At 35.0% G+C, this 72089-nt stretch overlaps 2 protein-coding genes across 2 annotated transcripts; one reads left to right on the top strand and one right to left on the bottom strand.

The window, feature by feature from the left end:
- The first annotated feature begins 16150 nt into the window (after positions 1-16150).
- On the top strand, positions 16151-16450 carry LOC117930445 (putative lipid-transfer protein DIR1). The gene has a single exon (XM_034851106.1). It carries the CDS (start codon positions 16151-16153, stop codon positions 16448-16450), a length of 300 nt encoding a protein of 99 aa, XP_034706997.1.
- Positions 16451-36225: 19775 nt separating this feature from the next.
- Positions 36226-45554, bottom strand: LOC117930444. Its single transcript, XM_034851105.1, has 2 exons — positions 45338-45554; positions 36226-36902 (listed from the first exon to the last, which is right to left on the bottom strand). Exon 2 carries the CDS (start codon positions 36862-36864, stop codon positions 36226-36228), a length of 639 nt encoding a protein of 212 aa, XP_034706996.1. The 5' UTR covers positions 36865-36902; positions 45338-45554.
- Positions 45555-72089: the final 26535 nt, after the last annotated feature.

Raw genomic sequence — 72089 nt, 5'->3', positions numbered from 1 at the left:
GTAATACCAATTAAAATTCCTCACTAAGATATCTAATCAATCTGAAAAGACATGTAAGTCATTTTTTCCAACAAGTCTAGTGCTTCTTCTTACAAGACTTCATAAAATCATTAGCTATGTTTGAGGGAGTAATTTGAGACCTTTCAAAACGATGCTTTATCGTAGGATTATTCTTACCAAGGATGTATGACTAGTGCCCCTTGTTGCATAGTCTCTCCTAACACATGCTTCTTTATCCTTCGCCCTATTGGTTCAACACTTTCTAAACATAAGGTTTTGCTTTCCTTTTATTCCAAATCCTTTCAATCAAATTCTTATATATTCCTTTGGCCATGTAGTTACCCCATCAAAGAAATCATGAGTGGACAACTATGGTACTTAGCATTTGGGTTTATCATCCTTTAGGATTGATTTAAGAAGTACTGGTGTTGAATAGTTAAGAATGAACTTTCAATGTAAAGCTTAAATTCAAAAGAAGTTGGTTTTGATGGATGTAAAATTTCTAAAAGCAATTTATAAAATCAAATTAAAGTGAACTGTTGATGAAAATTGGTATATCTCAAGATTTAGAATATCTATAATCTAATAACAAAATTAAGAATAAGAGTAAATAAAGTCTTTCTCTCTTTAGTGATCTTAGGGTTTTTAGGGCCAATGGTCATTCATGATCAAATAGAGTTTTATAAATAGTCACTTGAAATCTAATATTCTTTCTCAATTTGGTCCTTAAATACTATCAGGATGATGAATTAAATTAGGGTTTTAAATTGTTTACCTTTCAAAACTTCACTCTTCTTGTAGATTCTACTTTAAGATAGATGATGATAGGTTAAATCTATTTAACTAATGATCAAGAGTTTCTAAGCATCACTAATACCCCAATAAAATGCTACCATACCATTTCCTAATCTAAACTATACAAAGAATAACTTTCTTATTAACATCAACATAAAACCTTACTTGAATTCATTTAGTTTCTCAATTACTCATTGTTACTCTTCATCTTATTTCTAAATCTTTATGCTTCAATTCTAGTATATTTATAACCTAATCCCTCATGGGTTGGTTGTCACAAGCACAATCCATAAGAAAAACTTGGGCAAAGATATTGATAAAGAAGTCAAACTAAATGTCAAAGAATAACAAAAATAAACCTATTGTATTTTTTTCTTCTCTTTATGTACTTTTAACCAATGTATCATACGTAAACAAATCCTAAAAGTGATATGTGTAAGTGGCCATTTACTCCCAAAATTACAAGAAGATGCACAAAATATTGAAATTATTATGAATCTTATATTGTTCAAGGTGATTTCAAATTGGAGCAATTTTTGGCATGTTGAGTTTGAAATTGCTGATGTTGAATTCAAAATGAAGGTGTGAATTTGAAATGGCACAAGCTGAGTTCAAAATTGAATTTATGAATTTGAAAATTTTCAATTCATGTACCAATTCCCACTTTCTTTGATCGTCCAATTCAAAATTGGTGCATTGGTCTTGTCCTTTTTGACTTCTTACTTGTTTGCTTTATTTTTTTCCCCTATTTTCCTTGGTTTTTGGCTCTAAACTTGTTTCTCCAAGGTCAAATTTCATATTTTTCCTCTTTTTAACTTCCTTTTTCCTTTTTTTTCTTGGTCTTTGCTCAGATCTCATGCATTTCCTTTACTTGGTTCCTTTCATTTTTTCACAAGTCTTCGATTTTCCTTTTAAGCATGTTTGAACCATTCTTCCATCTTGGTTATTGAGTGTGCTTAAATTTCATCCTTTCTACTCTTCCATCACACCTTTTAACTCAAGATAGCATGTTAGTTCCAATATTAGAGTGCTAGCATGAATCCAAGCAAAAAAAAAAAGGATTTGTACCTCTTATAATGTCTAAATCACAACATTTATACATTTTTGGGTGCATATTTGGACACCAACCACCTACTAGTTGTTAGTTGAAGAAAATTACTAGTTGAATTATGACTATTGTAAGAGATGCTAGTTTAGAGTTCTTAAGCTTGGTCTTTGACACCATTAATTCTCTTTAAATTTATATAAGAAAAATCATTAGATCATCAATTTTCTTTAAAACTTTGATTTAATTGCTATGATGCTACATAGCTTCTAACATCATAATTAATGCAAGATCATTTGATTTTCGTCTTACTTTAAATTTTCTCTCATTGAAGGTAATTTGGTGAATGATTTAAGAAAGCTAAATATCATACTTTGTTTTCTAAGCAATCTCATTATTTAAGAAAAATAATATTCACACATTGAAGAAGCTTGTTAGCTGTATTGAAACTTTTCATGAATTTTTAATAATAAATTTGAATGTAGCTTCATATAGAGTCATTATAACCTTTTTTTCCTAATAGGAGCATGAATTCTAGTTTAGAAGTTAAAAGATATAAAAATTGATAAAAAAAGTAGATCGCTAAAACAAATTCTAATAAAATGAGACTCAAATAGAATTACATGCGCCTCGTCTAACCCCCTAACAATATAAAAACTACTAAATTATTATTGTGTAAGATAAAGAAACCTACATTACAATTCAACTTGACATACATCAACTAGTTAAGATCACAAAAGAAACTAAAATCCTTGTTTAGTCCCAAGAAGGCTTTAGCATTGGAACCATTGTTTCCTATGCTCTTACAAGTCTTCAAAAGGTATTTTCAATAATGTTCCCCATCATCTAGATTAAAAGAAATTGACACTACCAAAGGATAAGAATGATATTTCTAAAAAAACTCATGATTATTATACTAAAAAAAAAATCATCGTTATGATCCAAGTGCAACAATAAAAGAGAGTTTTTTTCACTTTACATATATAGATGAGCTCTTCTCTTTGTTATTATAATTTGATCATTGATGCCATATTACACACTATTGAAGGAAAGTATCAATTTTCTAATCGGGAGAAGTTCCACAATTTCCTTAAGAGTATTTTTTATTGGAGGAAAGTATTAAGGAAAAAAACATATTCAAGAAAATGATTTTCTCATATTCGGTTCACTGTGAAAAATATGAAATAAATTCAAATATATAACTAAGATTAGCATTTTATATATTTTTAGATTATTTAATCTTTACATCAAAGAAAAAAATAAATAAAATAAGTTACAAGTAACATATAAAACTAATCTATTGATTTTAAATCTGTTTTTTATTTTTCTTCACCTTTTCTTTTCTTCTATTTTTACTTTTTTATTTCATTTATTTCTTATATTTTTCTCTCAAATTTTCTATAATTAAATATAGCATAAATAGTAGATTAGGTTTTCTATACGAGATGAAGAGAAAGAAACTCAAACCATGGTTTAATCGCAAAAGGAAATTACTCTATATTATAAAGCTAAGTATCAAGGTAGTCTTAACTTGCTTGATAGCAGGGCATGCTTATATCACAATTTACAAGAACACTATATTAAGAAAATCCTTGAATGATTTAATATGCAAGATTGCAATCCCATTAACACTCCATTTGCAAGTGGAGAAAACCTAAGTAAAGAAATGGGCCTAAAGACTTTAGAAGAAAAGAGGAAAATAACTAATTTTCTCTACTCTAATGCTGTTGGGAGTTTAATGTATGCTACAATGTGTACAAGACCAGACATCTGTTATTCTGTTGGGATGGTGAGTCATTATCAAACAAATCTTAAAATGATGCATTGGAAAACAGTAAAGAGAATTCTTAGATATCTAAAATGCACTATAGACTATTTCTTTTGTTAACAAGGCAAATAATTGTGCTTAGTGAGTTATTCAGATACTAATTGGGCAGATGATATAAGTGCAAATTAACATCTAGATAAACGTTCTTGCTTAATAATAGTGTCATCTCATGGAGAAACAAGAAACAAATTTGTATAGCTTTGTCAAACATGGAAGTTGAATTTATTGTTTATTTAGTTGTAATACAAGAAGTTGTGTTGTTGAAAAGTTTTTTGTAGAGCTTAGGAATAGTCGAAGATGTTTTTGAGCCAACGACAGTCTATAGTGACAATCAAGCTATGATTGCTTATGTAAAGGATCTAAAATATTATGGAAGAACTACGTATATAGATACTAAGAATAATTTTATAAGAGATATTATTGTACAAAAGGAAGTGGTCCTGAAATTTTTACCTACATGTGAAATAGTTGTTGATCCATTCACAAAATCCATTCCAAGATACATGTTTTTTTAACATATAAAGTCAATAGGATTGCATAGATTATGATCTATGTTGATTGTATGTCATAGATCATTATTAATTGGATATAAAATACTCTATACATGATCAAATGAGATGAGTATTTGTTATTAAATCATTAAATATGAAATTGGTACTTACACATACATACTCTCAAAAGTATGTCAATAGGCAGAGGTTGGCTGTATCACATGAGAAATCACCTCAATTAATGTGTTTATGAGTTGGGATGAGACACTATATACTAATGATGATAAATGAGTGAAAAAACATACAAAGATGATGAGTGTGATGAGGTCTATAATAAATGACATCTTGATCAAATGTAATTACCCATAATTACATTTGCCTATTTGAATTGGACTTGAGTTCTATTATAAAAGGTTTAAGGAGAATTATAAATATGAAGCTCGTTCACAATTACATTTGCCTATTTGAATCAGACTTGAGTTCTAGTAAAAGGTTGAAGAAGAACTATAAATGTGAAGCTTGTTCACAATTACATTTACCTATTTGAATTGTACTTGAGTTTTAGTATAAAAGGTTTAAGGAGAACTATAAATGCGAACCTTGAACAAGTTGCTAGTATGAAGCTCTTAGTTAAGATCTACATGGTAGTAGTTTTACATACACTCTCCAAGTAAAGACAAACCACTGTAGCATGTATTTCATACTACATGTATTTGAATGTGACTAATAAGGAAAGTAAGTGATTAATTCTTGTATCCTCACTTTGTGATAACCTTAGGGCTTACTATAATTATAATAACTCATTATCGTACTCTTTGTACTTTTGACTATGCTTTGAGGTGAAAAATATTTAATATTGCTACTTTGGCATGTTTTCGATAAATTAAATAATTTATCCTTGTAGGACATATTAGGCAAACAATCAATTTGAATTTTAAAGTACATGAGCTCAAAAGGAATACTTTTTAAGTTACATTAACAAAGATGCGTTCATGGTTGACTGGTTATATTATTTTTGTAGTTGATATAGTTGTGAATACACTTATAATGTCGGATAGTATACAACTTTGAGGGCTTAAGTGTATACATTAAAAAAATATAACTAAATACGTTTGAGGTACAATGAGACATGATTATTATTGTTCACTTATAATTTTTGGGGTTAAGCTACTATATATCTTTAACAACTACATAAGTTTATAGCTCCCAAATTGTAGGTGTACTTTCTTGGTCGCACGACCCATTTGCCTATACGAATGACCTTCAAAAGTGGAATAGAGTGGACTTGAATGTTATTGATCGAACTATTTTAACCCATCTTGTGCAAGTGGGAGATGTTGGAGTTGGGTTTAGGCACCCAAGTGAGTTGACCCGACCTAACCTAATAAATAAGAAATGAGATGAGCAGTTTTTAGGAGTTTTAAAACTACTTAGAAATTGTCACTATTAAAATAAAAAATAAAAAAATCTCTCACTCATTCTCTTTGAGAAAATTTTGAAAGAACACGCTTCTAAAAAGTCATATTTCTTGAAGTTTTCTAATTTTCTTTGTGAAAATGAAAGTCAAGATACTTGTGTTGTGAAAATAGAGTGATTCTCGTATTTCTAGTTCCATTCATGACCTGGGGCGAGAAACTTGATCAATGAAACAACCAATCGAGATTCTTAGGCATCTTAGAACGTAACTTAAAAGCCTTATTTTCCATTAAAATCTATTTGGTTGACAATGACCTTTTTATAAGATATTTGTAATATGATCAATGAAAAGGTACATAGGCCACATTTGACAGGTATCCATTAGGACCATTAGGACTATATTGAAAGTAGTTTACCATATTTTGCAAGTAATTTGTTATGTTTGTTAACTTAATTTGATTCCTAGTATTAAAAAATAAATCATATTTGAAAATGACTTGGTCATGATTAAGAGATAATTTAGTCAAATTATTTTCCAATATAACAAATATGAAACAAACAAGATTTGATTGTATTTGATTTCATAACAAAATATAAATGTAACAATGTGAAAAAAAACAAACTTTAATTTTGGTTTCATATATTAATTTGAAATGGAAGTATCCCAAACAAATATAGATATTATACCTTCATAAAATAGATGCTATTCTCCTTTTATTTATTTATTTATTATTATTTGTTTCTTTTTAAATGTTTTCTCATAAATTTTAAAATTCAAAATTTTCCAATTTGGTTCCTAGAAAAAATGGGTTTCTTTTTTTTTTTTTTTTTAAATTTTTTGTACATTTTTATTTCCTTTTAAAGAAGGCATAAAGACAAAGAAAATAGTTGTTGCATTACTATTTTATCATCTTGGGAGATGATAGATAGTAATTTGATGTCAAATTCTTGTATTTAATACATATTCATCACTTTCTATTATTTTTTATCACTATTTAGCTATAAAAAAAACAATGAAAATTAAGGCATGTATTGCAAAGCCAATAGATTTTGGGGCTTTTTGGTGCATTAAATCAATCGGGCCAATTCTCGAGCCTTGAAAGAAAAATAATGTCTAGTCTTTATATAATGAAACTACTGAATAGATGATCTCTAAAATTTATCCCCAAATTAATACTTTATTATCAATTTTCATTTTATTACTTTAGATTAATTATTTATTGAGAGTAATCAATCCCATGCAAATATAAATAAAAGTAATCACATATATACATAGGGATATAATGTGGAAAAACCACCTAGCAACCTAAGATTTAAAAAACCATGGGTGGTCTCTTGACCTCTAAATAATCCACTAATTATGAGAAAATGATATATAGTTTTACTTGATTAAATGCACCTACTCCTTAGAGTCTTATATCGTCAACACCTATACTCATTTTCTATATTCTTGATACAACACTCTCCTATACTCCTTAGTGGATCCCTTGAAGCCCTTATTGAAGTTCACAATGAGATATGTGACCTTTGTTGAAGCCAAAAGTTACTCTTAAGAAGGATCTTAAAATTTTGATCCTTTAACTCCCAAACTTTTAAGATCCTTAGGGTTCATAAAAATGCATACTTATTTCAACAAAATATCTCTATTTATATTTATAAAACTCTTTTTTAGAATTATACAAAGTTTTCTAATTTTAAAACATTCCAAAAACAATTTTTAGAATCAAATAACAATTTAGAGATAAATACAATTTTTAAACTTACAAAAAATAATTTTTGGAATTAAAAACATAGCAAAAACCAAATTAGGAAATAGAAAGTATTCTTTTCCTAATTTCTTATATTAGCAATTCCTTAAGCTTTATCAACCATAAATACATACTTATGATAAATTTTAAGGCTATGAATAACCCAAATCTAAATATGATGAAATATGAAGTTGTCTTGAGACGGATAAAACCTAAGAAAGTAAGTTGCACCTAATTAGTAAGAAATGAACAAAATTATCAACTAAATAAAATACACTATCAATTCCAATATAAGGTTTGTGCTTTTAGCCCATCATAATGAAACCTAAATCAATCGAATTGTAGGTAGAAATCAAGTAAAAAAAGATTAGTAGATCCAAAAAATCAACTTTCATGGGTTTCACCTGCATTCTTATTTGAGCTATAACCTCTTCGTCTCTCCTCGCTAATGTTTTTCAAATCGAATCCATTATTGAACCAACTACTATTTTCCAAATTGGATCAACAATTGATCGAAAAAATTACTAGGTCTAATATAAATAATGATTGAACCATGAACAAATTTTAATACCATAAATATATGATTTATGTTTTATTAAAATATTTATTAATTTAAAAATTAGAATATATATAAATAATTAAACATTTACTACCTCCATCCTATATTTATTTCCCTAATCCCATTACAATATTAAAGTAAAAAATTTACCTCATCTCCCAACTAATCATGAATGTTGTCCTCAAATTTTTCATGTAATATATAAAATGAAAGTAGAAGACAATTTAACAATGTAGAAAAAAAAATTAGGGAGGTGGAAATATATTGCTTCTCATAGCATTGATGAAAATGGAAAGATGACTTGGAGGGTCAATTAAAAGCAGCAAAAGAAACAAACTAAAACTAAACAAACATAAAATAAAGATAGATAGATTTATTTATTTATTTATTTTACCATTTTATTTATGAACTTGGGGTGATCACAAAAATAGGTTCAAAAGAGGTGTGGAAACCTCAATTCTTTCAAAATATGAGGTTGGTTGTCCCACAACTCCGCTACATCAAGAGCTTTGCCTCCTCATGCCAATGGGTGACTCAATTTTTTCCTCAACCTTTCTCTAAACTTAAAAAAAAAGGCTTTGGTTGAGGATTTGCCCAAGGGTTTACCTTTGGCATTGGGATTAGTTTTTGAAAAAAAAAAAAAAATCATTATCAAGAAAATAGAAAACCCTAAAGTTGTACACGTCAATTAAAGCTTGTTCATTTCATGAATGCATGTAATATAATGAAATGTGGTTAGTTAAATTTTTTATTTCATAGAGCCCTCCCCTATGTCCTCTAACATGGTATTATCTTTCCTAATGTCGTGCTCTTATTCTGGCTCACAGATGTAAGACATAATAGGATTATGTCCTCTAATTGTTTATTATTCTCTAATACTAGGGTAATATCTACCATTGCCTGCATAATTGTCCTTACTGCAGATGCTAAAGTCAGGTATATCTCTTTCCCATTTAGCCTTGTCCTAAGTTGAAACTTTTGTAAAGAATTACAAATATGTTTAGTGGCCTTGAAATCTATCCACCATGAATTAGTGGAATCCACCACTATACATGAATTAACTATAAGTGAATGGAAAACACACATTTCTTTTTCTTCAGGTAGTAAGAGCATTCCTTCATCTAGTGGTCTTTTTTGCCATAGATAAAACACTTATCTTTTCCCTTGCTTCGTCCTTTCCTAGCCTTGGTTTTTCTCTGTTTGGATTCATTGAAAGTATTCTTCTTCTTCTTATTATGATAAGAACCTAAAGAATCTTGCATTTCCATATTAACACCTTTAGAATCCTTGAGAATACCTTCAACCATCTGGAGTTCCTTCATCAGTTTTGGCAAGCTTATCATTAACTTATTTGTAGTGTAATTGAGCTTGAACTACTTGAAGGAGTTTGGTAAGGTCTTTAGGATCATATTGACTTGGGTTTCCTTATCGATTTCAGCTCAAGAATCCCTATCTCATTAAAGAGTGTAATTATACAAATTATATGATCTCTAATGGGAGTTTCTTTTATTGTCCTAATGTTCATGATGGTCCTTAGGGTTGTTTGCCTAGCTAGCTTGCCCTTATCACCAAACATCTCCTACAGGCTTGAGATAATCTTATAGGTAATGGCAATGTCCATGTGTTGCTATTGAAATACATTATTAAGACCCAAGTATAATACAATGAGCCTTCTTATCTGCCCTTTGTCATTGAGAATGAGCATCTTTCTCTTCTTACATGGAAAACTCATTGGGAATTGGTGGAGTAAGCTCTTGAGGTACCATTTCAATTGTTTTGTTGTGAAAACTATGTCCAGATTTATATTCCAACTAACATAAATTGGTCTAGTTAAGTTATTATTAGTGAGAATTAGGGTGATAGGGTTACAAGACACGATTCTTGTAATAAACAACACATTTCATGCATTAATAAAGAAAACTAAGCATTCAAGGCATAAATGGTGATTAATTTAGCAAAATTTAGTGCTCTCAAAATACATATATCCATGCAAGGTATCCCTAGTATCATAAGAATCAAGCCTACTTTAGATAGGTCATGACTCTTATTACTAAGGTAGAAGTCCTCTCTAATTAATCAACTTGTCTTAAACCTCAAAGTGTTTTCCTAAGGCATTGATTAACATATATACCTTTGTGTTCAACCCTTAGCATATGCAAGTAGGACCACTTTAGATGATTCTACTACTTCAAGTCTAAGTTAAGTGTATAACTAAGATTCTTAACACCAATGTTATCAAGTGAATAAGTCCATTTTTATGATTGGATACTCTCACTATAAACATATATAATCTTATCCTTTTAAGATAGTCCACACCCCTTGATTCTTTGGGTTACCTCATTTTTTGGATGATGATGCCTAAAATCAAGATGGACTCGATTTAAAGGTTGTGAGCTTGCCTATGACCTGCTCCTACTTAATATTTTGAAAAAGAGACTTTGAGATAATTTTGGTAATCTTCTTAAAATAAATTATATATCATTAGATTTTCCAATATCCTTATTTATTACTTGAATTAAGACTCTTGTACTAAGTGGGAATTGTCTTCATATTCCTTATCCTTGAACTTTCCTTTCCCAAGCACAATTCTTTTTCTGTTAGAGTGGGAAAACCTAAAGGTCTACTTTAGGTGTTGTTCTCATTTTCTAAGAGTGGGATAACCTAGAGAAGCACCTATTCCAAAATTAGGAAAGTTCTAAAAGGAATTTGAAATCCCAAATAACAACAACCAATTCCTCAAAATACATTTGGGAAAAATCTTCATGAAAATTTATTCTTTAAGAAAATCCAAAATTACCAAATTTGAAAAATATTTCAAAATTATTTCCAAACATATTCAATATCATATAAAAGCCTAAAAAATGAATAATATATAATCTCATGGCCTTAGGGATCTTGTTGCTAATTTTGTCACCCAAATATTTGGATTTGGAAAAATCTAAACATACAAAATGTACCTGCAACAAAATTTAGGGCTAGTGACTTTTACAATGACCAAAATGGCCTTACAAACCCTAATTTTGCCAAAAGAGCCACTAGTAGCTTTTGATGGAGCTTCTGGTATGCTAGAAAAGCCTAGGCCGCTTGATGCAACTTTTAGCGCTTAAAAGCATTTTGCTTGAATGCTTGAGACGCTTGAGCATTAATCTAGCTGTTGAGTGCTCCTAAAAATTTCAAGAATTCGAGGTTGGTTTTCTCGATCTTCGATTACTATTTTCTCCAAAAATCACATCTTTTTGGTTAAGGACTACGCAAGAGCATCTCGTGATCACTTGGATTTTCAAATGCTTCAAGTGCAACAAAGAATGGAAAACAAAAACAAAACTTTACATCCAAAAGTAAAATCCTGTGCTTATTTTAAATCAAAGCTTATATCCCATTCTATGAACAAAAAATTGGATTTTTTATAAACAAGAAAAATCCTATACCTCTTTTAATGAAGCTTACAACCCATCTAGAGCAAAAATAAAAACATAACTAACTATAATATATAATCATCATCAATAGATAACAATATGTCAGGCACATAATTTATCCATCGGGCTATGGGATAAATAAAATACCCTACAAAACATTGGTTAACACACCTTAGAAAGGTTCTATCAAGATTTTTGCTAACCTATGGCTTTGATACTAATAGTAGGGAATCCCAGATCTCTTTGCTCTCTATACCTGGATTAGGTTAGGCACATGCAAATCTTCCTAAGGTTTCTCTAAATCCCATGCACAATAGAAACAACATATTTGTAAACAAATATTTAAATCAAGTGCTATAGAATACAATACCTTAGATTTGGACAATCCCATATCTATTTTTTCGATGTCGATGAAGATTGAATCCTCTAGAAGTCTCATATACCCAAGACTTCCACTTGATGGCTCTACCTTGATCTTAACACACCAAATGTGGGTGTTTGGAAGGGAGGGGGCTATTGCTCTCTCTTGTCTCTTTGGATGGTGGAAGATGATTAACTTAAAAACCTTAACCCCTAAAGAGGTAACTTAAGCAACTTAAGCCTACCAATGCCTTGGGTTACTTAATCTAAGCTTAAACTAGGTTCTATTTGATTACTCAACCCAATAAGGCTATCTAATAAATCAATTAACCCAATCCACAACTTTGTTCATTTACCCTTATGCAACCTTGCGTAATCCCCAAAACACTCTTATGCACAAAAGTGAATTAAGAGCTAATCTAACCATCATAAACCTACCATCAAGGTATATAAGCTCAAGTAGGGACCACTAGAATCCATAAGATAATACTAGCTCCCTCAAAATTCAATTCTGAAGTTGATTCAACATCTTATTAAAGGAAATCAATTACACTCTAGTACTCTATGTAAATAACAATGAGACATTAAATGCTTGGATCTGTGACTTGCTATCCATTGTGTATAGTCTCCTCATGATCTAGTGTTTGGAGTTTAATAAAGTGAAAACTACTAACCTTTCAAAACTACCTTTATTATCCTTAAGTAACTAGTCCTCTTATTGTGTGTACAACTGACATATCTTAGTTCTCCAAGGGCTTATGTCAAGTTCCACTTAAGGAACTACTATGATCATATTTTATATGAACATACCTCCTTAGGATCACCCAAAGGGACACCATCTTAATACTATGAGATATCATAGTGCATTTATTAAGAATAACTATTATTATCAGCTTCCATCAACAGTGACCTTATCATTAAGGAATATATGATCAACTTCCGATCTCACTCATAGGTCAAGTCACTATTAACTTTTATACAAGCTCAGTTTTCTCTTAAGGTTGAGAGACAACATAATGAAGTAGTTTAGTGAAGTCATGACAACTTGATACCCTTATATCATGGCTCATTGTAGGTCATGTCTAATGTATAACCATACACATTAATGCACTCATAATTGGAAACCCATCTCAATAGCCAAGACTAACAATCCCTTTAATTAGGAAATAGTGCATTATAACCTCTAATGGGTTGTTTAGGCCCAACTGGTTATGAACAAGTTATCTACTTGCAAGGAACCCACGACTTGGATCTTCTATACAACTCCTACTATGCCCAAGTCAGGTATAATGCAAAAGATGTAAGCTACAATGCTTACAATATATAATGAATGGAATGATGATATATAAAAGTGAACTAGAACTTTATTAATAAGTAATATAATCCAAAAGTTTATTACATCATATCATATATATTTTTAAGAGCTTTATCCTAACATATTGTGCTAATGTTGAATCATCAGTTGCATTGACTTAAGAGTAAGATCCTAAGGTAGCCATACATTCCTTATGGATTGACCGATGGTTTAGACAGGTAACAACATATATTCTTAATAGAGGCACCATGATATTTCATAGGTTTTTGATATTATATCCTATTGGGTGATCCTAAGGACCATGGTAATTCATTTAATGGAATTTGACATATGTCCTTTACAAACAAGATTATGTTTGGTGATCATGACATAAGAAGATTTGAGACCCAAGGATTGAGAGTTTTGTATCTCGATTTAATAGAATGTTGAGTCAGCTTTAAAATTTGATCATGAGGGAGTTAGTATTTTCCTATGGGTCCTAGTGGTCTTTGCTCAAACTCACACTTTTTGGTGGCATTTATTTTGAGAGTTTTTTTAGTACTTACTTATAAGTGTGCATGAGGGTGCCTTTGTATAAGCAGAAGGATATATAGGGGCTTATAATTAAGTGGATTATGGTTGGTCTACTTAATTAATTAGAGCCCTTTGAGCTAATTAATTTAATAGGACCAATTGAGTTAGATTAAGTGACTTAAGCTCATAGGATGGATTCTAGTCACTTAAGCTTAGTTGAGAAGCTATATTAAACCTTCTTAAGGTTTAAGGTTAGACTTACTGTTATCTTTTACTTTATTTGAAGAGAAGTCTTAGCCACCACTCCCTCTGAAGAGAAACCCACACTTTTACATTGCCAAGATCTTAGAGTATTGAGTCATTAGATGAAAGATCACACGAAATTCAAGATTTATTCTATGAATTGAAAAAAAGATTTGGAAACATCTAGATTTAAATCGATGTTTTCTAAGATCACCTTAAAGTAGTTTTTTGAAAAATTAGGTATTTTCCATTGCTCCTAAGATCTTAGTTGCACACACCCTTTAATCTAGATCTATAAGTTGTTTTCCCAATAAATTTGCCGTTTTAAGGCAAAATTCAACCTTCATAGAGGATTAAGTAATGTAGGTTTGCCTAGAAGACTTCTAAGAAATTGTTCCTTCTTTGAGGGTAAAGACAAATATAACCACTAGTGGTTTTCATCTCATTTTAATTAGAGATCCAATTAGCATCACTATACCTTTCAACTACATTAGGAAATTAACTATAGCACAAACCATAGTTAGTGGAGCCTTTGAGGTACTTAGGTACCAGATGAATAACATTCCAATGGTCATTTTTAGGACTTTAGGTGTACTAACTCAATCTACTTATTATATAAGTAATATTAGGCCTAGTACAATTAATTAAATACATTAGGCTACGAATGATCCGAGCATACTCTAATTGAGAAACATTATGTTCTCTATTTTTCTTTGTCTTTAAGTTGGGATTATAAATACTTAACACTGACTTACTATCATAGTATTCAAACTTTCTTATGGTTTTATCAACATAGTGTTCTTAAGAAAGTTTAAGCCCATTAGGTATTTTAGTTATCTTGATCACTAGAATCACCTCTACCTCTTTTAGGTCTTTCATGTCAAAGTTACTCTACCTCTTTAGGTCTTTCATGTCAAAGTTAGATCCTAGGAATTTCAGTCTCCTAGACAACCTCTAAGTTAGTTCCAAAAACATGACATCTATACATAAACAAATGAGAACACATGTGTTATCTCAAGTTTTCTTTAGATGCATTTATCAACATCATTAATGGAAAATCTATTTCTTAGAAAAAAATTTTGGTTGAGGGCTTAAAGATGTTTGATGTCGAACCAAAAAGCTTTTGGAGATTTGATTTCACATTTTGACCTACCTTTAGCCTAATTTTACACTTAATTTAACTTTCCTTATTGAGCTTGACTAGCTTTGACTTATAATTTTTGGAGGTTGGAACCAAGGATTAAGCTTTGGCTTAACTTAAGTTTTGGAGCTTTGTAAACCTAACTTGAATTTTGACTTGGTTGAAGCTTTGGCTTGACTTAGATCTTAACGACTTGTCTTGAACCTTGAATACTTAAGTGTGGACTTGATTTTGGTCTTGTCTTGATTTGGAATCATTGACTTCGATCTATCTCGAGCCTTGACTTGAACATGCCAATTAAGGGTTTATGTAGCTTGATGGCTTAAGCAAGTTGATCTTCAATCACTCTGCTACTATGGATTTGGCAATGCTAGGGTATTCGCCTACTTAACAGATCCTATCCATCAACAGATAATGTAGGGAGTGCCCGAACATCATGGCTCCTTTATGAAATAGCTATGTGCTTTTATGGAATCCTAAAGCTAGCGCCTTATACATCTGTGCATATTCTTCCTTAGGGTCTTCATCATGAAGCCATTCCACACATGTAACTAGATGTTTTAGCATTCTCAAAGGTAAGAGATTAACAGTAGATCCCTCATCTATCATAATTCTTGTTATCTCCAATCTATTATATATACATATGGATAGATAGATCAATTAATCAAAGCTCAATTTTAAGTTTGTTTAGCATTGTAATACATACCTATGCCAAATTCACTCTTAATCTTCAACACCTTCCCATGTCCATCCAAAGCAGAAGACAAAAGAAAACCCCCAAAAGAACTTAGAAAAAAAAAAATGCCCATGGCCTAGGGTTCACATGTTACTACTCTGTGAGGTCCCCAAGATCAAGACAAAATGTTAATAATATTAAACTACTCACCCAAAGTGATAACAATTTTTGAAACCACCAACAATACTATGTGTACGCCCGTGAATCCCAAATAATGCCATATTTGCCAGCTTTGGAGTCAGGAGGCTTCACAATTCTTGTGGCCACAAGAGCGAGAGCCCCCTGTTCAATGGCTTTGTCCCAAAAAGTTGCCAAATTAACAAAGCGCCACTTCACTTCACGGATTTTATGTCTTGATATCCACATATTTTACTTGCAATCCACTCACAAGTCCTTCTGGACAATGATGATGTCCGACAGCTGATAGTAATTAAACTGATTGTAGGGCCACCCCACACTCGATCACCCTCTATATAAGCCCCTTAAAACCACAACCATCCCACACTGCAAAACAAACAGAGTTGAAGAAGAGTGCAGGAGGAAGATGGAAGCATACAAAAGATTTGTGATATTGGCGCTGGTCCTGGTTGTAGCGGTGGTGGCAAATGGGCAGGGCAGCATATGCCGCATGACCCAAGATGGGTTGACAGCCTGCAAGCCATCCGTGAGTGGGCAGAGCCCACTCCCTCCTTCGCCCGCTTGCTGTGCGGCCATTTCCAAGGCAGACTTGCCATGTCTCTGCTCCTTCAAGAACTCCGCACTCTTGCCCTACCTGGGAATAGACCCGAACATGGCCACGCAGCTCCCGGCCAAGTGCAATATCGTCACCTCAACCCACTGCTGAAACCTTGCATGAATGAATAATTTGTTCGTGGAATTATCATTTGACTTTGTGTTTAGGATGCTGTTTTTCTTCTTGTACGTTCTGTGTTGTTTTTACTTTGCGTTTGTTGCATGTGTGCCCTACGTTTTGTATTACCGTGTAATATTACAAGTCCGGTGACTTCACAAATGTTACTGCTTGGTTTCTTAGTAATATTGCTTTTTAATTTCCAAACTATTGGATTTACGAAGCTTGAATTAGTTTTGTTGTGCTCGGGATATTGGGGATCGAACTCCTTGCTAAGCTTATAGGGATTGAGCTCCCTACTAAGCTCACAGGTATAGAGCTCTCCATTGAGCTCGTGGGGATTAAGCTACCCGATCAACTCACGATAGTTGAAGGAGGGAGCGTCCCTGAAGAAATTTTTTTTCATGTAATAAAAAGACAAGTTTGTCTCTATTATATATTTAACCCTTTTATATTTTAAATTTTATTTTTTAAAAAAGTATGACTACGATTGAGAGATGTTTTTTTTTTTTTTTTTTGAGAGCTTCACTATTATAATATTTATTTTCTTTTGATTAATGAATTAATTGTTTAGTATTGGTAAAAAAAAAATTATTTATTTTATACTCATGTATGTAAGTGGTTTGGTTAAGATAAACATTGTCATAATTATAACAATTTTTTCTTTTGTATTTTTCTCCTTAATAAGACTGTACAGAAATTAGAAGAAATTATTAACTGAAGGGGAACATATATAACTTAAAATTATGGGAAACTTTTTGGGAAAAGTGAGTTTTCACTCATTAATTAGAAAAAAAAGAAGAAGATAATATAACCTTAACTTTTATAAATTAATTTATCTTTGTCAATTTAAAAATATTTTAAAATAAACACACTTTTTCATAAATTAAATAATTATTTCTTGAAATATCTTTTTCCTTAATAATATTAAATAAAATTATCCAAAATTCATTTATCAATTTACTTTGATAAAAATGTTTTACAAATAAATATATTATAAATTTTTTATTATATAATATGAAATACAAATCATTATAGAAAAATTCTTCAACATCTTCAAGTGATAAATAAAATTTTTAGAATCCCCTAATTAATAATGATTTTATGTATTGTATTATATAAATCCGTTCGTCTTCTTTTATATATATATATATATATATATATATATATATATATATATAATAAAATTAAATAAAAATTTTGTTAGTTGACATCTATAATAAAATAAAAAGTTTTAAAAATTAAAAATATAATTAAAACTAAAATACTTAAAAATAAAATACTATTAAAAAGAAAAAAATTAAAATACATAATATTTTATTTTTATATTTTTAGTTTTAATTTTTCAATTTTCTTATTTTATTTATCTCAAATCAATTCTCACAATAAAAAAATTATTAATTGGTGTTATTAACATCACAAGCAATAAAGTAATTTTAGGAAATAATCATTTGAGTTATAAAAAAATATATGTATTTTAAAATATTTTTAAATGAATAAAGATAAAATTGATTTATAAAAATTGAGATTATTTTTTTTTATATTTTTTTAAAGTTAAAGTGAAAACCCACTTTTCCCCTAAATATTTTTTCTTAATTTTCTCTCTCATCTAAGGGGAGGTTAAGAGTTAAAACATGAGCTAGCCTGGATCGATTCATTTGGGGCTTTTGGTATATTGAGGGCACATCTTTCGGGTCGAGGGTCTATTTATCCAAAGATTACCTGGGCCTACCTGTCTGCCATCTAAATTCTGTCAACGCCCTAGCTGGATGGAATTTGTGCTTATGCCAATATTAATATGCCATTTGCTTTATACATTGTGGACTGTCTGGAATTTATTTTTGGATTGTTGTTTATAAAATCAGAATCAGAATCTATCGGTCCAATTAATCTTTAGCCTTTTCATTTACTTCATCGTCAACGGCTTTAATTTAACAAATTCTGAAAGAATTTTTGGTTTATTTTGAACCATAGAAAATATTAATGAAAGAAAATTTAAATTTTTTGCTTGATTTAATTTGAAAAATACAAATGAAAATAATTTAAAAATTAGATATTTTTATATCTTTTAATATTTAATAAATTTAAACTAAATTTTTATTTTCCTCTTCTCTCTTTCAAATTTTCTTTTTCTGTCTTTTTCACTTTTTTATTTCTTGTCAAACAATTTTCATGATCTGATGGAGCCCTGTGGGTGGTAATTTTCCCCAGATTAAATTTTCTCAGCATCTGATTTACAGGTTCTTCCTTAAATGGGATTTTATATGCCTCTTGCAATCAGCGCTGTGGTCAAGTTATATAACCATAGAACTGCATTAGGCCAACAAATTAACTTACATGCCTAAACAAAAATTGCCTTTATTGATTCTATCTTATTAGGGGTACAATTTGGGATGGTGGGCCATCCAACCCAAATCCTACTAAACTTGGGAAGGGTTTGAGGTAGTCATTTTTTGGTATTTGGGTTGGATTTAGATTAAAATATTTTCAATCAAACTCAATTTAGATTGAGTTTAAGATCAAAATGTAGGCAATCCAAGGTTGACAATTCCAAAATCAATATTTTTATAATGTTTATAATTTATATTATCCTATATAATAATATTTATTTATTTGTTTGTTTTTAATTTCTAAAAAAATTAAATTAAAATTATATGATGTAATATTTCATTTTGCTAGAAAGATAAATAAATTTACTTTTACCTTTTTAGTATTATTATCTTCAAATGTTATCTCATTTATTATTTAAATTTTTATACAAACATTTATAAGAAAAGTTTTTTATCGTAAACTGATCATATATTCTTTATGAATTAGGTTATTGTTGATGGAAACCAAAAGCAATAAACATTCTTAATAATGATACCATGATATCTCATGAGATTTAGACAATGTATCTCATGGGTGATCTTAAAAAGGTGTGTTCATATGAACAATGATCATAATAGTTCTTTAAGTGAAACTTGACATAAACTCTTAGATAGCAAAGAGATGTCAATTGAACACAATAATTCTAAGAGCTCTATCATAACATAAATATCTTCAAAATAAGCTTGATATACCTTCTTGAAGTGAATTTTGATCTCCTTTAATCTTGATGATATCTTCTTCTTGATTGATTAGGGGAAATCTTCTTACTATGGATCATCTCCTTCTTTAATTGCATTTTATCTTGCTTGTTGAAGATAGAGAGACATTTGAGTTTTGACATATTGAATGATGTAATATTTTTGAACTATGCACTTAGATGATAAAATCATTAATATCTTTAACATTTTTTTTTTTGTTATTATCGAAACTGAAATTAATCAAACCTTGTTCTAACATGGGAGATCCCCATTAGTGCCTATCTTTACATGTTTCCACATCTTGTGTTGGTGGAAGCTTCAATTCTAACATGTTAGTACTGCAATAACATAAAGATTAAAAACTTTACAAAAGGGTACACGAGGTTTTGATGTGGTTCAGTTAACTGTGACCATATAAACAGATGAAAAAAAAGTTATATCACTATAACATAAACAATATTACAAAGGATAGAAAAAATACAACTATTGAGTGTTGAAATGTTCTAAGTTTCTTGTTGCCGATATCTACACCCTAAACCATGAGCCTCCATTTCACTAGATATTTACCACTTTTCCTTATATCTTTATTTACCAGGTATAGTCTTCATAAGGTTATCTCAATTATAAAACTTTTTTCCCCTCATAGCCTATAATAGTAAATTTACAACATATATATATATATATATATATAAAACATATTGAGATTCATTTATAAATTTATTTATTTATGTTTCTTGTGATTTCCCTTTGTTAATCATCTAAACATATATGTTCATATAATTTACATTGTACATGACTTGGATGCATTAAAAGTTATGCATAAGATACAAGTCATGACTTCGTTATAAGTTAATAAGTTGTTCATAGTCAGTTCATTAATTTGAGCAATACAGTAGAGACTTAGTGTACTAGCTCCTAATTGGAGGGACAACTTGTCTCAACCATCGAGATGAGTTTCCCATGGTGAGTGCATTAGTGTGTATCGTTACATATTGGACAAGACCTATGGTGAATCATGATATAAGACTATCGATAGTCATGATTTACTAAACTACTATATTACATTGACTCTTAAGTTTGAAAGGATATTAAATCTATACCAAAGTCATCAAGAGGTTTTGACCTATAACTGAAACCCTAAGGTGGTTACATATCCTTATGATTTAGGTCATTATTGATAGAGGGTGGTGGTAACGAGTATTCTTAATAGAGGCACCATGATATCTCATAGGATTGAGATAATGTGTCATTTTGAGTGATTCAAGGGACATGTGATCTAGAAGGCTATGACCATAACATTTCATTCAATGAAAATTTAACATATGTTCTTTGGAGTTAGATTATGTCAATTGATTAGTAACTTAAGGATTGAAGAGGTAATCCTGATAGGTGATAACACTATCTTATTAGATTGAATACTACTTTATGGGTAGTCTACATGTAATAGATAGTAGGTCACAAACCTAAGCTTCGTCTTATTATTATTTACTAAAGGTACTGGAATGTAGTTGATTCTCTATAATGAGATGTTGAATCAACTTTAGAATTGAATTTTGAGGGAGCTAATACTATCTTATGGGTTTGAATGGTTCTTGTTCAAGCTTATATACCTTGATGACACAATTTATGAGGGTTAAATAAGCTCTAGGTTCACTTATGTGTATAAGGGCATTTTGGTAATTATGAAAGGTTGCATAGTGGTTAGTGATATCTTTGGATTAGGCTAATTGATTAATTAAACAAGCTTGTTGGGTTAATTGATTAATTAAGGCATTTTTTGCGCTACACTAAGTGACCCGAACTCATAATGGGTTTAAGTCACTTCAACCTAATAGGGAACCCTATAAATACCTTCTTAAGGGTTAGGGTTTTGAGTTAGTCGTCTTCTACAATCTAGAGAGTAAAGAGAGCTTTAACCCTCCCCCTCTTAAACACCATATTATTTAAGTGCCAAGGATCAAGGTTAAGTCATAGAGCGAAAGATTGTGGGTTTGCGAGGCTTATTTCGATTTGCATCTTCATTGAAAAGAGTTGATTCAGAAACATCCAAATCAAATATAGAGTTTTCTAATGCACACATCTAGATCATTTGATTGTTAAAAATGTTATTTTCTTTCTTTTGTTGCTTAGGATCTAGAAACCCTAAAGAGTTTTCAGGCACCTAACTTGGATACACACACACACACATATATAATGCCATGTGTATTATGAAAGATATATATCACAAACAAATGAAAAATTGGCTCGATGGAATTTGATCTAAGGTGGAGATTGTTAGAATATATATACTGTAAGATCTTAGGCGCTACCAACTCTCCTAAAAGTAATTACTGTCAGGAAAGCCACAAACCCTAACCTTATAATGTATTCATTTGCCAACATGTATATATGAAAGTATATCAAATAGTAATTTAAAACACTTTCTAACAATCTTCACCTTAAATCAAATTCCATCAGGTCAATCTTTCGTTTGTTTGTGATATATATCTTCATCATACACACGACTTTTCTGCACATGGTTTTATTAGTGCACACAACTCCTTTGATATATCACAACCAAGGTTGTCAATAGTTGTACTCCACCTATAAACTTATCCGAATCACATTCTTACTTCATGCTACAACTATTTCATGCACTACATTCCTTTCACATACCACATATTCAAACCATTCAAACACTTCACAGTTTCCATCTTTTAAAATGCAATAATTGTTTTAGAGAAACCATACTTATTCTAAATAACAAAGAACATGCTCCATACAAGATTTTAATGAGAAAACAACTAACTCCACTTTTAATCAAAACTTTTTTGCAATCCTATTACACATTTCATTCTCATTAGCTCTAAAAAAATCATGACCTTAGGCTCTATTGGATTCTCTAACCTTTAGTACTTGTAATGTGTGTGGAAACTTCAATTCTAACGTATCATATAAATATAGATACACACACAATTATTTGGCCTTGAAACATCTCAAGTTTCCTACTCCTAGTATCTTCACCTTGAACTATAAGCCCTCATTTTTTAAAATGTCTCCCACTTTTCTTTCCATCTTTATCTATCAAGTATAATCTTTACATCTTTATCTATCAAAGCATAATCTTTACATCTTTACCTATCAAGTATAGTATCTTCAAGCCTGTTTCAATCTCATATCTTTTTTCCTTCATGATCTATAATATTTATAAAATATTCCTAACTTTCATTCTTTTGTTAAAAAGCTAATTTTACAATGAAATAACAATATGTAAAATATCCTATACAATATTCTTTTACCAGAAAGAATGTTTACCAAATAAGAATTTAGAACACTTTCTAAGACCGTAAAGTGGTTGTTTAATGCATTAGATTTTCCTTACAAACAAGCTATTAGAATTTTGGTAGTTGGAAACCTATAGGCACACTAAAAAGCTTAATTCTTCGAGTAAAGTCAGGTTAGGCTAAGAAAATTGAATATTATCTTCCTATCTGTTCCTAATAACATCAAATAATAATTCCTTATATTAATTAATTGAAATAGACCTATCTATGTAGACTTGGAAGTTCTTAGGTTGATCATACACTTTTAAAGCCTTAACCACTTAAGAAAGTTTGTTTTGTTGTTTTGCATTGGAAGTTTCACATGGGGATGCCAACGTACATAACTCATTTTTTCTTGCTCCATGAGGGATAGATTTTTTTTTTCTTTAATAAAATTAGAGCTTCTTGCATGAGCTAAAATAAAATTTCTATGAGAAATCTCATTTTCTTAACTTTTGTATTGAACTCTTTTTTAAGTCATGAGTTCTTTTAATTATAAAATTAGTTAAATAAATACAAAAAATTATTAGGCATAAAAAAAGAGCATTTAGTTTTCATAAACTAATGTAAATAGAACTATTGACCCCAAAAAAATATAAAATAATGATTGGATTCTTAGGAAAAGTCACTTCAAGAGAGTTCATTTTCTTAGACTTGGACATTTGATTTGTAACAAAGATATGAGAGTTAGAGAAAACAGATGTGCTGGAAATTTGAAGAGGCAGCATTGACTAAATACTTAGTTCTTGATCTTGGATTGAAAGTATTGGACTTGAATTTGTGCTCTAAGAATTCCGGATCTTCAAACTTGATCTTTAAATTCAAATCCTCCAACTCTGGTTTAAAGTAAAGAATCTTTGAATGTGGGTTTGAAGGTCTTTAAAGTTTCCTTTGAGTCATTTTTAAATAATTTTGATTAGTTATGAGAATAAAAAATATCGATAAACATGGATATATCAATATTTAGATTTTACTGAAATATTGGTGGATATTTTAATAAAAATATTGGTGGAACAAAAATGATTAAAAATTCATTGAAATATTTAAAAAAAAACTTAAAAATAATAGTAAAATAAGCAAGAATATACTTATTAAAGCTATTTTGTAAATGTAAATGACATGAGCATGGCCAAGAATAATATTTATCAGTTTTTTTTAAAAAAATTATCTTAAATTCCTTTAATATATTCATATTCATTTATTTTAAAAATTAAAAACTATTAAAACATGTTTTATTATACTTTAAATAAAAACATTTGAATCATTTCTAAGATTTATATAAAATATTTTATTTGAGATTTAATTTCTAAAATTTTATTAAGAATTTGTGGTGATAATTTTTGTTATTGACATCAATTTATTTAAATAATTAAAATTATTAAAAATTATATTTATAATTTATCTTATCAAATTAATTTTAATTTATAAAATATTAGAACTTAATTAAGTTTTTTACATTTTAGCAAATTTTGAATAAAATTATATTTTTAATATTTTAAAATAAAAACAGTCAAAATTAAATAAATTAAAAGGATAAATATATATATATATATATAAAAAGTGAAGTGATGGTTATTTTTTAAAATAAGATTAATGAGATAGATATGAAAAATAATTAAAAATAAAATGATAATATAAAATAAAAGGGTAATATAAATTTAAAATAAAAGATAAATTAGAAAAAATAATTAAAAAAAAAAAAGGACGGAAGGCCTTTCTGAAAACATGGAAACAATCTTGACCGTTCGATAGTTTTACAAAAACACGGGTGAAATTCTGGCTATTGGATCTTCATCTTTTGAATTGGCCATTGGATGAGGGAGGAGATAAGAGGCAACATTTTTTCAAAATATCAACGATTGGATAGCTTTACAAAAACATGGGAGGAATTTTGGCCATTGGATCTTCATCTTTTGAATCTGATCATAGATAGGGGTGGTGATTTTTGCGATTTTTTGGCGCTTTTCCGTGACCCATTTCTCCTTTTTTTTTTTTTTTTTTTTTTTTTTTTTTTTTCTGATTTTTCCTCCATTTGACCTTTCAGTTGCAAATTTTGCATCAAACCTCGATATTTCGATGAAATTTTTTGACATGGAATCTAAGCTATTTATAAGGATTGAGAAAACCATATCGAATAGTTTTTTTCGACCTCTTAAAAAAATTATTATTAAATTATAATAATTTTCAATCATTTGAAAATTATTTTTAATAAATACTTATTAACTTTTATAAATGATCGAATTCACAATTTCTATTAATTTGAGTGTGTGGACCCCGCATTTCGGCTCATGCGTTTTCCACTCGATGGGGAGCTCGATTTTAATTTTGAGAAATTGATTTTATTTGATTAAGAAAACTGACTTGGAGTCGCCACTTATTTTTGTTTTATTTTTAAAGGGTAAACAAAATAAGAAAGAAAAACCCTAAGTGTGACTCCTTACTTTGGAAAAGGTGGTCTGTGAAAAACCGGATCGGGTTCGGGGGTCAGGTTACTTATCGGGAAGGTACGGTAACAATCGTAGCACCCCTCTAAGTCCCTAAAGTTGGGTCTCTACTAATAAAATGAAGTTGACATGACAATCAATGAGAAAATCAATGAATACTTGAAGCGATCATGCACATATGGGAATCAAAACATGTATAAAGAATGAACAAAATATGAGTGGATACGTACCTGGTCCTCCAGTCACGAATGCGCTATCATGAAACAGGATTAGTGAATCACGAATGGATAAAATTATGCGCATGTCAAGGAACAGAATAAATCAAACAAGCATGGTAAATAAATAAATAAATCAATCAATCAATTAGTCATAAAATCACATATGTGGGGCCCCCCACCAAAGCCCGATTGATCTTGCCTGAATTAATCTCGCGAAACCCATTATTTTGGAATTATGAAAATTCGTTCTTGCTTATAAAAGAGAAGAGGAACCAAAGGTTATTTGAAAATCAAAGTGGAAAAATTGGAGCCTTGGGAATTGAATTTAAGAATGGGTATTTTGGAAGTTAAGTTTCGAAAATTGGAATCCTGAAGAATTATCTAAAGATTGAGTTTCAAAAATAAACAAATAGATAAAATAATAATGATTAAATAAATCGATATGGGAATTAAAAATTTCAGAAATCGGAATTTAAATTTAGAAATCAGAATTTTGAGGAATTGTTTGAAGATTGAATTTTAAAAATAAATAAATAAATAAAATAATGAGGATTTAAATAAATTGATGTGAGAATTAAAATCTCGGAAATTGGAATTTGATTTTAGAAGTCGGAATTTTGAAAGATTATTTAAAGGTTGAATTTTAAAAGGATAAACAAATAAGTAAATAAATAAAATAATGATGATTAAATAAATTGATGTGAGAATTAAAATTTCAGAAATTGGAATTTAAATTTAGAAATCGGAATTTTGAAAGATTATTTAAAGGTTGAATTTTAAAGATAAACAAATAAATAAATAAATAAAATAATGAGGATTTAAATAAATTGATGTGAGAATTAAAATCTCGGAAATTGGAATTTGATTTTAGAAGTCGGAATTTTGAAAGATTATTTAAAGGTTGAATTTTAAAAGAATAAACAAATAAGTAAATAAATAAAATAATGATGATTAAATAAATTGATGTGAGAATTAAAATTTCGGAAATTGGAATTTAAATTTAGAAATCGGAATTTTGAAAGATTATTTAAAGGTTGAATTTTAAAGATAAACAAATAAATAAATAAATAAAATAATGATGGTTAAGTAAATTGATGTGAGAATTAAAATTTCAAAAATTGGAATTAAAATTTATTGAGGAATTGATGTTTTTAGGGAGATAAATCATGCAAATTGAAAACAAAAGGGCTAATTTGAGGTGGGTATGGGCTTGGAATGGGCATGGACTAACTTAAGGTGGGTGAACAAATCAACTTGAAGTGAGCATGGGCTTGGAAATAAGGCAGGGTGCCTGGACGTGGGTCAACTTAAAATGAGAGAACAAAACAACTTGAAGTGAGCATGGGCTTGGAATGGACATGGGCCAACTTAAAATGAGAGAACCAAACAAAGGGCCTTTCATCAATGCATACGGGCCTAGGCTCCAACTTAAGCCCACATCTCCAACTAGGCCAACTTAAGATGGGAGAACAAAACAAGGGCCTTTAGGAATGGGCCTAAGGGGAAGAAGGCCTTCAAAGGACGTCCATGGGCCTTGGGCTTGTGTAAATGAATGTGATGCTATATGGGAGCCCAACTTATTTCTTGTATGGTTGTCCCAACGATTCCTTATTGCATTATTTGTCCTTCCCGGCTAGAGTTTTGTCAACTCCGCCCACTTGTTTCCATGCGCCTTATGAACATGAATCAATCCCAACCCTTCTTCTTAAGTCTTGCGGGGGGGTTATTGATGGAATGGATGATAGAGGGTGGTGAGATGAGAGGATTCAATGGTGGATTTAGAGAGAGTATGGGTTGCTATTGGTGGGGATGAGCAATGAAGGATAGTGGTAGTGAGAGAAATGAGTGAGTGGGTGATGGCTATGCATGGGATTGGTGGCATGGTGGTGGTGTAGAGAGAGAAAACAGTGCATGAAGGGTATGTGGTGTAGAGAGAGAAAAGGTGGTGAAGTGGAAAATGGGTAAGTGAGGGATGGCTATACATATTGGGTAGGACATATAAGCGTGGAGAGATGGAATGAGATGGATATGAGTAGTTTTGGGTGAGCATGAAGGGTATAGACACGGGGTATGGTGGAAAGGTGATGAGATGAGGTGATGAATGAACATGCATGGGGATATACGTATGAAGAAGATGTGCATGGGGTGAGTATGTTTGATAGATTTGAAGAGAAAGATGGGTATGAAGAACATATGGTATAGAGAGATGAATGAGAGGGTGGGTAGTGAAAAACGGGTATGTGGTGTAGAGAGAGAAAAGGTGGTGGCATGAAGTGGGTATGCATGGGATGAATGAAGTATGGAGAGTAGCCATAGCTGCATGCATGAGTAGGGTGGAGGGGAAATGAATGGTAGAGGTATGATGAGGTGACGGACGGGGACATGGGTATAATGTGGGTATGGAGGAACATGAAGGATGGGTATTGAAGGATATGGGTGATTTTGGGGTATGGTGAGCATGAACAATGAGGCTATGAGCATGGGGATGATGAAAGGTAATAAACGTGGGTGCATGAGAGGTGAGGCTGTGGTGTAGAGAGAGAAACCATGCGAGTGAGGAACGGGAATGGGATGTCATGCATGGGGGGTGAGGTATGGGTGTAAGAAGGTGGGTGTGATGAATGGTGCATGGGGGACTAAGGTCTTGGGGAGTGGCATAAGCATGCATGGAATTTAAAGATGGAAGAGAATGAACATGGTGATATAATGAAAGGAAGGAAATGGGTTTGTATGAGGGAAAAGGATGCAAAGGATGGATTAGTGACATGAGGAGAGAGAAAAGGTGGTGGGATAATGAGCATGGTGGTGAAGAGGGAGAAAGATATGGACGGGTATGTGTGGTTTGTGATTTGCATGGAGTTAGTGGCATGGTGGAGAGCGAAAATGGTATGGGTATGAAATAATGAAAGTGGGGTGGTGAGGAAAAGAATGGGTATGAAGACGGGGCATGGTGATGCATGTAGGATAGGATATATATGCATAGGGAATTTGCATGGATATAAGGCAGGGTGCCTTTCAAAAGGAAGAGCAGGAGACTCCACAAGGTCGTGGAAGAGAGTGACTCATTTCCAGCAGGGATCTCACCAATAATCCATGCATATACTGGGTACTCAACCCATTCATAAGAAACCACAACTACATTAACCGATGCAACCATGGATTTCAACAAACCGGTCCCGATCTTCAACTCATCCAAAGACAGCAACCGATGAGCAAATTACACCTCATCTGAACTCCTTCTATCAGTTTGAAAACGCCAAGCCCAAAAACCAGAACTCGGCTCAGCTTCTTTCCTTCTCTCTCTTAGCTTCTCTGGTTAGCTAGCAGTGGTGGTGGGCATGAGACAAAGAGTATGAGATGGAACGTAATAGGTGGTAAGGACTGGTGAAAGAAAATAGGTATGTATAGGGGCATGGTGGGTATGGGCATGAAATGGACGTTGAAGGATAGCCATAAGTGCATGCATGATAGAGACAAGTGATCTGGGAGGATATTTGAACTCTGCACATATGGGTATCATGCATTTCATCTCCTCAAAGTGGCCCAGAAATTCCCTATTCATCATCTCACTGATATAAGCGAAACAGAGTCCAATGAAAACAGTGCTTCCTTAAGAAAAATGGTGCCTAGCGCCAGAACCTGAAAATAGACCTCTCCAATTGCGAGCAGCTTCATCTGCAGCATCTCAGAATATCGAGCAGGGTCCAGATGGTTTGTATACCCTCTCACAAATCTCAAACCATATAAAACACAAATGAAATAGGCACCGTGAAACTCAAAAATCCCTTAAACCCTCCCAAAGAGAACCAAGAGTGAGAGAAGAAAACAGAGAATGAAGAAAAATCATGGAAGAGTAGAAAACCCACTGAAGATACATCTCAAAATCAATGCATGGGCTCCAAACAGGTGGGATGATCTGGAGATACTCAATACAATTATCAAAACCAAAACCAAAAGGAGGATTCAACAATTTACAAGAGATGAGATTAAAAATGTTAGAGTGAATAAAAAAACAGAGCAAAATATCTGCAGGTAGTGATGCTCAACTCAAACCACCATGTGGCCCAATACGTCCACAACAACACATAAAATGATATCCATGGATCAACCAAGAATGATGCAGGGCATTTAAGAGAGGAAATATACCAAACTTAAAATAGCTATACCTGGAAGTTCACCGAGCAACCTTCCTCTCTCTGCTCTTCCAGCTCTCGTCAAATATTCTCCCCTTTTCCCCTTTTCCCTCCTTACCAGCGTCTTCCTCTCTCGTATATCTCTTTCTCTCCTGTTTCTATCTTCCCCAGGAAGCCACTACCAGCTCCACTATTCCCCCATCAGCCAGCATGGCATCTCTGACTACTAGCATCGCCCACCATGCTGCAGCGGGTCCTCATTCTTTCAGAAAAGGGGTCCCCCCTCCTACTAAAAAACTTCCTCTCCCCCCGGGTCTTCAGGTGCCCTTTTCTTTTTTAAAGTTATGAAAACCAATATTAATGGAATAATCCCAGCATGGCTTGAAAAGAGGGTCTACAAATATGCCCTCTTCGGTAGAGTTTACGAGTGTAAGGAACATGAACACTAAAGTGAAAAGAAAGTGTGAATGATGAGTGGAACGGAGTAAACTCTACCGAAGAAAAGAAGACCCCGAAGGAACACTAATGAAATACGGACCTACTTAGGTCAATGGACGAACATAAAGGCCCTAATCCTAAAAGAAAAGGATGTCTCACAATGACTCTGAAGCCACACTAAAGGATCTAGACTCTCTCTAAGACGTCTCCATAAGTGACTCGAAAAAACCACATAAAAATGGTCACGGTCGAATTACTCTAGAATACGGACAAGAACGCGTTTAAAAGAGACCACCCTATGTGGACTACGAGATGAATACGCGATAATGCATAGGGTAACGAAGTGAGGAAAACCGAGGGCGAACGCAAAACCATGAAGGTGAGACGTGCTATGCCAGTGAATATGATTGCTAGGAACTGTGACTCTGAATGACGAGAATGACTCTAAACACCAAATTGAGAAAATAACAGCTCTGGAAGCCAAACAAAAAGCTAACTCTAAATGCTAAACTAGAAAATAACAGCTCTGGAAGCCAAACCAAAAAGCTAACTCTAAACACTAAACTAGAAGGCCCATAGGTGAAGACCTACAGTGGTGATACAATAAAAAAAAATGCCATAGATGCCAATCTATGGTGGTGAAACTCTCAAAGGCCCACAGATAAAAATCTATGGTGGTGACAATCTCGAAAGCCCAAGGATGAAAATCCATGGTGGTGAAATAACTGAAATGCCCATATATGAAAATCTGTGGTGGTGAATCTGAAACAAAGGCCACAGATAAAAATCTATGGTAGTGGCAATCTCGAAAGCCAAGGATGAAAATCCATGGTGGTGAAATAACTGAAATGCCCATAGATGCCCGATCTATGGTGGTGATAATCTCGAAAGCCCAAGGATGAAAATCCATGGTGGTGAAATAACTGAAATGCCCATGGATGCCCGATCTATGGTGGTGAATCTGAAACAAAGGCCCACAGATAAAAATCTATGGTAGTGGCAATCTCGAAAGCCTAAGGATGAAAATCCATGGTGGTGAAATAACTGAAACGCCCATAGATGCCCGATCTATGGTGGTGATAATCTCGAAAGCCCAAGGATGAAAATCCATGGTGGTGAAATAACTGAAATGCCCATAGATGCCCGATCTATGGTGGTGATAATCTCGAAAGCCCAAGGATGAAAATCCATGGTGGTGAAATAACTGAAATGCCCATGGATGCCCGATCTATGGTGGTGAATCTGAAACAAAGGGGGATGCCATAAGGGATAACTCGTAAAGATCGACAAATGGGTCTGACAACCATGAAATCAAAACGAGACACGGTAAACCCAAAGAGAGGGGGTATGCCCCAGTAGAAAAGCACTAAAGGGGGTATGCCCTAGTGTGACGACTCGCAAAGATCAAGAAATAGATCGAGTAGTGAGAAAATCCGCAAAATATCTAATGAACTGAAGGATGGGGGTATGCCCCAGTGTAAGATAGTAACCAACATAAGACAGAATGTCACCAAACAAGACACCCTGGGATATGCTCAATGATGATGCAATGAACAGGATATACATAGCCTCAATGAACAAACGCTAAAACAAGACCAAACATCACCAAAACTATGCTGACAAAGCAAAACCAAAATAAGGGATCAAACAAATGCTGACCAAAACCCTAAGTCTGAAATGTAAACAAATCAAGACACAATATGGCAACTATCAATATGAGTACATCATCACAAATATATCAATAATCTAACAGGTCCTACCATCACGGAAGATGTTGAACCTAATGCCCAAAGGCATGTGAAAACTCAACCAGAAAGCCCAAGACTAGTCTGCACCTTCCTCTGATCAAGAGAAGAGGATAAAGTCAGGTAAGATGATGAAATATGTAAGCTCAAAAGGTGTAAGGCTCTGATAAGATGGGTGTAGGTATAACGGTGTCCAATGTAGGATGTATGGGTGCGTAACAAAGATAAGTGAATATCCAAATCAAACTAGGTACGCTGAGAAGACTGAGCCCAGGGTGTCAATGACTCCATGATCCATCGAAAGCAGCAATCATAAACACGAAATGGAGTCTCAATGTCAAAATCAGCAAGGTGGCCATGCCCTAGTGTGAATGCATCATCTCAGAATGGGTAAACTCTCAGTGCAAAATGATCTCCGGAAAGTAAGTGTCCGGCATAAACTGTCATCTCACAAAATCATCATCGATGAGTGGGCCATGCCCCAGTGTAAGCATCCCCAAATCAAACATCCATGAGAAAAGTATAACCAATCATGCATCATCTGATCCAAAATGAATCTCCGCTCCTCAAAGTCATCGTGGTAATGTGAAGAGAGTATCTGACCTCCTCTAAAGAAAGAGCATGTCCAATGTGAACTGGCATCTCTAAGATCAACCGCCAATGAAAGGGTTATGCCCAGTATAGGGCAAACCCTAAAATGACTAAACTCCGCTACATGCTCTCATAAGTGTCTGTGTCCTGATCCAATCATCTGGAAAATCTGTCAACAATGATAAGAGGGCTACGCTCCCGTGATCACATCAAAGAAAACATCCGGTCATATCTCGTACTCCAGTATGAAATGAATCTAATCGCCTCCAAGGAACAACTATGCCTAAAAACTATCATCGACCAAAAGGAGTATGCCCCTGTGTAAAATACACCAAATGAAATGCGCCAATCCTGTCTCATGCTCCAATGTGAAAAGGACATCTGATATCCCCCGAGGAATGGACATGGCTCAAAAATCCGTCATCGACTGAGAAGAGTATGCCTCGACATAATGGTCATCCGATAATAAAACTCTCTGAGATGGTATGCCCCAGTGTAAGGCCATACCATAACTCCCTGGTCCATCACAATCAGAATGCTCCCGAATCAATCCCAGATATCGCTCACATAAGAGCTATCAAACACAATGCATGATGAGTCAAAAGAAACAGATGAACTCAGATCACCCGTCATCGAATGCGCAATCCACGTCAACCACGTGTACAACTAAATCAGACCCATAGATCAAAGGAGCGTCTCTCGGAAGGAAAACATGATGACATCAAAGTGTTGCGAGGTGCAGGCTTAACTGGGTAACTCCCGAAAAGCTCCACGGAGGAAACATCGTGTCAATGTGTATCTCGTAAGTGGGGATGACTGGGCAACTCCCGAGAGGCTCCGCTACGGAATCATCATAAAGATAGCAAATATATCATCGTCTCGGCACATGTCTCGCAAATGGGGATAAGTGCACAATCCCACCAAGATCCGTAAATCTCATCTAGAACGGTAATATGCCCCAGTATGGGCATCAGATGTACGACAGGCCAGAAACCGGGCGACACAAAATCATCTATCATCGCACATGTAACCTCCGTGAAGACCCGTAAATCTCATCTGAAACGGAAAATATGCCCCAGTATGGGCATCGGATGCCCGACAGGTCAGAAATCGAGCGACATGAAATCATCCGTCATCAAACATATAACAATGGTCGTCCGAATCCATAACTGAAACATGCACACATATCCAAGATGTACCTCCCAGACGGAGAGGCATGATGGCATCCAAGTGTCGAGAAGTGCGGACCTGGCTGGGTGGATCTCAGGGGCTCCGTAAGGTAACGATCATGTCCACGTCTCAGTGAGCGTCCAGTAAGTGATGATGGTCGTGCAAGTCTGTGAGGATCCATAAACCTCCAAATGAAATGGGATATGCCCCAGTGTGGCACCAGAGGTACGATAGGTCAAAATCAGGTGATACCAAATCAATCATCGTCAAACTCATGATCCCGGTGATCCGAACACAACTGAATCAGTCCTACACATCAAAGAGGTGACTCCCAGAAGAAGAAGCATGACAATATCTAAATATCAACCAGATCTCAATCACCTGTCCAAGTAGAGGCTGCCGAAGATGACATCTGATTCCATGGCCTCAGGGTGGTCTTAAGACACGGGACGTAACGTAGGCCAAGGTGATAGGGTGATAGAAACGAAGGAAAACTAGGCTCAAATACCCAACGATCAAAACTCATGCCCTCATATATGAAATGCAACATGTATAGTGAACCCGTGAGCCATGGACCTGAGGATGCCTAACGTGAATATGATGTCGATAAGGAGACCAATGAAGCAAAATGAACTGATAGTGATATGTGTAATGAAGATGCGAAGTGAGTATCGAACCCGAGATGGGTCGCTGTAAGGAGAGAATAAGATGTGAAGGGAATGAGATGAATCACAAGCAACGATGAAAGCGACAGCGAAACAATGAATATGTGAAGAAAAGTGGTGATCAACTCAGATCAAACATGAAGTGAAGTCACATCAATAATGAATGTAATGATGGAAAGGACAATGACTCGGAGTCCTTAGGAGAAGGTCACTCACCTCTCTCACAAATAGATATGACGAAGCAATACAAACAACATGGGATCTCAGAGAGCTCACATACGAACTCCCAATAACGAACATACTCGATAAAAATGACCCCCAGACATCAATATACATACTCAATGATCGAGAACACTATGCACATACACACATGTGCTTATTATATTTTTTTCTTTTCTTTTCATCATTCATTTTTTTTTTTTTTTTTTTTTTTTTTTTTTTTTTTTTACATATATACAAACACGCGTACCCTGAACATGAACAAATGAACCCCAAAGATGATATCAATAACAAATGGACACACTCCCAAGTGATAAGGTAACAAACAAACTCTCTCTGACAAGATGACCTTCTCAAACTAAGGATCTCTAAACCAGTGTCCGCGAGATAGGTGGTGGAAATGATGTGACTATCCTCCACGTGATGAACTGAGGAGGCTCACCACTCAGGGTGGGGAGAATATGAGACAAACAAATAGTAGATAGGATAAGGAAGAAGAGATGAATAACACAACCAATAAGATGAGATGAAAATGCAAAGGTGCAGTGATAGGAAAAGATGATGAGAAAAACATGCCCTTAGGTCCAAGGCTCATGAAACTCCCAAACAATGCATGCATACATTAAAGGGCCCCTGTCCCGGTGTGAAAATGTGAGCAAGGCGATAAGAAAGAAAGGCTATAATACGCATGTGAGGCTCAATGGGCTAGCAACGGACTATGTATCACAAAGGAATAACAAGGTAATGGCTAACCGAAATGATGGCCACCCATCCTGCGACCATGGTCTCAAACATAGTACCTCTTTAGCTGATCCACATTGGTTGGTTCTGAGAATCGGTTTTCATCTAAATCCATCAACCATGCAACGCCTTCTGGGGTCAACTCCCTGATGAAATAAGGTCCGCTTCAGTTGGGTCTGAACTTTCCTCTAGGATCATGTATCAACCGTACTCCGAATGCTCCATAATAATCTCAAAGATGATCCTCTCAAGGCAAAGTAAACAGTGATCTCATCAGGCACGACTGCCCGTCACCCAACTCTCATCGTACAAGATCAATCTCTATACTCACGGCAAAATAAGTGATAGTCTCATCAAGCATTCGACCAATCCTCATATCGTAAGCCACCTAAAGATCATAAGCTATCCCTCGCCATGAAAGAACAACCATGGGCTCAAACTCCTCACACTCTACCTGGTCGAATCAGAGAGGGGATGTGCAAAGCTAGAAAGGTCGAGGATAGAAATGTCATATAATGGTCTCAAAGGTGATGCTATGCAAAGCTCATAATGGATGGAACGCATGGAACGCAGGTCAAAACAAAGAGTCAAGGTGTGGGAAGTGAGCAAGGTATGACTCTGATCATAAGAAGATGTGTCACAGTCTCAAACTCCTAGGACATCTTTGATCCTAGGCTAATAGGCTCAATATCCTCCATGATAGGTCAAGCCTCAATACCACAACGTGCAAGTGAAGAGATGCCTCGAGTCAAAAGTACAAATCATAGTATCACAAAACACAAACACATGTCCATAAAAGAAAATGCATCCCATGGGATAATCCGATGAGTACATCATGCAAAAGAAAGATAACAAAGACAATACTCAAGAAATCGAGTTATAGTCTCTAAAAGTCACGTAAGACAAGACTAAACAAACAAAAACAAAAACAGTGACTGGTCCTGTCGTCACATCTCTGGCCACAGAAGGAACAAAATCTGAGCGCCACTGTACCAAGGCAAGCCAATCATGAGTCAATCGCCCAAATCAATAAGATCAGGGACTGCTGGTGGAGGGGAGTCTACATGCATGGCCTGAGCTGAGGTAGGAATAGGAAATATCGGACTGAGGATGCCCAAACGTCCCAGAATCAATAATGTCCTGTATGGCATGTCGTAGAGCAGTACAACGATCAGTGTGATGTCCTGCTGATTGATGGTACGCACAATACAAGTCAAGCCGAAACTGCGGAGGCACAGGATCTGGAAGTGCCCTGGGAGCCAGAGGAGCCAAGAATCCCATGGCCTGGAACGTCTCAAGAACTCTGCTCAGGGGTGTGCTCAAATCTGAAAAGCGTCTCTGACATCGTCGATGAGGGTGAAGTCGCTCCTGAGGGACTGTAATAACTGGAGGGCCCTGAAGCCGGGATGAAGGTCGTGTCGGCATAGCCAATGAAATGGATGAGGAGCGCTGCTGGAACACTGAATGTGGGCGAGGCCGTGGATGTGAGGCACCCAAAGCAGCAAACATCGATGAAGTCAAATGTGGTAATGAAGGCATCGCTACTCCTGGAGCTTCTCTCGATGACGATGGATGCTCTGACAAAATAAGCTCAATCCTCTCAACCCTCCGCGTCAAATCCACCATCATCTCATAAAGAGTAGTAAGAGTAATGGGTGTGATCTCGTCCGACATGGTGAACCTCAGCTGAAGAAGTCTAGTATCAAGGTGCTCTGTATCATAATCATCATACCATCAATCTCTGCTCGGGGACCAGTCACGACACTAAAACTGTCCAAGACTCTAAAATAAAAACATACAAGAGACAAAAACAAAGCAACACACGATGCTACCCAAAATAACAACACATAAAATGCATGATAAGAAATAATGATAATAATAAAAAAGAAGATAGAAACGCATACCCAAGAAAACAACAATACCACTAAGCGAAATGAGAGTACATCATGCAAAATAAGACACTAAGGTCTACTCTCGAAACACAAGGTACGAACACGAATCACTAACCATAAAACAAGACTCAAATAAAAAGAAAAGAGAACGAAAACTCAAAACGACCAACTAATAACGTAGTCCCAAAAGTACACCAACAAGGTCTGCCATATCATAACGTCTGGTGAATATCAGTGCCCTGGGTGTCTCAAACATGATGGTATAAGCCCGAAGGAGGAGGAACTGCATGTGTGGAATAGGCTGGAAAGGAATCAATAGTCATATCTGGACCAAGATCAGTATCTGTGGTCGATACAGGAAAGCGAACCGCACCACTGTCAATAAGATCCTGTATGGCATGACGTAGAGAAGCACAATAATCAGTACGATGGCCTGCCATCTGGTGAAATGCACAAAACTCATGAGCACGAAAACGCGGAGGTAAAGTACTCGGGAGTGGCCTAGGGGCCAATGGTACTAAAAAGCCAGTAGCTCTGAGTCGCTCAAAAGCTCTATCTAAAGGCATCCCCAAATTAGAGTAAGTCCTCTGACGTCGCCGATGGGGACGAGACTGCTCATGTCGTGGGATACTAGTTTGCGGATGCTGAAACTGAAATGAAGGTCGCGTCGTGACAGTATGAGGATGCACAGAAGGGTACTGCTGAACTGGATGAGGATGATGATGCTGTAAAGGCGGGAAATCACTCCTGGGTATCTGCAATGATCTCGCATAGGGATGATAACTAGGTCGTCGATGATGAAAATCCGCAGAACATACGTCTCCATAACTCTCAGATGATCCACCAACTCTCTTCCCCTCAGTATCCGAAGGAGGAATAATATCTGACCATAATCCTCTAGAGATGCCATCATCTACATCGAATAAAGCCTGAACAATGATCTGAAATCCTGGAGTGGACTCCTGTCAAATGCCGAGCAAACCTAGGATGCAAACTCCTCAAGAACATGCTCATCTGATCTCTCTCGGTAGGTCGGTCAATCATCTCTGCGGCCTTCTTCCTCCAGCGGGAGAGAAAGGAAGAAACAGACTCATCTGATCCCTGTCGAAGAAACTCAAGCTCTCTGCGCGTAACGCTCGTATCACCACTGAAGGAATACTGTCTCAGAAACTCCTGTGCTAAGTCCTCCCAAGTTCTCCGACGAGATGTCTCTAATGAAGCGTACCATCTTTGTGTCATGCCGCTCAATGACAATGGGAACAAAGTGAGCAACTGTGCCTCATCTAGACCAATAGCTCTCATAACTGTGCTATAAAGTCTGAGATGAATACGAGGACATCCAACACCCGTATATCTCTCTATATCAGGCATCCTGAAACCGACTGGCAAAGTGGCCACTGGCACGTCGACAGGGTCATCCCATGAAATCATCTCATCAGGATCTCTCATCTGTCCAATCCTCCGCTCAAGTCTGTCCATACGAGAATGAGGATCCTCAACAATGGTAACTGGTGTGACAATAGGTGGAATGACAGTAGTCTGACCATGCAAAGTCTGTGTAGCTGGCATCTGAACAGGTATAACAGGTGGAGTACCTAAATCAGATGGCGTGTCCTCGAGAACTACTCGCCTACTATGCTGAGTATCCATCCTCTAACTCAAACTGGTCAATGCCCCCTGAATCGAAACCACAGAAACGATAAGCTAACCAATCGAAACTGACTGTGAATCCGTCTATAGCAGCTCAACAATACGAATCAACCTCTCTCCCACTCAACCCAAGGCACTGAACCAAGACTGGGACTACAAATAGACCCCTACAAAAGAACCCAAACAAAAACGACTCAAACACGACTCATGTAACGACACGGGATGCAACGAACAATGACCAATGCATGATACAATACAACCCAATACATGACAAGGTGTGATACACAATTGTATGGTGACAATCAGAAATCTGGATGTACGATAGAAACTCTAGAGTCATAGGAGTGTCCAACACGAGATGACTACAAATATGACTAAAGAATTTCTATTGATGATCTAGAAAATGATCAAGGTGTGAAGAAAGTGAATGGGGTGTGAAGATCAACACTATCACGAGATCGATACTCAATCTAGACCAAAAATCCTTGATTCAACCTTCAACTCGAGCTCCATAAGGGAAAATGATAAGGTGATCAAGGCAAATCTCTCGAAAAATGTGTGAATATGAAAATGTGCCCTTCACCTTTCTGTAATGAAAATATGAGCATCGAGTCGAAAATCGAACCAAGGATCAAACAAAGAATGAAGCCACTAAGCCCGTGATAGGTGTACAGTGTAAACAGATGATCAATGAACATATCCCAGTATCGAGTGAGTGTCAACAAAGTGAAGAGGTGCGTCGAGCCAAGAAATGGGAACGAAAAGCCCTAGGGAGAAAACATGCTAAACTCATCGAGTGAAAAACATAATCCGAGATGACACGAAAAAGGTGATCCGACCGATACTCAAACTCATGCCGATCTCCGAGCACTCTCAACTGGAGACTAAAAAGAGGGAATACTGGATCCGAACTGTAACTATAGAGGCTCTGAAAGCCCTCAGATGCACCCACGTGTAGGGAGGAAGTCCTGATCGAAAGATCTACGGCTCAACCTACAAGGTCATGGTGGCTCTAAATGGATATGGGTGGACTTCAAAAGATCCCTAGCAGAAGCAATCATACCCTCCGGCGGTATGCAACCCTCTGCACGCCTCCGAAGAGACGGGACGCTTCCATGCAAGGTGGTCATCACCTCCACACATGCACTACCTCGCATCCCAGGGGGCTCCTATAGTGAAAGCTCTCACACTCTCAACACTCAATAGTCAACTAAAGTGCACAATGAGCTGTGTGGGTGCATCCGAAAACCCTATGAATCTAGAGCAGAAGAGGAAACACACTGGAAGCACAACTATCCATGAAACCTAGCTCGGGGCTATACAGGTCTTCAATGATCGGACTCCAATCAGCATCGATATGTCAGTCTCCTCCAGAACACTCCCGTACATCGATATAGCCCATTGCTAGACCCTACTCCTAATCTCTGGCTCGGTCAGAGAACAAGCACACAGAAGGCCTCACACTTGCAAAAGTGAGAACCAAAATGAAGGAAATGACCGAGACCAAGAGATTTGGAGGTAAGGGGATAGAAGTACGACCCACATGGACAAGCGACATGCAATCAAGCAGAAGAAGGGCAGTCATGCGACATGCAGTCAGGTAGAGTACAAGATATATCACTCATGTCCACACAAAAAGCTATGACTATCAGGATGAATAGCAATACGAACATCATGCTCAAAATACGATCAAGATAATATGCAAGCCAGAGAAAACAACACAGCAAGTCAATCGATGGACAATAGTGAGTCTATGCATGTGAAGTGAGCAGAATAATCAAGAAGAAACAGAATCGCTATACCAAGCAAAACATGATGAGCAATCTATGATAATCGGCATGTCAATGTACCAAACTAATCTAGCAATGAAGTATAGAAAAAGTGACATCCGAAGCCCCAAATCAAGATAATCAATCATATCAATGTCACAACACAATATCTAAGCCTGCATCAAAAACTCCCAATGTGCAATCAAGAGACAGGTGTTCACTGATCAACTCATCAAATGCCATGTTTGCTTCATCTTAAGTTCAAGCTTGACCCTCTAAAAATCCCCAGCAGAGTCGCCATTTTGTGGACCCCGCATTTCGGCTCATGCGTTTTCCACTCGATGGGGAGCTCGATTTTAATTTTGAGAAATTGATTTTATTTGATTAAGAAAACTGACTTGGAGTCGCCACTTATTTTTGTTTTATTTTTAAAGGGTAAACAAAATAAGAAAGAAAAACCCTAAGTGTGACTCCTTACTTTGGAAAAGGTGGTCTGTGAAAAACCGGATCGGGTTCGGGGGTCAGGTTACTTATCGGGAAGGTACGGTAACAATCGTAGCACCCCTCTAAGTCCCTAAAGTTGGGTCTCTACTAATAAAATGAAGTTGACATGACAATCAATGAGAAAATCAATGAATACTTGAAGCGATCATGCACATATGGGAATCAAAACATGTATAAAGAATGAACAAAATATGAGTGGATACGTACCTGGTCCTCCAGTCACGAATGCGCTATCATGAAACAGGATTAGTGAATCACGAATGGATAAAATTATGCGCATGTCAAGGAACAGAATAAATCAAACAAGCATGGTAAATAAATAAATAAATCAATCAATCAATTAGTCATAAAATCACATATGTGGGGCCCCCACCAAAGCCCGATTGATCTTGCCTGAATTAATCTCGCGAAACCCATTATTTTGGAATTATGAAAATTCGTTCTTGCTTATAAAAGAGAAGAGGAACCAAAGGTTATTTGAAAATCAAAGTGGAAAAATTGGAGCCTTGGGAATTGAATTTAAGAATGGGTATTTTGGAAGTTAAGTTTCGAAAATTGGAATCCTGAAGAATTATCTAAAGATTGAGTTTCAAAAATAAACAAATAGATAAAATAATAATGATTAAATAAATCGATATGGGAATTAAAAATTTCAGAAATCGGAATTTAAATTTAGAAATCAGAATTTTGAGGAATTGTTTGAAGATTGAATTTTAAAAATAAATAAATAAATAAAATAATGAGGATTTAAATAAATTGATGTGAGAATTAAAATCTCGGAAATTGGAATTTGATTTTAGAAGTCGGAATTTTGAAAGATTATTTAAAGGTTGAATTTTAAAAGGATAAACAAATAAGTAAATAAATAAAATAATGATGATTAAATAAATTGATGTGAGAATTAAAATTTCAGAAATTGGAATTTAAATTTAGAAATCGGAATTTTGAAAGATTATTTAAAGGTTGAATTTTAAAGATAAACAAATAAATAAATAAATAAAATAATGAGGATTTAAATAAATTGATGTGAGAATTAAAATCTCGGAAATTGGAATTTGATTTTAGAAGTCGGAATTTTGAAAGATTATTTAAAGGTTGAATTTTAAAAGAATAAACAAATAAGTAAATAAATAAAATAATGATGATTAAATAAATTGATGTGAGAATTAAAATTTCGGAAATTGGAATTTAAATTTAGAAATCGGAATTTTGAAAGATTATTTAAAGGTTGAATTTTAAAGATAAACAAATAAATAAATAAATAAAATAATGATGGTTAAGTAAATTGATGTGAGAATTAAAATTTCAAAAATTGGAATTAAAATTTATTGAGGAATTGATGTTTTTAGGGAGATAAATCATGCAAATTGAAAACAAAAGGGCTAATTTGAGGTGGGTATGGGCTTGGAATGGGCATGGACTAACTTAAGGTGGGTGAACAAATCAACTTGAAGTGAGCATGGGCTTGGAATGGACGTGGGTCAACTTAAAATGAGAGAACAAAACAACTTGAAGTGAGCATGGGCTTGGAATGGACATGGGCCAACTTAAAATGAGAGAACCAAACAAAGGGCCTTTCATCAATGCATACGGGCCTAGGCTCCAACTTAAGCCCACATCTCCAACTAGGCCAACTTAAGATGGGAGAACAAAACAAGGGCCTTTAGGAATGGGCCTAAGGGGAAGAAGGCCTTCAAAGGACGTCCATGGCCTTGGGCTTGTGTAAATGAATGTGATGCTATATGGGAGCCCAACTTATTTCTTGTATGGTTGTCCCAACGATTCCTTATTGCATTATTTGTCCTTCCCGGCTAGAGTTTTGTCAACTCCGCCCACTTGTTTCCATGCGCCTTATGAACATGATCAATCCCAACCCTTCTTCTTAAGTCTTGCGGGGGGTTATTGATGGAATGGATGATAGAGGGTGGTGAGATGAGAGGATTCAATGGTGGATTTAGAGAGAGTATGGGTTGCTATTGGTGGGGATGAGCAATGAAGGATAGTGGTAGTGAGAGAAATGAGTGAGTGGGTGATGGCTATGCATGGGATTGGTGGCATGGTGGTGGTGTAGAGAGAGAAACAGTGCATGAAGGGTATGTGGTGTAGAGAGAGAAAAGGTGGTGAAGTGGAAATGGGTAAGTGAGGGATGGCTATACATATTGGGTAGGACATATAAGCGTGGAGAGATGGAATGAGATGGATATGAGTAGTTTTGGGTGAGCATGAAGGGTATAGACACGGGGTATGGTGGAAAGGTGATGAGATGAGGTGATGAATGAACATGCATGGGGATATACGTATGAAGAAGATGTGCATGGGGTGAGTATGTTTGATAGATTTGAAGAGAAAGATGGGTATGAAGAACATATGGTATAGAGAGATGAATGAGAGGGGTGGGTAGTGAAAAACGGGTATGTGGTGTAGAGAGAGAAAGGTGGTGGCATGAAGTGGGTATGCATGGGATGAATGAAGTATGGAGAGTAGCCATAGCTGCATGCATGAGTAGGGTGAGGGAAATGAATGGTAGAGGTATGATGAGGTGACGGACGGGGACATGGGTATAATGTGGGTATGGAGGAACATGAAGGATGGGTATTGAAGGATATGGGTGATTTTGGGGTATGGTGAGCATGAACAATGAGGCTATGAGCATGGGGATGATGAAAGGTAATAAACGTGGGTGCATGAGAGGTGAGGCTGTGGTGTAGAGAGAGAAACCATGCGAGTGAGGAACGGAATGGGATGTATGCATGGGGGGTGAGGTATGGGTGTAAGAAGGTGGGTGTGATGAATGGTGCATGGGGGACTAAGGTCTTGGGAGTGGCATAAGCATGCATGGAATTTAAAGATGGAAGAGAATGAACATGGTGATATAATGAAAGGAAGGAAATGGGTTTGTATGAGGGAAAAGGATGCAAAGGATGGATTAGTGACATGAGGAGAGAGAAAAGGTGGTGGATAATGAGCATGGTGGTGAAGAGGGAGAAAGATATGGACGGGTATGTGTGGTTTGTGATTTGCATGGAGTTAGTGGCATGGTGGAGAGCGAAAATGGTATGGGTATGAAATAATGAAAGTGGGGTGGTGAGGAAAAGAATGGGTATGAAGACGGGGCATGGTGATGCATGTAGGATAGGATATATATGCATAGGGAATTTGCATGGATATAAGGCAGGGTGCCTTTCAAAAGGAAGAGCAGGAGACTCCACAAGGTCGTGGAAGAGAGTGACTCATTTCCAGCAGGGATCTCACCAATAATCCATGCATATACTGGGTACTCAACCCATTCATAAGAAACCACAACTACATTAACCGATGCAACCATGGATTTCAACAAACCGGTCCCGATCTTCAACTCATCCAAAGACAGCAACCGATGAGCAAATTACACCTCATCTGAACTCCTTCTATCAGTTTGAAAACGCCAAGCCCAAAAACCAGAACTCGGCTCAGCTTCTTTCCTTCTCTCTCTTAGCTTCTCTGGTTAGCTAGCAGTGGTGGTGGGCATGAGACAAAGAGTATGAGATGGAACGTAATAGGTGGTAAGGACTGGTGAAAGAAATAGGTATGTATAGGGCATGGTGGGTATGGGCATGAAATGGACGTTGAAGGATAGCCATAAGTGCATGCATGATAGAGACAAGTGATCTGGGAGGATATTTGAACTCTGCACATATGGGTATCATGCATTTCATCTCCTCAAAGTGGCCCAGAAATTCCCTATTCATCATCTCACTGATATAAGCGAAACAGAGTCCAATGAAAACAGTGCTTCCTTAAGAAAAATGGTGCCTAGCGCAGAACCTGAAAATAGACCTCTCCAATTGCGAGCAGCTTCATCTGCAGCATCTCAGAATATCGAGCAGGGTCCAGATGGTTTGTATACCCTCTCACAAATCTCAAACCATATAAAAACAAATGAAATAGGCACCGTGAAACTCAAAAATCCCCTTAAACCCTCCCAAAGAGAACCAAGAGTGAGAGAAGAAAACAGAGAATGAAGAAAAATCATGGAAGAGTAGAAAACCCACTGAAGATACATCTCAAAATCAATGCATGGGCTCCAAACAGGTGGGATGATCTGGAGATACTCAATACAATTATCAAAACCAAAACCAAAAGGAGGATTCAACAATTTACAGGAGATGAGATTAAAAATGTTAGAGTGAATAAAAAAAACAGAGCAAAATATCTGCAGGTAGTGATGCTCAACTCAAACCACCATGTGGCCCAATACGTCCACAACAACACATAAAATGATATCCATGGATCAACCAAGAATGATGCAGGGCATTTAAGAGAGGAAATATACCAAACTTAAAATAGCTATACCTGGAAGTTCACCGAGCAACCTTCCTCTCTCGTGCTCTTCCAGCTCTCGTCAAATATTCTCCCCTTTTTCCCCTTTTCCCTCCTTACCAGCGTCTTCCTCTCTCGTATATCTCTTTCTCTCCTGTTTCTATCTTCCCCAGGAAGCCACTACCAGCTCCACTATTCCCCCATCAGCCAGCATGGCATCTCTGACTACTAGCATCGCCCACCATGCTGCAGCGGGTCCCTCATTCTTCAGAAAAGGGGTCCCCCCTCCTACTAAAAAACTTCCTCTCCCCCCGGGTCTTCAGGTGCCCTTTTCTTTTTAAAGTTATGAAAACCAATATTAATGGAATAATCCCAGCATGGCTTGAAAAGAGGGGTCTACAGAGTGATAATATTTAATTACGAAAATTTATGTTTTCTTTACTTAAATAATAAACAAGTGATGTTCATCTTATGTGGTGCCCTTGCCACACGTATCACTATTTCATTGGAAAGAACCATGTCCACGTGACAACCTTTCTTTTACCACATCTATTTTGCATTATATGCTTTCCAACCATAGTGGATTTTGATTTAGCTAAGAATAAAGAGATGTATTTTTTGACTTCTCCATTAATTACGTATGGAGAGTAACAGGTGATTAGATTTATGTGGAGTGGATTTCAATCCAAAAATATCAATCACATTCATAAAATATTAATTCTATGTATCACATTATTCCCATTTTTTCTTGAATAAGAATGAATTTGATGATTTTAATTCTTATATTTGGAAGCATATATGAATGTAGGGGTAGAATGATTATTTGTTGCACTTTCAATGATAAGTAATGATAGAAATGAGAATGAAAAAAGAAAAGAGCTGACCATAATATCCGTATTTTTTTTCTTTTTGGCTAAATGATAAAAACCTTTTTGGGCTTTTGATTTTTTTTTATTTATAAAAAGAAGTTTTTAGAAACTAATACTACTATTTGGTTGTTGTTCTTGAGAGACAATTGTTAAAAACAAAGTAATAGGTTTAATAATTCTTTAAAAAATTGTATTAGCAATTATTACTATTTATTTTTAACAAAATAAATTAATTATGTTTTTATGAGATATTAATATCTATATTTTTATAATATTTATAAAAAAAATCATTTATGTATTACTATTAATATCTTTTAAAATTTATTTATAATCACAAAATTATTTTTATTTTTAATAATACTTGAATTAAATTTATTTTATATTACATACATTTAATTTACATTTTTTTAAATCAATAAAAATTTATTTTTAAAAACAACTAATCCAAAAATGTTTATGGTTTTTGAATATTTGGAAAATATTTTTAAACATAATTTACATTAAGGAATCAAAATACAATAAAATCTCACTCATAAGTAGATTTTCATTTCCTTATCATTATTGTTAATTCCATTCTTACTGTCACTTAAATTATCTAAACACGAGAATAGATGAAAAAATGAATAATATATCAATTATCATTCTTTATTCAGCATACCAACCATGCTCAAAGAATATATTTTAACATACAATTGAATCATAAATAAAAAAGGTATCTTTATCAAATTTAGACCAATAAATAATAAAATCGAATGTGAAGTGATAAAAATTAATATATATTAGCTAAAAATTCAATAATTTCCATTTAGAAAAAAAAAATTGAAAAGAAAAGTAATTATCCATGATTAGATATGAAGCAATTAGAGCAAGTAAAGCACATTTAAGATTATAAAACTAACAATGGAATTGCCCAAAAAATCCTCCTAGTAAGGTTAGCAAAATAGTGCATAATTATCCATTAATGTAATTCTACTTCATAGTAAATAAAAGAATATTAAAAGCACTGAAATGGTGTAAGTCTTCCATTGAAAAAAAAAAAAAAAAAAAACCCTAATCCCGAAATACATAACATTTGAAATTCTCAGTAGAAAGCTCACTTACTGTCTCTTATTTTCTTAAATGGCTTCATAGGTACTTCTTTGATGTCTTTGAGATGCCACACATCATCTTCCCAAATAATTTCTTCATCATCTTCATAAGCCCAACCACCCTGCATGAGCTCTATATCCCAATAAGGATTTGAATCCCATGTCCATAACATCTGCCTCTCTAAATACTCCAAGCTCCAAGGGTATGGTGGCCAGTCATCCAAATCCATTAAATTCCTTGGCCACTTCTCTAATACCACCTTGTCAAAGGGACTGCAGGTATACTTTTTCCGATCCTCCTCTCCCTTATTCTTTACCCCTTTTGAACTTTCATTCTCTATCCATACTTCCTCTTCGACATTTCCTTTTTCTTCATTTTCCTTATCCTGAAGGTTCCTTCCTCCATTATCCTTCTTCACGAAACCCTTTTCTTCAACCTTACTTTCTTTTTCATTTTCATTTATCCGCCTCATCTTCATCATCGTGATCATAGTTTCTCCACCCAAGTCATCGTTAAGAGGCTTCACATTTTGTCCACCATCACATTTCTGAGCGCCTGCGTTTCCCTCTGCCATGGGTTCTTTTCCTCTCATCTGCTACTTCTCTTTCGTCCCTCCTGACACACCTACAGTCCGTTTTCTTTTTTGCTCATAAAAAGAGACTTTCTAGAATGATAAAGACAGACGATAGAGTGTGTATGCACGTGTGTGAACAAAAATTAATTCACAAAAGACGAAACAAAAAGAATGGTTGTGTGTGCATGCGTGCAGCTTTCCAGTGTTCAGACTTAAATGCAGGTCTCAGTATCCATGATTTTCATTTCTATTTCTAGGATTGCCCTTTTTCTCTTTCTAGGATCTTCCAAAGAAAAGGTTTGACAATGAAAATAGCAAGAAAAATTGATTATAATTATATATATAATTTTTCCTTATTTTTCTTTCCTTTTTCTTTCTTTGTTAAGTTTTTTAATACCTTATAATGCAATTTCCGTTCAAAAAAAAAAAAAAATCCTTATTTATTTATTTATTTTTCTTTCTTTCACGGGTTTTTTAATACCTTAGAATGCAATATCCACTAAAAAAATCTTGAAAGCGTGTAGATTTTTGTATTGAAGGAATAAAATTAGGCATTATTTGGAAATATTGTAAATAATTTTACTTTAATAGTGAGTATTGACTTACTTAAATTAATGTTATATCTTATCAAGTGAAAAACTAGAGGCGCTTTTAAAAGACGATTTAAGAAAGGGTTATTTAATTAAGAGGGTAAATGAAAATTCGATTTTTAAAATTTAATTCTCTGTCTTTTTTTTTTGTCTTATTTTGATAAAAATTTATTACTATTTGTTTGTAAAAATATATATATTTTTATAAATCTGTGTAAATATTGAAATGATAAAAAACACTTATATTAAAAATTGGTTATTAATATGAAAATATGAGAAATATTAGATTCACTATGATTGTTTCAGCCTTTTAACCAAATAATTTTTCAATAAATTAGGTCTTAATGATTCCTCCAATTATTAATGACTTTAAATGGTAAAAAAAATATTCCTTTTTTATTAAATAATTTCCTATTTTGTGTAAATATACCATGGGCAAATAAAACTGTGGGCGCATTGGTTTTGAACCATAGTAAATGTTGATTAACAAATTAATTTGTAACCACCTCTAATACAACTGTTAGTACATGTTCTTAGTTTCAAAAGTTTTCTAGTATATTTCATAATTATTGAACTGCCATAATTTCAAATATATGGAATCAAAGGTGATTTTGGTTTGTTACTGATTTAATTTAAGAGTATATTTGATAGGATTTTTGAAAAATGTTTTTAAGATAAAAATGTTTTTGAAAATAAAAATAGTGTATTTAGTAAAATTTTAATAAAAATAGTGTTTTTAATAGTAAAATTTTAAAAACACTATTAAAATTTTTAAAAATTATTTATAATATTGTTTTTTGAAAAACCACTTTTGATAGGAAAAAACACTTTTACTAAAAATACTAAGTTAAACACACTCTAAATTCGGTCTAACTTATAATTATTTTATTATATTTATTTGTATTTTAAGGTAAAATTACAAATCATCATATTAATATATTTGAATTTTAACTATGACAAAATTAAAATTAAAATTGTGAAACAACACCAAATTAAATATAGCAATTTTATTTTTGAACTAAGGCAAACTTTATAGAGCTAGCCTATTCATATAATCATGTAAATCTTTAACCTTTTCTATTTAATTTTCTCAAATCAACAGAGTTATCCTTTTACTTTATTTTTTTTGGATTTCCCAATATCCAAGTAGAGTAACTGCGTAGTGTTTGTTTCTTTTACTTAATTATAAATAACACTTAAGAGTATTTAATAGTATTAAATATTAATTTTTTAAATATTATATTTTTATTCAATATTAAGAAAAAAAATCAATAAATTTATTGTAGTTATAATGATTCACTTTTAGCATTAAAAAGTCAAATATTCTAATTTTTTCTATTCAACTAAAAAAATTAACAAATTAATAATGAGTTAAGAAAAAGTGGGAAGAAAAAAACCTAAAATCTAAAAACAAATTGTTTTTGATTAGGAATAACAATAGAGCGGGTTCGGGACGGGTCGCTCTCATCCCAACCCCATCCCATTTATTCAAATTAATTTTCATCCCCGTCTCATTTAAAAAATTAAATGACGGGATGAGTATGATAAATTCTCATACTCGCCCGGTTTAACTTTTTTTTTTTTAATTTTAATTTTTTAAAAAAATTACTTTAAAAATTTTTAATTACATAAAAATAATTATATTTTATAAATAATTAAATTATTATATTTTTTATAACTTATTTTATTAAAAATATTTTATTATTATCTATATATTAAAAATAGTAAAATAAAAATTAAATTAACTTAATTTTAAAATTTAAATTTAATTTAATTTTAAAATTAATTATATATATAATTAGGATGGGGCGAGGCGGGACAAGGCAATACCCAAACCCGCCTCGAACCCACCCCGGGTTTTTAAAAAAAATCCTAAACCTGTCACAAATCTTGTTTATTAAAATTGAACTTCGTCCTATTAGGGGGTAGGTTGGGTACCTAAAAAAAACCCACCCTATTGTCGACCCTAGTTCTATAAACTAAGATCATCTAAAGGGGAAATTTAAAATTTTTAAAAAAAAAAGAATAAAAGAAAGGAAGAAAGAAAGAAATTTATTAAAGTTAGAATAAAGAGAATAAAAGAGTCATATCTGAATACAATATACATATCATTATTTTCTATGCATATGATTAGGGGTGGCTATTTAATTATAAATGACTTAAATGAACTGAATACTTACATCAAAATCTTTAGGCGTGCATACAAAAAGAAACAACAATTTTCACATAAGAACCAAAAGTTTCCAAAAATAGCCTACGTGCTTGTGATAGCATGGGTAATACTAAGTCAAACACTACACGGACAACAATACAGTTACGCAAAATGTTATGTCTTATCAATCAGGGAAACACTTTGCTTGAACTGACAACCTAGTAGGGAAATGTTTTAAAATTAGTTTATGATTTTCTCTTCTTTTTTTTCTTTTCTTCTTTCATCAATATTCAGTCTTTCCATTGACAACTGGCATTACAGAAAGCCTTAACTAAGTGCCAAAAAAAAAATGATTTGAATTTTGAAACTTCTTATTGTTCAAATTTTGGATTATGAAAGATGTAGATAGAAGGAGACTCCATTCATCTCAAGGACATAAATCTTAATAAAAAAGACAATAGAAACAATCCAACTTTCTCTAGAGAAATTAATTGTATTCAGTATTTTTAAAGAGAAGACATTAGAGATTTGAAGATGGTCTTGGCAAGCATGTATGAGAAACCATGACTTTGAAATAAAGTTTTTCAGATGAAAAAAATGTTCATGATGAAGCTGGTTAAAGAAGGAAGTATAGTTCAACATATTAATGAATTCTACATGGTGACAAGTTAATTAGAGTATCTAAGCACCGAATAAAATTAGAGCACTATTTATCAGGAAAAACAAAGAGCTCAGCTCCGGAACATATTTCCCTCTCTCCATTTCTCAATGATAAAAATATATATATTGGAAGCTGGAAGCAAGATGGTGGTAACAACCTTACAGCAAACTTCCAGCTTACCAAAAAAAAAAAAAAAAAACCTAAGGAAAGTAAAAATGATAGTCCCGTCAAGATGGAGAGTGAATGTTATGAATTACCATCTTGCCAAGCAAGAAGTTGAATTGGTTTGGAGAAAGAGGCTTGGTCAAACTGGTGTTAAGATCACGATACATCAAGCGTTTTCAAGAGACCACTTCGAATCTTTTCTAGAATCAAGCGTTTTCAAGACAACGATTTCTATGTGTTTAGTTTGCTCGCGAAACATAGGATTGGTTGCAATGTGGAGTGCTACTTGATTATCACAGAACAATAAAACTGGGTGTGGATGCTGAATATGCAAATCCTCGAACAGAGAGAAGAGCCATATTATCTCACGTGTGGAATTAGCCAGACCTATACTTAGCCTCAACAGAAGACCTGGAGATAGTATGTTGTTTCTTTTATTTCTCAGAAACAAGATAATCCCCATTGAAAATACAAAATCCACTAATAGGTCATTTTGTATCAAGATAAGTAGCCCAATCCAAATCTGCAAAGCCTTTTAAACTCACAGAAGATGAAGAAGAGTGAAAAAGTCCCTGACCAATTGTAGCTTTAATGTACTGCAATACATGATAAGCTGCCTGCATATGATGAACTCTTGGTTTGGCAAGGAATTGTCTCAAACAATTGGCTGAATATGACAAATTTGGTCTTGTGATAGTAAGATACAACAGCTTTTCAATTAGTTGTCTATACTAGGACGGATCCTCAAGTAACTCACCTTCCTCTTGAGAAAGTTTGACATTAACATCCATGGGTGTTTTTCTAGTCTTGCCCCTTAGATATCCTATGTCAGAAAGACATTCCAAAGCAGAATGTGTTAGCTGATACACATTCACACACGTCCAGCACTTCTAATGTGGTCCAGCACTTTGACCACGTCCTCCACCATCTCTCACTTCCATTGCGGTTAACGAGCACGTTCCACCAAGTGCTCAACATGGTGGCAAGAGCAACGTGATATGATGGAAGCCACAGTTATATAAATCTGAAATGGTCCCGAACTCGTCTCTGCTGTTTTTTATCTTCAGAAATACACCATCTAAAAGTAGAGATCAGAGTTTGGAAATCAAGGCTTGAAACCGATTATTGTAACTCGATACAATGGCTGGAGATAAGTAGACTATTCTAAGTCTTCTTTCAGTTTTGATTCATGTTGTAAATGTTCATTGGAATCACATATATATAGCATGTAAACTACTTACATTTGGTATCAGAGCACGTTAAATCTTACCTCTACTTTGTATTGATTTTGCATGAAAATTTCTTTGTTTTTATGATCTCTCAATAACTATTTAAACAATGGTTGCTGGAAGCGATCTAGTTAGTTGGTGTCCTCCGTTCAGAAAACGTCATTCAGGCGGTCAGAAAATGCCATTATATGCCTTTTTTTTTTTAAAAAAAAAAAGATGTCGTTCAAGCGTCATTATAGGTGTTGTTCCAGACGACGTTGCAAGCGCCGTTCAAGCGCTATTAAGGCGCCATTTTCAAGCGCTCCAGCGATGCGCTTCAAGCGCCATTCAAGGCGCGCTTCAAATGTCATTCAAGGTGCGTTCAGGCGCCATCTCGTTCAGGTGGGAAGCCGCGTTGAGGCGCCGTTGCAGGTTGTCGGAAAATGGTCGAGGTCAATAAAAAAAACCCAGAAAAATTAGTGGAGCTCACGTAAAAGTGGGAATGGGGAATCGGAGCTGCACTCCGATGGATGCAGCCCGTCCTATTAGTGGTGGCTATTGACACCGTCGCGCCCAGCCATCTTGTTCTAGCCGGAGAGAACAGAAGTTGTTCTTGCTGGTGATGTCGCGTGCCTGGATGCACCGCATGTGGTAAGGGATTTACCTGCCCGTGTGATGTAGCGGCTCTTATGGCTTGGACTGCAGCCGGTGAGGGTGTAGTCCACGTGGGTGGCAGTGAGCACATCGCTACCGGTGATGAAGCAGTCCACAAGGGTGGCGGTAAATTAGGATGATGGGTTTTTTGTTGCAAGTGATATTTAAAAAAAAAAAAAAAAAAAAACCTAAAGAGAGAGTGGGTTCTATTAAGTGTTGGGCCATGAGTTAAATGTGAAATTTGAGCCTCGGTATAAGAGGCTATTGGGCTCATTAAGCTCAATGCATGCTAGTGGCCCATTTTAGTAAATTATAGGGCTTTAAGTGTTGGCTCATTGGATGATTGTTAAAATTAGGCCAGTTTAGGCCCTTTTTGGCCCGATTTGAATTATTTTTATTGGGCTTGGAATTGATTGTGTTTTATATAGATTTAGACACCCAATCATAATCTGAAATCCTTTCAAATTAATTCTAAATTATATGTGATTTTTTATACATACAAATTAAATTATTTATTTTAAATTATATGTTTGTATGTGTAAAAATGTAGCTTAAATTTGAGTTAGATAAATTAAAAGTTGTAGCTTTTAATGCATGCAATTGTTGCCTATATTTGTGTTAGATATATTAAATTTATATCATATAGTTTTAATGTCTAGTGAACCATATAATTTTAAATAATTAAGGAATAGCCACAACATCCTTAATTATATAAAATTATATATTAAGTAAATAAGGATCACATTATGGACATTAATTGTATAAATATGACGATTTTACCCCACAAGGATTTCATTATGTTTATATAATTAATTAGGATAAAATATTAAAATTAATTTTTTCTAATTTACCCATAGGAATTAGGAAGAATTAATTTAATAGGTTTATCATAAAACTTATAGATAGAAAATATCAAACTATATTCATAATAAATTTCATAATTTAGTAAAATAGTTTGATAAAGTCTTTCATAAAGATAATGAATCTGATTGAATTAAAGATTTAGCCCACAGACAATTTTTAATAAAATTAGATTCAATTTTTAAGTGTGTTCTACATTGGTAAAACATGAATTTAAATTAAAGCCTCAAATTTTTAATAAGCTTGTAATCTTTTTGTGCAGTTTTACCTAGCATATCTGATATTTGTTGTAAGATTCCCAAACTCAGGGGAGATAACTTTAAGATATGGAAGGAGATGATTCTTCTACAACTAGGGTGCATGGACATAGACTATGCCATAAGGAAAGATGAACCATATAAAATCACTGATACCAGCACACCAGATGAAATTTTATTGTACGAACGCTGGGAGAAATCTAATCGCCTTAGCGTGATGTACATTAAGACAAAAATTAGTGCTGGTATATGTGGTTCAATCGAGCAACATGAGAATGTCCGTGAATTGCTCAAGGCTATTGACGAGCAATTCGTCACTTCAGATAAAGCTTTGGCAAGCACCCTAATTATGAAGTTCACATCCCTGAAGCTCACCGGTATAAGAGGTGTACGCAAACACATCATGGAGATGAAGGACATAGTGGCTCAATTGAAGAAGCTCGAGGTAGAAATGTCTGAATCCTTCTTAGTGCACTTTATCCTTAATACTCTTCCGCCTCAGTATGGACCTTTCAAAATCTCTTACAACACACATAAGGATAAATGGTCTATCAATGAATTGAGGACCATGTGTGTTCAAAAGAAAGGAAGGTTATTGACGGAACAAGGAGAAAGTGTCATGCTGGTGACACAAAAGAAAGGAAAGAAAGGAAAATCTCAAGCCAATAAAAAAGGGAGGCAACAAATTCCTCCCAAATATGACATTAAGAAAGATGAAAAGTGTTTTTTCTGTAAAAATAAAGGACACGTGAAGAAAAAATGTCTGAAATTTCAGAAATGGCTTGAGAAGAAAGGTAACCCTACATCATTTGTTTGTTATGAATCTAATATGGTTAATCTAAATACCAACACATGGTGGATTGATTCTGAAACTACAATCCACATTTCAAATTCCTTGCAAGGTATGCAAAAACTAAGGAAGCATGTGACAAGTGATCAATTCATCTTATCCGCAAACAAGATGGGCTTGCATGTGGAAGCAATAGGGACATGTTATTTAACTTTAAATGGTGGTTTTGTTTTGGAATTGCAAAGGACCTTTTATGTACCTAGTTTCTCACGAAACTTGATTTCAGTTTCTAGACTTGTACCGTTTGGATATTCCTTTCATTTTTCAGAAACATCTTTCAGTTTGATTTATAAATCTGATTGTGTTGGGAATGGTATTTTTTCTAAAGGTCTTTATTACATATTCTTACAAAATAAAACCACTCATAATTCATTATATATCCAAACTAGCATTAAAAGATGTGTTGTTAATGAGGATTCTTCTACATTATGGCACTGGAGATTAGGTCATATTTCCATAGATAGAATCAGAAGGTTGGTGAATGATGGGGTACTTAGTACTCTAGATTTTACTGACTTTGAGACTTGTATGGACTGCATTAAGGGAAAGCAGACTAACAAGTCAAAGAGAAGTGCTACTAGGAGTTCCGCTATGCTAAAGATCATACATACTGATATATGTAGTCTTGACATGGACTCTCATGATCAGAAATACTTCATCTCTTTCATAGATGATTTCTCATGATACATGTATCTCTACATACTTCATAACAAAAATGAAGCTTTAAAAGCCTTTAAAGTTTTCAAGCAGAAGTAGAGAAACAATGTGGTAAACAAATTAAGATCGTGAGATCAGATAGAGGTGGAGAATATTATGGTAGATACTTGGAAGATGGAAAATCACCTGGGCCATTTGTGAAATTTCTTCAAGAGCATGGGATTGTTGCCTAATACACCATGTATGGTTCTCCATACCAAAATGGTGTAGCAAAAAGAAGAAACCAAACTTTATTGGACATGGTGAGGAGTATGCTTAGCAGCTCAAAACTTCCTAAATTCTTGTAGACTGAAGCACTTAAGACAACAGTGTATATATTAAACCGAGTTCCAACCAAGGTTGTCCCAAAGATGCCATTTGAGTTATTGAAAGGTTGGAAATTGAGTTTGCGACATATGTGCGTTTGGGGATGCTCGTCTGAAATGAGAATTTATAATCCACAAGAGAAGAAACTGGACCCAAGGACTATTAGTGGGTATTTCATTAGATATGCTAAAAAGTCTAAATGGTACAAATTTTACTATCCATCTCACAACAATAGGATTGTAAAATCAAGAAATGCTAAATTTCTTGAATATGACTTGGTCAATGGAAGTGATCAATTCAGAAACATAGTTTCTGATATTGATCATACGGAGTCTCAACCTTCCACTTTAAGTGATAGATTGTTTATTATTCATAACACCCCTCAAGTACAATCAGGTGTAGAACGAACAATCGTTGAAGTTCAACCAGTCATTGAAGTTCCACAAGCTGTTGACAACATTCCAGTAGATCAAGGTGATCAGGAGTTGCCTGACACTTCTGAACAACAAGTTGAATCTCATACTTCCTTAGAAAATATTGGTGCAACCTTAAGAAGGTCTACTCGAACTAAGAGGTCAACAATTCCTAATGATTATGTAGTATATCTACAAGAATGTGACTACAATATAGGAGCCGAAAATTATCCCAAATCTTTTTCACAAGCCATGAGTTGTAAAGAATCAAAATTGTGGTACAATGCCATGAAGAATGAGATGAGTTCCATGAAGTGCAACGATGTTTGAGACCTTGTTGAGTTGCTTAATGGTGCAAAAGTCATTGGTTGTAAATGGGTTTTTAAGACAAAGAAAGACGCATTAGGCAACATTGAGAGATACAAAGCCAGACTTGTTGCAAAGGGGTTCACTCAGAAAGAAGGAATCGATTACATGGAAACCTTTTCTCCTATATCTAAGAAAGATTCCTTGTGCATTATATTGGCATTAGTAGCCCACTTTGATTTGGAATTGCAACAAATGGATGTGAAAATAGCATTTCTTAATGGAGGGCTAGAGGATGAGGTTTACATGAAACAATCTAAAGGATTCCCCTCTAGTGATGGTGAGCAATTGGTTTGTAAGCTTAATAAATCCACATACGGTTTAAAACAAGCATCCCGCCAATGGTATTTAAAATTCCATAACATAATTTCTTCATTTGGTTTTGTAGAAAATGTTATGGATCAATGCATATACCTTAAGGTCAGTGGGAGTAAAGTTTGTTTTCTTGTTTTATATGTGGATGACATCTTACTTGCAACCAATGATAAGGATTTATTTCATAAGGTGAAGCAATTCCTCTCTAAAAATTTCGACATGAAGGATATGGGTGAGGCATCTTATGTCATTGGCATTAAGATCCATAGAGACAGATTTCAAGGTATCTTAGGTTTGTCTCAAGAAACCTATGTCAATAAAGTTTTAGAGAGATTTTGGATGAAGAATTGTTCACCTAGTGTTTCCCCTATAGTGAAAGGTGATAGGTTCAATCTGGACCAATGCCCGAAAAACGATCTTGAGATGGAACAAATGAAGAACATTCCATATGCTTCTGCAATCGGAAGTCTGATGTATGCTCAGGTCTGCATAAGGCCTGACATTGCATTTGTTGTTGGAATGTTAGGACGATATCAGAGTAACCCAGGTTTGGCCCACTAGAAAGCTGCAAAGAAAGTGATGAGGTATCTTCAAGGAACTAAAGATTACAATCTTATGTACAGATGGACAAGCAATTTAGAGGTTGTTGGTTACTCAGATTCATACTTTTATGGTTGTGTTGATTCACGTAAATCAACATTTGGATACATTTTTATCTTGGCTGGTGGAGCTATATCTTAGAGGAGCATTAAGCAGACCTTGACTACTACTTCTACTATGGAAGTTGAGTTCATATCTTGTTTTGAGGCTACTTCACATGGTGTATGGCTTAAGAGTTTCATTTTCGGGCTTAGAGTTATAAATTCAATATCTAGGCCATTGAGTATATATTGCGACAATTTAGCTGTAGTCTTTATGGCGAAGAACAATAAAAGTGGAAGTCAAATCAAGCACATCGACATTAAGTATCTAGCCATAAGAGAACGTGTTAAAGAAAAGAAAGTGGTTATTGAGCACATTAGCACTGAATTGATGATCATTGATCCTTTGACTAAGGGCATGCCACCGTTGAAATTCAAGGATCATGTAGTGAACATGGGACTTAGTTCCCTTATGTAGTTTCTATTGTACAAACTCTTATTATGATGTTTTCTCATATTGATGTGCACTTTTATTTAATTTTAAGAAAATTCAACTTCATTGAACCAAGAATGAACATAGGGTTTATTCATTAAATAATATTGCCACATAAAGTATAATGTTAAGAAATGAGTACACTGTAATACATGGAAGGTAACACTCGTTAAATAGAAGACTTATGGCTATGATTCATGTATTTGTTACTTAATAGGGATAATTGATGGACTAAGATAGGACATTAGGTTAAAGGTGTGGACCAAGTGGGAGAATGTTAGCTGATACACGTCCAACACTTTTAATGTGGTCTGACACTTTGACCACGTCCTCCACCATCTCTCACTTCCGTTGCGGTTAAGGAGCACGTTCCACCAACTGCTCAACATGGTGGCAAGAGCAACATGGTATAATGGAAGCCACAGTTATATAGATCTGAAATGGTCTCGAACTCGTTTCTGCTATTTTTTATCTTTAGAAATACACCATCTAAAAGTAGAGATCAGAGTTTGGAAATCAAGGCTTGAAACCGATTACAGTAACTCGATACAATGGCTAGAGGTAAGTAGACTATTCTAAGTCTTCTTTCAGTTTTGATTCATGTTGTAAATGTTCATTGGAATCACACACACACACACACACACACACACACACACACACACACACACACATATATATATATATATATATAGCATGTAAACTACTTACATAATGTCATTGATTACTACTCAAAAAGTGTTATTTCATAGCTTGTAATTAATCCTTTTAAACAATTTTGAATAGTAGTTAGTGTCTTTTAACCCAATTAGCATGTTAAGGCCCCTTGCAATTAATTCTAATCAAATTGTGTAAGTTTTGGTGTTTTTGTTAGTATTTTGATCACCAAAGCATTATGAGATTGAGGAGAGTTTTATGGAATCCTTGGAAAAAAAATGGGAAGCTTAGAGGCATGAAGAATCAAAGCTTTGAAGCATTTTTGCCATAAGCAAAATCTGGAATGCAAGGAAAAGCAAAGAGAATCCAACCATGAAGCATTCTTGATGACAGTCACTGCAGCCACTTTTGGAGCACTTTCTGAAGTCCATTTTCTACATACTATATACCATTTCAAAGCTTAGGAAGTCAAGAATCCAATGCTTCAAACGGTGCACGATTTGGAGCTGAACTGAGGAAGTTACAGCCATTGGAAGCCAATCACTCCAAGCTGAAGGAAGAATTTTGCACGGGTGCGAAATCACCCTTTGGTTGCGAAATGATTTCGCATCCATTTTGCACAGTGCTGTGAATTCCCCCTGAAGTTTCACGTCAAGTTGGAAGCCGATAGCCGCAAGCTGGAAGACCACTTTGCAACGGTGCGAAACCAACAGGTTGTTGCGGAGTAATTTCGCAGCCCTTTTTGTACATCTGCAAAATCTCGCAGACCTCATTTTACACAGTGCAACGGTCCTGAAGCTTCCCGATAGTTGTGCACCGACTCTTTTAGATCTTTTCTTCTGATATTTGTGTGTCTAAATTTCCATTTTCTCCTTGTATTCAGCCACTCATGTAATTCCTTAGTTAGGAAGTATCCAAGGAAGGGTAAATTACCTTCCTATATAAACTCTCAAGAGGACTCTCGGAGAGGGTTCGAGGAAATCCATCATATAATATATCATATATAGAATCAACGAACAGAGCTTCCTATATATTCTTGTCTTCTCTTTCATTTTCATTTTTCTTTCTAGCCAATTAAACTCTGAGGATTTTTCCTCAGAGGATGAGAGGCTAGGCTCTTTGTCTCTTGGAGTGAAGAAAGCCGGGTAAGTTTCCTCATGCATAAATCGGAAGTTTTGTTGTTTTAGTTTTTAATGAAGAGAAAGTGTGACCCGTTGATGGTTTTTATCTTTTTAGTTAACTTAAAAAGCCTTTAAATCACCTGGGCCAACACTTGGTAAGGCAAGTGATCTCCCTCCATGGAGATTCACTAGTTTACCCCTTGCGAGCCTCTGGGAGGTGACTTGAAGGTAGGATTTTCTAGAATTGCCAACACTTGGTAAGATTTTGGAGTCCAAGGAAACATCCATTAGTTATCTCTTACGAGCTTTTGACAGGAAGTCCAAAGTTAAAGATCACCTTGAATGGCAAGTGCTAGGTGAGAGGTATGAGTCATTGCAAGGTGCATCAGTGAGAGAGATTTAGTGTTTGAACCCATTAATGGGAAGCATCTGTACAATACCGATTGGAGAAGGAACTATATGTTAATTCTCTAATGCGAGGAAAAGAAACAAGTGACCGAAACTCTCCTTTTTGTATGATGAATCTGAGCCTAGTGATCTAAACTCCAAGAAACACTTTTCTTTGTAAGTAAAATCAGTTACTATTTTTAGTTAGCTTAAAACCAAATCTTTCCTTTTTCATTCAAACATCTTTATGTTTTCTTTTAAAGCTAACCTTGAAATGAAAAGACACCAATTCAGCTTTGAAATAATATCATTTGTGAAGTGAAAACCCATCCCAGTGAACGATCCTAGAGCCACTATGCTATAATAGCTTTGTCTTTGCTACCCTAGTATATGGTGTAATAGGTTATAAATTTTGTTGATTAATCCCTCAATCAAGGAGCACCAGCTGGACACGAATCAGCTGAGACACCAATTAGGCATGAATCAAATGGCGCCGTTGCCGGGGATGGTGCCACTTTGCAGTGATATGATCTTTTGAGAACACTTGTGATCTTCATCACAAGTGTGGTAAAGTTTCTTTAGCTTTATTAATTCTCATTTTGTTTTACTAACTCATAATTTAAATTTAGCTTTCAAATTTAGCTTAGTTTTATTTTGTTTTTGTAGCTCGGTTTTCTTTTTGTTGTCCTCTGTTTTCATTTTAGTTTCAGTTAGATACTAGTTGTGTATGCCAAAGTGGATACGTGGCAGTAGAGGAAGGCTTGTTAGAATTGAATCACCTCATACTAAGGAATTGGAATTGAGCTTGAATATCATGGAGACTACTCCTGAAGATCAGCATAGTCACCAAGTTCGTCAAGACAATCTCAATGAATTTAGATCAATGAGGGACCGTATGCACCCACCTCGTATGAGTGCACCATCATGTATAATACCTCCTACAGAGCAGCTAGTGATCAGACCGTATATTGTTCCACTTCTACCAACTTTCCATGGAATGGAAAGTGAGAATCCCTATGCACATATCAAGGAATTTGAAGAAGTTTGTAATACATTCCAAGAGGAAGGAGCTTCAATTGATTTGATGAGGCTTAAGTTATTTCCTTTTATTTTAAAGGATAAAGCCAAAATTTGGCTTAATTCTTTAAGGCCAAGGAGTATCCGTACTTGGACTGACTTACAAGCTGAATTCCTTAAGAAATTCTTTCCCACTCATAGAACAAATGGCTTGAAAAGGCAAATTTCAAATTTCTCAGCTAAAGAGAATGAGAAATTCTATGAGTGTTGGGAAAGATATATGGAAGCTATTAATGCATGTCCTCACCATGGCTTTGATACTTGGCTATTGGTGAGCTATTTTTATGATGGGATGTCATCCTCAATGAAGCAACTCCTGGAGACAATGTGTGGAGGAGATTTCATGAGCAAAAATCCGGAGGAAGCTATGGATTTCTTGAATTATGTAGCTGAAGTTTCAAGGGGATGGGATGAACCAACCAAAGGAGAAGTGGGAAGGATGAAGTCTCAACTGAATGCTTTCAATGCCAAGGCTGGGATGTATACCTTGAAAGAAGAGGATGATACAAAAGCAAAGTTTGCAGCTGTGACAAGAAGATTGGAGGAGTTGGAACTGAAAAAAATGCATGAAGTGCAAGCTGTTGCTGAATCACCAGTGCAAGTGAAGCTTTGTCCTAATTGTCAATCCTATGAACACTTGGTGGAGGAATGCCCTACCATTTCAGCTGAAAGGGAAATGTTTGGAGAGCAAGCAAATGTTGTTGGACAATTCAAGCCCAATAACAATGCACCTTATGGAAACACTTACAACTCAAGTTGGAGGAATCATCCAAATTTTTCATGGAAGCCTAGAGCACCTCAGTATCAACAGCCGGATCAACCATCTCAGTAATCTTCAAGTCTTGAACAAGCCATTTTGAATCTCAGCAAGGTAGTGGGGGATTTTGTTGGAGAACAAAAAGCCATCAATACTCAACTTAATCAAAGAATAGACAAAGTAGAGAATATTCTGAATAAAAGGATGGATGGAATGCAAAATGATATGACTCAAAGATTTGATAATCTCCAGTACTCAATATCAAGGCTTACAAATTTGAATACAGTGCAAGAAAATGGAAGATTTCCTTCCCAACCCCACCAAAATCCCAAGGGTGTCCAAGAAGTGGAAAGCCATGAGGGGGAATCATCACAGATGAAAGATGCTAAAGCCTTGATTACTCTAAGGAGTGGTAAAAAAATTGAGCAGCCACCACCTAAGCCACCTGTTGAAGAAGAAGAGGCAATGAAGGAGGAGGAAATGAAAGATAAAGGAGAGATCAGTGAAAATAAAGAGGACTCTGAGTCAACAATGAATGCAAATCCAGAGAAGAAACTTCTGAAGGAAGAAAGGCTGAAGAAATCAACTTCTCCACCTTTTCCTCAAGCATTGCATGGGAAGAAGGGGATTAGAAATGCAGCTGAAATCCTTGAAGTATTGAGACAAGTTAAAGTCAATATCCCACTGTTGGATATGATTAAGTAAGTTCCAACATATGCAAAATTCCTAAAGAACTTGTGTACTATCAAAAGAGGGTTGACTGTAAATAAGAAAGCCTTCTTGACTGAGCAAGTAAGTGCAATCTTACAGTGTAAGTCTCCTTTGAAGTATAAAGATCCGGGAAGTCCTACCATTTCAGTCATGATTGGAGGAAAGGTAGTGGAGAAAGCTTTATTGGACTTGGGAGCAAGTGTGAATTTGCTTCCATATACTGTCTATAAGCAATTGGGGCTTAGTGAGTTGAAACCAACAACAATCACTCTATCTCTAGCAGATAGATCAGTAAAAATTCCCAGAGGAGTAATTGAGGATGTCTTGGTTCAAGTTGATAACTTCTACTATCCAGTGGATTTTATTATTCTTGACACGGATCCTACTGTTAAGGAAGCTAATTTAGTTCCTATTATCCTGGGAAGGCCATTCCTAGCTACCTCAAATGCAATCATCAACTGTAGGAATGGGCTCATGCAACTCACTTTTGGTAATATGACACTTGATCTCAATATCTTTTATATGTCTAAAAAGCAAATCATTCCGGAAGAAGAAGAGGGTCCAAAAGAAGTGTGTATTATTGATACCTTGGTAGAGGAGCACTGTAATCAGAATGTGCAAGACAAACTGAATGAAAGTTTTGTGGATTGTGAGGAAGGTTTGTCTGAACCCCCTAATGTGCTTGCTACTCTACAAAGTTGGAGAAGGATAGAAGAGATTCTACATTTGTTCAATAAAGAAGAAGGAGCAGATAATGAACAATCAGAGAACCACAGAGGATAGTCATCAAGAAAGAATTGATGAAGAAACATATGCCTCTACTTTTCCTCCAAGCGTTGTATGGCAAAAAGGGAATTGGTTTCGTTGCCATCATACACAACAAGCCTCAAATGAAGGATACTAACTTCATATGGGATCCGGGCAAGCTAAATCAGGATCAAATTCTTTGATGGACTTAGTCTTTCTTAAGACTAGCTAGTCCATATTTTTTTTGTTTTACTTATTACTTGTTTTAATTTTGATTTCAATGCTTTAATTTTGATTTTAATGCTTTAATTCTACTTTGTTTTGATGTAATATAGGTTTTTGGATGATCTCAGGTGGGAGAAAATGCAAAGGAAGAAATCGGAAAAAAACAGAGCGAAAACAGAGCAAAAATAGAGCAAAAACAGGGGAGGAAAAGAGCTCTGCGAGATTTCGCAGCCAAGAAGGAATTCTCTGCGAAATGGCTTTTTGTTGCGAAATCAGTTCGCAACACTTTTAGGTCCTCTGCGAAAGATTTCGCAGCTGCGAATCCAAGTTTGGCACACGAGTGCCACTCCACAGCATAGGAACCCCCATTTTTGCAGTTGCGAAGTGCTCTGCGAACCACTGAAGCGTAAAAAAACCCCATTCCGCAGCGATTCCTCAGCAATTTCTCCACTGCGAAGGATGTTTAGCAGCTGCGAAACCGATGTTTGGCACACGAGTGCCACTCCGCAGCACAGGAGCCCCCATTTCGCAGCTGCGGAGTGGGCTGCGAACCACCAAAGCATGAAAGATCCCATTTTCACAGGGAAAGCTCCATTTCGCAGAGGATTTCGAAGCTGCAAAACCAATTTTTGGCACACGAGTGCCATTTTTGCAGCACGGTGACCCTTATTTCGCAGCTGCGAAACGGTTGTGAAGCATAAAAACTCCCAATTTCGCAGGGTATTTAAAAGCTGCAAAATGGCTACGAACGTAAAAACTTCCAATTTTGCAGCCAAAGCTCCATTTTGCAGGGCACTTTTGGGCTGCAAAATCACCTCCAAGCTTCGAAATGACTATAAAATGATCTCCAAGCTTCGAAATGGCTGCCAAATCACCTCCAAGCTTAGAAATGGCCTTCAAATTCCGAAATTGACTTGCAAAATGGAAGGAAGTTTGCAAAAACACCTTGCAAAGCTAAGGGAAGTTGCTAAAATGCCAACAGAGCCCTGCGCACCAACTGAGTACCCTCTGGAACTCATGAACAACCACTTTTCTCCATTTCAGCCATGGCCAAGACTAGAGGAAAACCCCGTGCACCCTGAGATCACACACATGAAGCCTCTCATTCCATTTCTTACCTCCTTAAAACCATCAAATCCCATGGCTACCAACTGAGAGTTCCAGTTGATGAGACTATGCCATCTAAGGAGACTACTAGAACAGAGGTTGAAGTTCTGATCCAACCCACTCAAGAGGCCACCACAGATGCATCAGCTCCACATGATCTTACCATTACTTGATCATCTCTTTACTTTTTTGTATTTACTTATTATATTAGTATACATAATTCCATGTTTTGATGTCTTATATTCTGGGATTGGATGTATTACTGATGATACATCATACATAGACATCAATTTTTGTTTAAACTTGGCATTTTTCTATTTTCTCTACTCACTAACTCTTATGTTTTCTTTGAAACATGTGGTTTCTCCTATACGACTAAGACTCCATGTCACTCAAGAGGTACCACTTCCTCCCTATTTTTTAATCATTTTTGTCACATTGAGGACAATGTTCAGCTTGGTTGGGGGGAGAGTTGAGGAAGTAAGTATTGCTATTAATGCTAAGTTATTTTGGTAATTTAGTTGTTTTTTGTTTAATTTTTAAATTTTTTAAGTTTTTATTCTACTCTCCATGGTTATTAAGGAAAAATTTTCAAAAATGAAAAGGGAGAAATTGAATTTTTGCCTTTTTACTTGACTTAGAGTTTATATTATGCTTATTAAAGTTGATGAATTGTTGAACATCTATTGAATTCAACCTTAGTTCTTCCACTTTAAGCTATTCACACACTGTACACACTAGGTTCCGATTATAAGATGAAAAACTATTTCCCTCTTGACTTAGGAAAATTTAGACTTGGTACCTTTGACCTCATTTAATAGTGTTGGGACACCTTATAAAAGGCCAATGAGTCTTTGAAAAGAAAAAGAAAGAAAAAGAAAAATGTTTGCTTACCTTGAAACTCGAGCAAGGTCTGAGGGGTATATGGTGAAAATCTTTAAAACCTAGTGCTCTAAGCCTTTATTGGTTGGGAGTCACCGACCTCAATGCTCGTTATATGGGTGGATAGGTGGAGTTTAACATATTGTAGGTGCTTGGGTATTAAAAAATTCATTCTCAAAAGTCCGGGGTGAAATCCGAGGAGTTAGTGGTTGAAAAATCCTTAAAGCTTGATGCCCTAAACCTTGATTGGTTGGGAGTCATCGATGGACCCCCGTTACATGGACAAATTAGAAAAGAATGCCTTTAAGCTTTGCACTCCTAAAAAAAAAAAAAAAAAAATTGTGAAAGAAAAGAGGTGCGTTCTTAGCCTATTGGAGGTTGATCAGTTTGCTAAGCTTTGAAAAAGAACTAGGTTGGGGGGAGAGATTAGTTTGACATACTATATTCGGAAGCTAATAAGTAACACTTAGATTTTTGTGGAAGAGTAAGGTTTGGTCCTTTGGAAGTGGAAATGATTTTAAAGCTTAAATTTGCATAATGTCTTCTCTTTAAGAATTGTGATTAGACAAGTTATTTGATAACTCTTGTTGAAGTTTGAGTTTTATTTCTTTAATGTTCCGTGTGAGAGTTTGATCAGTCATGCCACTTAAACATTTTTTTTGAAGTGATCAGCATGATGTTGTAAATTATGGTACTTTAATTTTATTTTTCTCTCCTTCATTACTAAGGGACTAGCAATATGTCGGTTGGGGGGAGTGATTACTACTCAAAAAAGTGCTATTTCATAGCTTTTAATTAATCCTTTTAAACACTTTTGAGTAGTAGTTAGTGCCTTTTAACCCAATTAGCATGTTAAGGCCCCTTGCAATCAATTCTAATCAAATTGTGTAAGTTTTGGTGTTTTTGTTAGTATTTTGATCACCAAAGCATTATGAGATTGAGGAGAGTTTTATGGAATCCTTGGAAAAAAATGGGAAGCTTAGAGGCATGAAGAATCAAAGCTTTGAAGCATTTTTGCCATAAGCAAAATCTGGAATGCAAGGAAAAGCAAAGAGAATCCAGCCATGAAGCATTCTTGATGACAGTCACTGCAGCCACTTTTGGAGCACTTCCTAAAGTCCATTTTCTACATACTATATACCATTTCAAAGCTTAGGAAGTCAAGAATCCAATGCTTCAAACGGTGCACGATTTGGAGCTGAAATGAGGAAGTTACAGCCATTGGAAGCCAATCACTCCAAGCTGAAGGAAGAATTTTGCACGGGTGCGAAATCACCCTTTGGTTGCGAAATGATTTCGCATCCATTTTGCACAGTGCTGTGAATTCCCCCTGAAGTTTCACGTCAAGTTGGAAGTCGATAGCCGCAAGCTGGAAGACCACTTCGCAACGGTGCGAAACCAACCGGTTGCTGCAGAGTAATTTCGCAGCCTTTTTTGTACATCTACAAAATCTCGCAGACCTCATTTTGCACAGTGCAACGGTCCTGAAGCTTCCCGATAGTTGTGCACCGACTCTTTTAGATCTTTTCTTCTGATATTTGTGTGTCTAAATTTCCATTTTCTCCTTGTATTCAGCCACTCATGTAATTCCTTAGTTAGGAAGTATCCAAGGAAGGGTAAATTACCTTCCTATATAAACTCTCAAGAGGACTCTCGGAGAGGGTTCGAGGAAATCCATCATATAATATATCATATATAGAATCAACGAACAGAGCTTCCTATATATTCTTGTCTTCTCTTTCATTTTCATTTTTCTTTCTAGCCAATTAAACTCTGAGGATTTTTCCTCAGAGGATGAGAGGCTAGGCTCTTTGTCTCTTGGAGTGAAGAAAGCCGGGTAAGTTTCCTCATGCATAAATTGGAAGTTTTGTTGTTTTAGTTTTTAATGAAAAGAAAGTGTGACCCGTTGATGGTTTTTATCTTTTTAGTTAACTTAAAAAGCCTTTAAATCACCTGGGCCAACACTTGGTAAGACAAGTGATCTCCCTCCATGGAGATTCACTAGTTTACCCCTTGCGAGCCTCTGGGAGGTGACTTGAAGGTAGGATTTTCTAGAATTGCCAACACTTGGTAAGCTTTTGGACTCCAAGGAGACATCCATTAGTTATCTCTTGCGAGCTTTTGACGGGAAGTCCAAAGTTAAAGATCACCTTGAATGGCAAGTGCTAGGTGAGAGGTATGAGCCATTGCAAGGTGCATCAGTGAGAGGGATTTAGTGTTTGAACCCATTAATGGGAAGCATCTGTACAACACCGATTGGAAAAGGAACTATATGTTAATTCTCTAATGCAAGGAAAAGAAACAAGTGACCGGAACTCTTCTTTTTGTATGATGAATCTGAGCCTAGTGATCTAAACTCCAAGAAACACTTTTCTTTGTAAGTAAAATCAGTTACTATTTTTAGTTAGCTTAAAACCAAATCTTTCCTTTTTCATTCAAACATCTTTAAGTTTTCTTTTAAAGCTAACCTTGAAATGAAAAGACACCAATTCAGCTTTGAAATAATATCATTTGTGAAGTGAAAACTCATCCCAGTGAACGATCCTAGAGCCACTATGCTATAGTAGCTTTGTCTTTGCTACCCTAGTATATGGTGTAATAGGTTATAAATTTTGTTGATTAATCCCTCAATCAAGGAGCACCAGCTGGACACGAATCAACTGAGACACCAATTAGGCATGAATCAGTCATTGAAAGACAAAGCATAAATGAAATCTTTGTGACTAGGAAAGTGTCATGTATAATTGAGAACTTCAGATAAGGGAAGTAAAGCGGAAGAGGAAGAGGTGGACGATAGAAAATAGTGACAATCACAAATATAAGAAGGTGGGCAAGATACACAAGGAAAGCGAGTTGTAATAGGAAGAGAAACATTAGTGTTTGTAGGAGATGAAAGATTAGAGGTGGGGAAGGGTAGAATTCGAGCAACAAAAAAAAAATCAGAAAGGGAATTAGATGAAGAATGAGTGGATTTTACGGTATAAATGGACTCATGAAAAACCATATCTCGAGAGACAAGGATAGTGTTAGTTGATAAGGGGTTTATACCATTTATATCCTAAGAGAAAATTTAGTTCGAACATGAGGTAGCGTACAAGCATAACAGAGACAACCAAATGTGCAAAGATGTGAATAAATAAGCTTTTTGGACCATAGTGACTCAAAAAAGGAATTTTATTAAGCAAGAGTGGAGAAAGTGTCCTATTAATGAGATAAATCGAAGTAAGAACACAATCCCCTTAATAACACATTGGAGTGCTAGATTGAAAATGCAAAGCTCAAGCCACATTAAGAGTGCATTAACGTTTTCATTCAACAATAGAGCTTTGTTAAGGCCTATCAACATAAGAATGATAAAAATGATCTCTTTGTCATAGAAAAACTCAGAGAGAGTAAGTTCAGGAGCATTGTTCGATCTTATAGATCTAATGTTAACCCTAAACTGGTTTTGAATCAAGGAAAAAAAAAAGCTAGAAAACACTTGTTCTACATCAAACTTGGTACATTAGATATAAACTTTTAGTGATAGCCTGAAGATCCGAATTAACCTCAAAGAGAATCTAAGATTACTCCGCTCCTGGCATTGGATCAGTTATATGCATGCAATAACTTCATAAGTAAACTAAATCCTAATAATAGAAGCAAAAACACTTTTTTATATATATAACAAAAACGGATCTAGATTGTTGAATCAGAAAAGTTTACTAAGATCTAGATGTTCCTAGATTGTTTCATGTTAGTGCACAGAAATGCCCAACCCATCATTGTGGTCAAAAGTCTTGTAAACCCGTTGATCTCCAAATCGATGACTCATCCTTGAACAACACAAAGAGAGTGGAACTCTCAAGAGGAATGAGGTTGTGGTTCTCTTTCTAGAGTGCACAATAGAAATAGAATGCAAGAGCTTGAAGCCTTAACCTTAAAGGGGTTTTTATAGGCTTCCACTAGGCTTAAGTTGTTGACATCTTAGATCTAAACAATGGAAGCATTACCAATTTTTCAAAAAATTATCTTTAGGATTAAAATACTAATCTTTATGTTGGATATTCCCAAACCTTAAATTGCAAGTGTTATAAAATTAAATTTGTGTCCTCTAAAGTCTCTTAGACTCATGATTTTCCATATGATGACTCAACCTCATTCCTTAGTTCACAAACGGTAGGTAGTTTGGGAAGGAGAAGGATAGGGCTCTCTTGTATCTCTGGATGATGGAACACAAAGTGATGGAAACCCTAACCCTTATGAGGTATTTATAGGGTTCCTAATTAAGTTTAAGTAACTTAAGCCCACATGAGCTTGGGTCATTTAATCTAGCCTAAATCAGGATCTTATTGATTAATTAACCCCACAATGTCATCTAATTAATCAATTAGCTTAATCTAGAAACGTCGCTCACTGCCCCAAATGCAATCTTGCATAGTTACCAAAATATCCTATGCACATAAATGAACTAAGAGTCGATCCAACCCTTATAAATTGTGTCAACAAGGCATATGAGCTCGAGCAAGGACCCCTAGGATAATATCGGTTCCCTCATAATCCAATTTTAAAGTTGATTCAATATCCCACTATAAAGATCAACTACACTCTAGTACCTTATATAAATAACAACAAGACACTAAGTGCTCAAATTCATGACTTGCTATCTATTGTGTTTAGTCTCCCTATGAATTGATGGTCATAGTCTAACGAGGTGAAAGCTATTAGCCTCTCAAGACTACTTTTACTATTCTTGAATTACAGACCCTTCTATTGTGTGGTCAAGTGATATATCTTAGCTCACAAAGATCTTATATCAAGTTCCACTTAAGGAACTACTATGGTCATAGTTTACATGAAAACAACTCCTTAGGATCACGTAAGAGGACACTCTATCTCAATTCCATGAGATATTATAGTACCTCTATTGAGAATACCTATTGCTACTCACTTTTATCAATTACCTAATCCATATGGAATATATGATTACTTTAGGATCTCATTGTAGATCAAAGCTACTACTAACTTAGGCACAAACTCAGTATTCCCTCAAGGTTGAGAGACAACACAATGAACCAACTTGGTAAAGTCATGATTACTTGATAACCTTATATCATGACTCATTGCAAGTCTTATCCAATGTGTAACCATACACACTAGTGTTCTCACTATGGGAAACACACCTTGATAGCCAAGACCGATCATCCCTCTTGTGACCATCAAAGATTTTCCTTGTTTATATCTTGATTAAGAGATCCATCAGGTTTTTTTGTAAAAGGTATCTTCTTAACCACTATATCACCCCATTTGAACCATCTCATGAATCAAGTGGTGTGTTTACTTTTCCAATGGTTCTTTTGTTTTTTAGATTGTGTCATAGCCCTACTATTGTCACAAAATAGTATCATGGGTTGTACAACTAAGGGCATGAGCCCAAGTCCTATAAAGAACTTCCTAAGCTAAACAACTTCTTTTGCTTCTTCAAAACTACAACATACTTAGCTTCCATTGTAGAGTCAACAATGCAAGATTATTTCACACTTCTCCAACTAATAACCTCATTAAAAAAATTAAATATATAATTGGAGATAGACCAACAAGAATCCTTATTAGATTGAAAATTTGAATCTATGAGAGATAGACCAATAAGAATCCTTATTAGATTGAAAATTTGAATCTATGTATCGTTTAGGTACTAACTCGTCACTCTAGAACACAAGCATATAATCTCTCATTCTCTTAAAGTACTTGAGTATATACTGGACTAATGTCCAATGTTTTTGTCCTAGATTTAACTGATATTTACTCACCCATGCCTACTATGGTAAATATTCGATCTAGTATATAGCATTGCATACATTAGGCTACTCACTATAGTAGCTTGTATGTGCTTTTTTTCCTCGAGTGTCTTGGGACATTGATCCTAGGAAAGATGAATTCCATGCCTTAATGGTAAC

Source organism: Vitis riparia, chromosome 14, assembly GCF_004353265.1.
Source record: "Vitis riparia cultivar Riparia Gloire de Montpellier isolate 1030 chromosome 14, EGFV_Vit.rip_1.0, whole genome shotgun sequence".
Lineage (NCBI taxonomy): Eukaryota > Viridiplantae > Streptophyta > Magnoliopsida > Vitales > Vitaceae > Vitis > Vitis riparia.
Note: the sequence above shows the minus strand (reverse complement) of the source record. Positions and strands in the feature narration are given on the sequence as shown.

What these genes read in the sequence shown, in the direction of transcription:
- LOC117930445 (XM_034851106.1), top strand. Translation starts at nt 16,151, where the DNA reads ATGGAAGCATACAAAAGATTTGTGATATTGGCGCTGGTCCTGGTTGTA.
- LOC117930444 (XM_034851105.1), bottom strand. Translation starts at nt 36,864, where the DNA reads ATGTCGGACGAGATCACACCCATTACTCTTACTACTCTTTATGAGATG.